The sequence below is a fragment of the Urtica dioica genome, chromosome 4 (assembly GCF_054948205.1).
Source record: "Urtica dioica subsp. dioica isolate 48M chromosome 4, U.dioica_male_clone48M_v1_H2, whole genome shotgun sequence".
Taxonomy (NCBI): Eukaryota; Viridiplantae; Streptophyta; class Magnoliopsida; order Rosales; family Urticaceae; genus Urtica; species Urtica dioica.
The window spans coordinates 2,435,777-2,507,865 of NC_142759.1; the positions used below are offsets into that span (position 1 = coordinate 2,435,777).

General features: G+C 32.4%; 5 protein-coding genes across 6 annotated transcripts; 4 read left to right on the forward strand and 1 right to left on the reverse strand.

Annotated features, from left to right (window-relative positions):
- Positions 1-11,931: 11,931 nt before the first annotated feature.
- On the forward strand, positions 11,932-31,836 carry LOC149399226 (uncharacterized). 2 transcript variants are annotated; one of them, XR_016296568.1, is made up of 4 exons: positions 11,932-12,543; positions 12,676-12,981; positions 15,480-15,705; positions 31,516-31,836. XR_016296568.1 is itself a non-coding variant. In XM_089612480.1 (3 exons), the coding sequence occupies exons 1-3, from the start codon at positions 12,158-12,160 to the stop codon at positions 15,652-15,654; spliced, it is 867 nt and encodes a 288-aa protein (XP_089468606.1). In that variant the 5' UTR covers positions 11,932-12,157; the 3' UTR covers positions 15,655-16,017. The 2 variants fall into 2 exon arrangements, 1 of the variants encoding a protein (XP_089468606.1); XM_089612480.1 differs by lacking the exon at positions 31,516-31,836 and having other exon boundaries at positions 15,480-16,017.
- On the forward strand, positions 28,127-31,521 carry LOC149399227 (uncharacterized). The gene is made up of 3 exons (XM_089612481.1): positions 28,127-28,668; positions 28,820-29,119; positions 31,284-31,521. Exons 1-3 carry the CDS (start codon positions 28,280-28,282, stop codon positions 31,456-31,458), a joined length of 864 nt encoding a protein of 287 aa, XP_089468607.1. The 5' UTR covers positions 28,127-28,279; the 3' UTR covers positions 31,459-31,521.
- Positions 31,837-36,541: 4,705 nt separating the features above from the next.
- LOC149399228 (uncharacterized) lies at positions 36,542-40,179 on the reverse strand. Its single transcript, XM_089613370.1, has 3 exons — positions 39,805-40,179; positions 37,992-38,072; positions 36,542-37,079 (listed from the first exon to the last, which is right to left on the reverse strand). Exons 1-3 carry the CDS (start codon positions 39,961-39,963, stop codon positions 36,735-36,737), a joined length of 585 nt encoding a protein of 194 aa, XP_089469496.1. The 5' UTR covers positions 39,964-40,179; the 3' UTR covers positions 36,542-36,734.
- Positions 40,180-41,328: 1,149 nt separating this feature from the next.
- LOC149399229 (UDP-rhamnose/UDP-galactose transporter 6-like) lies at positions 41,329-44,530 on the forward strand. Its single transcript, XM_089612657.1, has 5 exons — positions 41,329-41,521; positions 42,080-42,264; positions 42,354-42,554; positions 43,039-43,200; positions 43,579-44,530. Exons 1-5 carry the CDS (start codon positions 41,392-41,394, stop codon positions 43,906-43,908), a joined length of 1,008 nt encoding a protein of 335 aa, XP_089468783.1. The 5' UTR covers positions 41,329-41,391; the 3' UTR covers positions 43,909-44,530.
- A 12,064-nt stretch (positions 44,531-56,594) lies between these two features.
- BRI1 (Leucine-rich receptor-like protein kinase family protein) lies at positions 56,595-61,083 on the forward strand. The gene has a single exon (XM_089610442.1). The coding sequence runs from the start codon at positions 57,119-57,121 to the stop codon at positions 60,749-60,751; it is 3,633 nt and encodes a 1,210-aa protein (XP_089466568.1). The 5' UTR covers positions 56,595-57,118; the 3' UTR covers positions 60,752-61,083.
- The last annotated feature ends 11,006 nt before the right edge of the window (positions 61,084-72,089 follow it).

Below are 72,089 nucleotides of genomic sequence, written 5' to 3' on the forward strand. Positions count from 1 at the left end.
TGTGTGATATAATATTTAAGAATTAGACATAAGTCGAATTATGTTTTTGGAAGCGTGCGCGGTATAGTCATCAGTGCGCAGATGGCTGAAATACGTGTGAAACCTATAATAGAGCTCATTTGTGTTAGTGTATAAGCGCGTCATTAACTTTTATTTTCACATTTTTAATATTGGACTATAATTTAATTTAAATATTTCAATCTAACTCTTGAACCTTTTTTTTCTCTTAATTTAAAATTTTATTTTATACTTTACAACTGTTTGCAGACATGATGATGTCCTCATGGAAAAGAACAAAATAAAAATAAGCTTAAAAATGTGGCACGAATAGCTGCAAAAATTCCTTCTTTCTGTCGAAAGTGTGGGACGAAAATATTCATTCCGGTGACAGTGTATGGAAGGAATTATTACTTCCTCTGGACCAGCGAAAATCAGTAGAAGAGTACGAAAATGTTCCTTCAAGTGGCTTCCGTTGATTTCAGCCTTTGTTTTATTTTTAAAAACTTTCATATAATATCACACTCATCCACACAGTGGCGGATCCAGAACTTGGAAAGAGGGGGGCCGAAATTCAGTTTAGGCTGAAAAAAAAAAAAAAAAAAAAAAAAAATTTTAAGCTTGAATTTTTTTGTCCAGGGGGGGCCCAGGCCACTTGACCCCACCACCTGGGTCCGCCCCTGCATCCACATTATTTCCTCACACCCTTCTCATATAATCTATTCTCATACTCTCTTCATCTGCTCTAATTCTCATACAATATCCTCATATATTTATTTTTATTATAAAGTTTATAATTTAATTTTCAAATATAACTTTAGTATATAGTTTAAATATAATTTTACTAAAAATTATATTGTTCTCCATTTTTTGTTGTTGTTGTTGTTCTTCTTCACACACACACACACACACACACACACACACACACATATATATATATATATATATATATATATATATATATATATATATTGTAGTATGGTTTTAATATGTAATTTTCATATATAAATTTAGTATAGAATTTGTAATACTTTTTATAAGTTTAAAAAAAAAAAAATCTTCATGTGCTCACTTTTACATTCTAGTCCTTATGTGAAAAACATATTACATTTTAATCTTTTGAAAAAATATTTTTTTTTTATCTTTTTTATGTATGGAAATAGATAGAATGAAAATTCTCCATCCATATTGAGTTAAATTCCGATCAACACTAAAATGAATAATTCATTTCAATCAAACACGAAATTATGTATCTAATTAATGTGAATTTCCACTTCATTTCACAAGTCCAAAATTAGTCTCAAATGTGGTAACAAATATAGACATATATTACATTACATATGGAATTATCACATTTTACTCTCATATTTTAAAATATACATATAGTATAGATATATGTATCTTGATTTATTTTTTTCACACAAAAACTCGAATCTTTTTGCTCCAATAATTTCATTCAAATGATTAAAAAAAAACAATAATAAATGAGAGAGATGAGCATATAAATGATGTGCTTGGAGACTATCTTGGTAAAATATCCCGCATTTTCAGCGTTCTAAACATAAATTGACAAACACATATGCACTCGTCACGTGGTTATTATTTTAATTTATTTTTATAGTTTAAATAAAAGAGTATATTACATACGACACATTGCGAGGTGACCGACACTCCGATGACTACTCACCATTCGACCGCGATCTAGACTAACACTGTAAACAAGAAGTTTTATTAATTTTTTTAAAATTAATTGTTAATGAAAAATACCACCTTAATTCTAAATGATTACAAAATAAATAATAAAGGGGTGAAGCTTTATTCGGTCTCATTTTTTCTAATTATTTGTTTTTTTTATTGAGCTCAAGGAATATATATTGATAAAAAAATATAATATCCTTATAAATTATAAGAAAGCTCAAAGAAAAAAAATTCACGAAGATAAAAAGTTGATTTACTGCTTTCACCTATCGAAGATTACATCAAGGTCTTGTTTGATTGAGATTCACATATTTTGGGAGCTTTAAAGAAAAGGAAAAAAAATTCATATTTGAGATTCAAATCTTAAGATTAAAAATAACAATCACTATGATCCAAAAATTTGATTGGTTCAAAAATTATATCGGAACAATAAATAAATCAGCGAGAGAAAAAAAATCTTCCATTGAATACGGAGTCAAGCGACGTTAGTTTGTACGACGGAAACGGAATCGCATAATATTATTATTAATATTTTTTTAAAGGGCGAATCGCATATTTTTATACATCCATGAGAACTCTTACCTCTAAATTTACCGAGTATAACTTTAGTTATTGGTTATTACGGTATTTACTGATTTGCATTGCACTATTTCACAAAAAATTCGCGCTCTTAACTAGTAAATAATATGTGTGTCAATGTCAAACCTTATAATGACAATTATAATTGCTTTTTTGGAAATTTAAACATAAGTAACTTATAATGGCAAACATTTGTAATAATGGCAAAGACTTAATGCTATATATATAATCCTCTCCTATCAAGCTAGGGTAGGTGTGGGTCCCAAATCTCACAACCCCAATGAATATATATTTCCCAAAAAAAAAAGGTGTGAGAAGATAGATTTCATTAATTAGAGTCCCCAATCATTTGTAAGTGTCACTTTAAAATCGATGAACAAATTAACTTGCTCATCTGTATAATTAAAAGGCTAAAAAAGGGTGGCAATTTTTCTTTTTTTGAAGTACAACTGAACTCACGATCTTCAATTTAAAGGTGTTGTAAAATTAACAACTAAATTATACTAGGCACCAGACAAAAAAATGACATAAAATTAAACTTATTACCATGATTCACGACTTATTCATTAACTATATCTTCGTAACACAAATTGAAAATCAATCACACTTGACATCGACCCAATATCATGATTAACTCAAAATAAATATATTTTTCACGTTTTATTACTCTGGTGAGTATGAATCTAACATTAGTTGTAGGTTTTGTACGATTTATTTTTTTCCTTATATCTGTATTTAATAAGATGATACAAGAATAAATAAAGATGGATTACAAAGTGGATTATGCAAAATAATTCTTTGAAATTAATTTACTACTAAAATAGCTTATGTTTTAAGTTTGCAGCAAAATATTTAAAATCTTATTGTTTTTTATTTTTATATTGTGATTAATTTTTTTGACGATTTATATAGCCAGTCTATCATAATTACAATTTTTTATTACATGATTAAAAAAATTATCGAAAACTAGTACTTAAATATTTAACTATTTTTCCGATTCTAGACAAATTTTAACTATTTTACGAATTCATTAATTTCAATTCACTATTTAGCTAATTTACTATCTAGAAACTAATGCATTACGAATTGTAAATTAGTTCAATTTTGACATAATCATAAAATACGTACCTCAATATCTTATGAGGTAATAAATTATTTTGTTCCTATATTGTTTTAGGATATATGCAACGACCTTCTAGACAAACAGTCGCAAAAAAATGAGAAGTTGTATTTGGCTATTTGCTCACACGGATTTGTATCTCAAACTCGTAAACCAGATGATTTTTTTTTTTTTTTGGTTAATATAAGTTAATATTGGTTAATGTTAGTTAAAACTTTTTAATATTAGTTATTAATAGATGTGTTTGATAAGCATCCGCTCTAGAAGTCCGGTCGCCAAGAGATCTCCGACGAGACGCCATCGCTCAACACTGTGACGATGAGGAGTTTCCGTTGGAGCAGGAAGATTTATTCAATATATTCTACAATTCCATCGCCGATCTAGAATGATGTTGAAGAATTGGGATGCAAAATCAAAGGAGAGACTCAGTTTCCATTAAAAAAAAAAAGAAAAGCAAAAAGAGATATCGTACATGATTTTTTAGAAATGAAATAAATTGTTTGAGATCACCAAAATCATCATCTTCATAAATAAAAACAGCGTTTGCTAAATAAAATAGACACGTGATAAAGAAAAGTTTCAACTGATTCCTAAAAAAAAAAAGGAAACAAATTAAATAAGGGAAATGATTTTTGGCACAACTCACGAGTGGGAACGATCCACTCATGAGTTGACACGTGGCCACCAACTGCCACGTGTCAACTCATGAGTGGATCGTTCCTACTCGTGAGTTGTGCCAAATAGCATCACTCTTAAAATATCTAATTCTCTAATTATTTTAACTCCCAACCGTTTATTTCAGGAAAAAAAAATGTAATATGTAAACGAAAACCAATTAATTAAATAAAGGTTAAAAAGGATATTTCAACTTATCTAAATCAAAACCACGTCAGCACAATTACGAGATATCTAAAAAATCTGAAACGTTGGCCACAGAGAAATTCACAAATTTAAACAAGCTTAGTTCTTTACAAATCTTTTTTTTTTGTTTCGTTATTTATTATTATTTTTTAAATGTTTGCACGTTTGAAAACTTGCGCATAAACTTCAACAACACGTCTCAATAATACCTTCAATTAAACCCCCTAAAAATGATTTTAAAACTTCCCTAAAATTTAGCATTAATTATCAGGGTATTATAGTTTAATTAACAACTGACCATTGAAATATAAAATAAATGAATTTTGTTGCTATATATATTTTGTATACTAAGCGTCCAGTACGTGATCAAATCAATTAGAGAAATTGTCTACTTTGCCACCAATTTAATAACATTTTCCCACTTAAATGCCACCATCTATTGTTGACATCTATGTAAACAATGTTGACATCTAATAGTAAAGAGCGAAAATAGATGTCAACATTATTGACATAGATGGTGGTATTTTGGGTCAAATTAGTTTTTTGGTGAAAATTGAGAAAATGTTATGAAATTGGTGACAAATAAGACCATTTCTCAATCAATTATTATGCTATTGGATACCAAATGCAAAAAAAAAAAAAAAAAAAAAAAAAAAAAAAAAAAAAAAAAAAAAAATCCTTTGAATACAACTTTAAAGGTATGAGTATGACCGTGACCAATATGGCAAGAATAGCTTAGTTGATAATTCAAAAAACGTATTTCGAAAGTGACCTTATTATATGAAAATACAGTCATATATATATATATATATATATATATATATATATACACGTTTATATAATGATATAGATGCAATTTCTGACAATGTGGCTGATGTATAGGCACGCATGATCACAGGTACTGATGAACACTCACTGACTATACAAACACATATAATTCCTATTTTCCCTCCAAGAAATTGAATTGAAGCTTCTCTTTTATTTTTCGCGTTGAACAGTCATTTTCATGCACAAAACCACCCAACTTTTTCAATATTATAACCAAGAATTCTTTGATGATCTTTTGTCTAAAGTGTAAACAAGAAATCAATCTCATACATGTGCATGAACAAAGCAAACGAGCAAGTGTGTTATAATATTCGATACGTACTATCTTCTTAAAGAGTAATTATGTAACACATACAAATTTCAATATACCTTTCGATGCCAAATAAGGCTTATTTGCATGTGTGGTCCCTGAATTTTATGTGTCATGTCAAATTGACCCTTATGCTTTTGGTCCGAATTAACCTGACTAGCATATTAGCCACTGTTTCAAAAGAATTAATTAAATACCCATAAATAACATATTGGTTAGTTTCTCTATTTCTCTTGTACCGATTTTTACCTCTTTTTTTTTTTTTTTCAAATTATGAATATGCTTCTAAGCTATGCAACTATCTCTTTTTCTTAAAAGCGATTTTCATAGTTTCTTGTTTTTCATATATACTTTTGATTATTTTCTTTCATGTTCCAATTAATTTTTGTACAATGTTTTCAGTTGCAGAATCGTTATGCCATCACCATTTTGTTCGGATGAAGAATTTTTAGATATTAATTATTATATAAACTCATTTTTACTATCCTTTCGAGAAATGAAGTGCAGTACATGAAATATTTTCTTCTGTAAATAGGAGGTTTCCAAGTTTTTTTTTGGTGAGATATTTTAAAAAAAGAACTTTTGAATTTAGAAATACAAAAAATACATATTTGAACCGTCTTTGTGCTACGAAATTATTGCATGGCCTTTTGACTCCTCATGGTAAAATCGAAATGAATGGAGTAAAAACGATATTAAAAAAACGCTCGGCCCTCGCGAGCCACAAATTTTAGTTAGATTTATGTGATATTACATTTTAAATGTTTTAAATGAAATGGGCACTCTATGGGCTCTATTATATATATATATATATATATATATATATATATATATATATATATATATATATATATATATATAACAGATTTTTATAGCATCTCTCACTCACTCACATTTTCGATTTGGGGTAATTATATCTTAGAATTTGACATGATTGATATTCTAGACAAATGCAACTGCTGCTAGCTCCAATATATTCCATGCTTACTAATTTTATATTTTTTCAAAAATAATATGAGAATGACTTGCCAAATAATATGGAAACCATTTTTCTCAAAGAATTAATATTTAATTAGATATAAGATATATGTTTATCGGCGTGACATATATAACTATATTTTGTAAACTAGAACTACAACATATAGTAATACGTAAAAAAATATTTTTGGTCGATGTCCAAAAATAGCTACAACTATAATTATCTCGGCGGAGACGATTGCATATCGAATAGGTTTGGTCGATACAATGATGATCTAGGCTGGTATGTTGTTATATAGTTTTATTAGATGATTCTCAACAACATAAGAAGTGTTAAATTGAAAATAAACTAGGGTGCTTAAAATAGGTGAAGTGAAATGATGATGAGAGAACCCAATTTTGCGTCTGAAGTATGTGCGAGTGTCTATACGATTAGTGCTAGGTACTGCCTGCTTTTTATACTGGCCGTAGATTGTGAGTTAATCATTCACGACTGAACAGTTATTATGGTAATTGTTGAGCCAAGTATTTCCACGAGGGTTGTTATGATAAATTGACTGATTTAGTGGGTTTCAAACGATTATCTAGTGTTTAATTACATGATCTTTATAAATATTTGATTCATTAGTATTAGAGTAACCACTAACTTCTTCGATATTTTCGAATGTGTTTACAGAGTTACCCGCCTAACCTTATGATAGTATAATTTATCGTTTGGTATGATTCAGGACTTTTTTTTTTATTTTGATATTGGTATGTGACAGCTCAATATAAAGGACGTATTATTCGGTGTGCCATTTTTTCCTCTTATAACAGCTTCTATATAACTATTCCAAATTATTATTTAGCGTTTTCTCTTTTTTGATTTTTAAGGATATTGTATATTTTAATAAATATTAAAAGTCTTAAGTAGATCTAGAGCTGTATATGTTATTTTGTATTATAAATCACACAATGAATTAGAAATACTACTTTAAAAAAAATTCAGAAAAATATGGTTCAAAGATCAATGACTAAAATATCATGCGACGTCCTATAGTTCAGAAATTATCTGAACTAAGCTTTAATCGGAAAAGTTTATGTTTATCTGCAACAAATCAACCACATAGCAAAAGAAACAATATACCGTGTATTCAATTTTTTTTAAAAAAAACCTTTTTGCCTAAATATACTTCCCTTTTAATAATGATATCAATAGGACTGGAGAATCATTAATTGTATGGCTAAAAATGAATTCAGTAGCAGCTCTAGTAATTGGAGTCGCTGTTGATACAGTAAAAAAAAAGGTCTAAATTGTGCACCAGTACATTCACATGTCATATGATATCTATCTATCTACACATATAAATATATATATATTGATTTTGTTTAGTAGCTAGCTAGCTCAATTAGTAGTCGAATAAAAAAGCATAAAATTACAATATATATATAAGTATTAAATATTATATATAATTATGACACTCTTTTATCGTTTCCTTTGGGTATGTGTGTGTATAGTTGTATACTATTTGGTTATGGTTGAAAATGGTATATAGGGCCAAAGCTTAAGGAAAAGCTGAGATATGAAAGCTGAAAAATAGGGTAAAGAGATAGTATTTTTTTAATATTGACATAATGAGAGAGGAGCCATAATAAGCAGAGACAAAAAGAAATGATGTATATTTGCCACCCCATGCCCTACCTTCCAACTCAAACCCAAAAGATATCAAAAGCTCTTTCTCTTTTTCTTCTCTCTATTTAATTTTAATTATATTTTTGCCCTAAAATAATATTATATCACGCTAAACCAAAGAAAAGCTAATTGGTTCAGTTAAACTTAAACTACACATATTGCTTCCATGTATACGTAGCGCCATGACGTCATGGTGAAGTTAGCCCAACGTAAGCTATTCTAGAAAAAAGCCCTAGCTAATTAATGGATAATGCGTATAATTATGGTGTAATAATAATCAAACATTTACTATATATCTAGCTATAATTATATTATGTAACCAAAACAAATTGATTAATGAGAAAATTATCAAGACCAAGTTAGGATTGTGTTTCAGAGGGGGGCTAGATCATACGAAAAATTTCAAACCAAGCTTCTAAAAGACATCAGATTAGTAAATAATGAGGTCAATTTTTTTCTTCTTATAATTTCAAACATGTAATTTTTTTGTAGATTATGACATACAGAAACATTTTCTTCTTCAAGTATTTTGTTTTACTTAATTTAAAGAGAATAACTGATCATGGATAGATAGAAATTTGATAGCTAATATTTTAGAACACTTAGAATTTGCGATTTAGCTTCCACTACTACAAAAATAACTTTTAGAAGCGACATTTGTCAATTAGAAGTGACTAGTCGCTTCAAAACTATTCCATGGAAATACAAATATTTTACCTTGAAAAAGTCATACTTTTGAGATTATAAGCGACAAGTACTCTTTTGTTATTTTCAATCAGCTATAATCTCAAAATCCCAACAATAAGAAAACAATTCACAATAATTTAGATATTATTTCGGATAATTAAGAGTTGATTTAGCCAACTTGGCAGATCATGGGGTCCGAGATCGTCATTGAAAAAAAAAATTATATGATGGGGCCTAGAATAGGTTTATTTTTACCATAGCATCAATTGTGAGATAGTACTCGCATGGCATCAGAGTCCAACATAACTCAAAGACGTGTCTAGTTTAATCGTTGATATCTTGCAAAAAATGAGTGAATTAAAAAAAAATGTTACCTTGAGAAGTCATACACTACTGAAAAAATGGAATAAATGACGATTAAAAATCATCATTTAAGGCTTAAGCGACATTTGATATCCATCGTGTAAGCCTCTATCGCGGAAAGTTTACACGAAGGAATCATTTTCATCGTTAAATGTTTTTAAACGACGATTTTAGTCATTTCAAAATTTTTGGCGTGACATAAATTTTTCCCGTCGTGACGAAAGTGAATTAAACGACGGTTAATCGTAGAACATATATTTTTTCAATTTATGTCGCAACGAGTTTTTTCTTTGTCGCGACGAAGGTTTCCACAATGGAAATCAAAACCGTCGTGAAAATGTAAAATTTCAAGTTTTTTCTTTGTCGCGACGAAAGTGAATACCTAAACTTATAATCACACATTGATTGAAAGCAAATGTGAACTAATTACATAAACTTATAATGCAATACAATACTCTTCTGGATACCCCATTATAATTCAGAGATATAATCAACCATAGAGAGAATCGTGATGTATTTTTAATTTTATTGATAAGAAGTGTCCCGTTAAAATATATTATAGAGTTATTTGCTCTAATTGAAAATCCATAACAAAAATGGTAATATTAACCCTTTTGACGTGCCTTTGGCGCATAGATTTTTCCCTATATGGCAAATATAATTAAAATCTTCATTTGGCAAAGAGCTTAAATTTAGCATAATATTTCATCGTTCAAAACAAAATCTATAATCTTTACCACTCTTTTTGCTGCAATATCATCATCATTACAAATGTGATTACCCCCAAGTGATTACCATCATTATGCAGAGTGCATAGTGCCATATAACGAGGAGATAAATTCATATTTGCAAAGATTTCACCGCCAAACTTAAAGACAATTAGGTAATATGATTGTGAAAATACATTTAACTAGTTCATGATTTTATGATCAGTTCAACAAACGGATGATCATATATAGTGCAAAAAGTCCCATTATTATTTCATTATTATTGGTAGAAATTGATGCCTTAAAAACGATGCAATCAACGACATGTGTATATCTCATCATCAATGACATGTTGGTCCACTACTCCAACCATGTATTTATAATGTGGAAAAGTTAAATTTCCTTTTATTTAACCAGCTAAATTTGGTTTTATGTATTGAAAATTACGTTTTGAATGATAATAATATTTAGAACTTGATTGAATGTAAAATATAAACTCATCTTGTAAATTTGGCTTTCTAATTAAATTCGAAGTTTCAGTTTGTTCATTAATCTTTGACACTCATGTACAAAACATATAAAAATACTTTTAGTTCGTATTTCCATACTATATATACTTCATGATTAAAAAAAACATAATTTAAGCAAAAAAATATAGAAAAACTCAATTTAAAATATCAGCTCAAAATTAAATTTTATTTTCAAAAAAAAAAAAAAAACCTTAGAATTAAGTCTGCAAACCAATCCGGGGCTAAAAACATAAAAGCTATCTGACTTTATAAAGCTACTAATTGTAGAGATGATATCGGTATCATGGGGTTGGGTTTGGGAAATGGGAAATGGGGTTAGATATGTGGGGTTGGAATTGAAAAAAGTGCAAATAGTTTAAAAATAAAAAATAAAAATTAAAACTATAAATAAATAGAAAACGAAAGACGTTGATAATCAAAAGCAAGATTAGAAAGGCAATAAGCTTTATTTTTCACCCTCTGAAAAGGTCAAATAGGAGACAATAATATATCACCATGATATCGATCACCGCCGAGGCAGAGGAGAGCAAGATTTGCTCCCAAGATTTATCATCATTGCTCTTCTGATATCTTTTCTTTTTCTCATTTCTTTTCTCTTCTTTTTCTTTCAATTTTTTTTAACAAGAAACCCTAGATTTATTTCAAACCCTGGAAACAGAAGCATATATTCTCTTTGGAGAGGTATCATGAAGAGAAATAACGGGTTGTCTTTTTAAATTAATAACAGGAATTTTTTTTTTTTTTTAAAGACGAGAGGTATCAAGAAGCTACGTAGCTACCGTTGAAGAAAAACACAGAGCTTGGCTTACTTTCTTTCCACCACACAATATTTTAAGGTTATTAAGTTATATAGCCACACGGTTGTAGTGAATTGAGATATAGCCCACCTTTCTTTAATTTTTTGTAAATAACCAAGTTAACTTATTAACAGATTAGTAAAAAATTTATTTAATCCAATCAAACATGTAAAAAATGTAATTAATAGGCTGTTACGTATGCAAGTTGACTATTTACAAAATATTTACCAAAGATTTGCTAATTTACAATCCATATAGTTTAGGTGACTTACGTAGCCAACTTTTTTTTATATAAATTTTTGTGTATATCAATGATCATGTGACATATATGTACATATAAATATATTCTTATTTGTCGTGTATTGTTGACCTGAAGTCCAAACAGTGAAATTCCACTAAGCCATGTGTGAGACGGAAATTTCTGTGCTACTGAGATAGAGAGTCAAATGTGTTATTTTATCACTCACCACCAAACTTTTTCAGTTTCAAATATTACACAATTCCTTTTGCTGTACACTTCACATCTGTTTAATATTCCTTCTCTGAGCTTATTGTAATTTCTCTTTCTATATATTATTTATTTACTGTGTATTTTATAATATATATAGTGGAAAAAGTTGATTATTGAGTTTTTTTCTTCAGTATTTCACATAAAAAAATAATTCTCAAATAATGAATAAAGAAAGATATATACATACAGAGAATATAAAAGAAATATAAAGTATATTCACATATTAAGTGGTTGGCCATATTTATAGGTATTTAGTTGCTTTCATGTCTTGGCTAAAATTCTCCCATGTCTATCTGAGTGTGTGCCTGTAACTCTGTATACAATTTGACAGAGACTCTTCTACTAAGATTCTTTTAATCTAAAAACCAAAGCTCTCTTTATTAATACCTCTCTACCTCAAAAACTATCTTTTTCTTCCTCTTCCTCTTTCTCGTCTTGTTCTTCAATATATATCTAAATCCGTCTTGAAAGAAAAAATATTTATTTTGTGTGCCAGTTCTTTCATTTGTGTCTCAAACCATGTTGATCAACCAGGGCTTGATGTTTGAGGATGATGAGCAAGCAGATCATCGAGAAGGTCCTTCTCAAATGGGTTTCTTTCCTTTCAATAATAACAGCTCTCAAACCATGAAAACCCTAATAATGGGAAATACCTTCTCATCTCCAACCAACAAGACTAATACCACTTCTTCTTCTTCCTCTCCTTCCTCAGCCTTGTTGATGCCTTGTACTCTCTCAATTTCTGATAATAATAATAATCTTAATTATAACCCTAGTAATAACAATAAATTACAAAGAGATCATCATCATCACCAAAGTCATGGCTTCACTTCAGCTGATAATTTTGTAGGAGCTACAACGACACAACTTCTTTCCTTGCAAAGACCATCATCCACAAATCCTTGGTAATTTAGATCACTTTACTTTCCTCTAATTGAGCTCTAGCTACTTTTTTTAGAGTACAAGTGCAAAAAAATAGGATTATGATATAGTTAATCATAGTATAATATATGATTGATTTGATTATGCTTTATTAGGTCTTCTTGGGGCCATGAAGTGAATGAATGCATGGGAAGCAAAGTGAGATCATCATCGTCCTTTAACATCAGTAACATCGGTGTTGAAGATCATGAGCATGATGATCATCGTGATAGTAATAATAATAATAATAATAATAATCTTGGGGTTTCATCGATGAAGATGATGAAGAAGATGAAAAGAAGAAGGAAAGTGAGAGAGCCAAGGTTTTGCTTCAAGACAATGAGCGAAGTTGATGTGCTTGATGATGGATACAAGTGGAGAAAGTACGGACAAAAAGTTGTCAAGAATACACAGCACCCCAGGTAATTATGTGAACAAAAATTATTTTATTATTCTCTAGCTAGCTGAAAACTTGCTTTTGCTTTTGTTGATAACATAATTGATATCATCAAGAGTTTTTTTTTTTTTGTTGTCACGTTTGGAATTTCGTTGGCTCTAAATTCTTGTACAAACACCATGCACATGCCTAGATTCAGCTATTTGTTGGTGTTGTTGTTCTCTCTCTCTCTCTCATGATGGTGATTGGATAGGCTTTTACAGGCATGAGTTGCAAAGACATTTTGAGAGGGAAAATAAACTAAAGGAATTGTGTCTCGAAGCTAATTAATGATTACTTAATAGGCTAATTTATTACTTATAATTAAAAAATAATTTTCATTCGTCTTTTTAGGGGCAAAAACTTTTGGATATAAATGCCAAGGAAATTATTCGTGAATTTTTACAAGATTCCTTTAAGTTTCCTTAAAAATGATTGAGATTTTTTTCAGTTCTTTTGGAGAGGTATTTAGGCATCGACTCTATTATTTCTTGGAGAAAATAGATGAACATACTAATAATATGTCTTGGACTCTTGAATGTTAAAACAATTCTAGGTGGTATGATAACAGATACACAACTCCCAATTGAGTTTGAGACAATTTTATCTTAATTTGCATTAGAGTATGTGTGTATCAGTGTATGTGAGAGAGAGAGAGAGAAGGAGAGTAAAGTTGTAAATTGTATTTGCCACAGTTGACACAGGGCTATATAAATTCAAACGAAGAATTAATAACAATATAATAATTTCAAGATCACACTCTTTCTCTCTTGTCATTGAATATTATATAAAATATAAATACCTTACAAAAGGCTACTAATAAGTCTAGTTTTAAGGAATGATGATTGTTGTAACTTGTAGTTTTGAAAATATACGTAAAATAATATTAATTAAAAAACCAAACAAAATAGGACAATAAAAAAAGCCTGGAAAAGTATTTGATTACGTATTAGAAAATTCCCATAATAATAATATTAATACTTAACGGAGAATCAAAGCCTCTGTATATGATTAAACCTATCGATATATGTTTGTACGAACGTAGCATAACTAAAAAAGCTGATGATCATAAAGAATCTAGAAAAGTTTGCACACCTTCTGGCTCTTTCAAACCACTGTATTCATATCAGAATTCAGAAGATAAAATAATAACAGACGTATTTCAGATAAATTTGAAAAAAACGGATGTTTACTTTACACAATGAATACATATTTGTCAATATTTAATGCATTTTTTTTTATAACTTTTATTGATCTTTCTGATTTTTATTTTTTTATTTTTTATTTCTAACCCTTTGTAGCCGTTATTCATGCTTATAAGTAATAAGGTCGTCATAATTCTTCTATTAGCACCCAAAAAAAGGGTCATTATAAATTTATAATTAGGGGTGTTGTTAAATGGCACTTTAATAGTACAAAAAATTAAATAACTAGTTAAATAAAACGTTTGAGATTGTTATATGATTAACGTTTCGTAAATTTTAAGTAAATAGTCATAAAGATGACGTGACATTCTTGATTTGCTCTTTCATTGAAATAAAATTGTGGTGTATTACGTCAATTTACACGTGTAAATTATTTATTTAAATTTTACGAAAGGTTAATTATATAACAATGTAATATTATAAATATGATTATATGCTTAATGAATCCAATAACACTTGATTGAATTCCTAAACTTTTAAATTTCAGAATTAAGAGGTGTAAATTTCTATTGTACGTATGATCTCGAACTTGAGATACTATTCTTATTCTCTTGCTAGAACGTACCACTTTTTGTCTCTCAGCGTGTGAAGTAATTAATGTGGGAAAGATACAGAGATACTGGGTACTTTTTTTTATTTAATTTTAATTTTTAATTTTCGTGGTAGAAAGTAGAAACTATCCAAGAGGACCAAGACTCGTGCATGGCCAGTACTTTCATGCATGTAACGCATTATATCATCGGTTTTTGAACAAACAAATATATATTGATTCAAATTGTGCCGATCTGGAAAGTCATTAATACATTTAGTGTAGTAAAACCCTAGTAGACTTTTTAAAGAAATATGCAATCCAACTTCTATATGGAGAAAAGAGAAAGATGAGAATTCAGAAGTAACTGTTTGGAGCTTATGAAATGGGGTATATTTAAATCATTTAAAAATTGTTAGTATCACCTGAAAGAAAGATTACTTACCTAAAACTTTTTATAATAAATTTGCAATTGTGATCCAAGAAAATGCCATGTATCACAACATTGCTCGCGATAAGAACCAGGTCAATATGATTGTGATTACCAAAATTCATTATCCAAAAAAAACTTATAGAATGTGATATGATTCCCTTCAAATAATTACGAAACATTACCTCATTTTCAAACATCGGCATCAAGTTTTATTTTATAATGAAAATTAGCACATTTATTAGATGATAGCCGCGCCATTGGTGTACGTTCTACTACATATTGGTTAAGCATATAATTTTAGTTTTTTAATTGTGTAGGAGCTACTACCGGTGCACGATGGACAGCTGTCGGGTGAAGAAACGGGTGGAGCGATTGGCGGAGGATCCGAGGATGGTGATAACGACATACGAGGGCAGACATGTCCACTCTCCGTCCCGTGATTTGGACGACGATTCTCAGACTCCGTCGCCTTTCACCAACTTCTTTTGGTAGTACTACTACTACTACTACTATATATACATACTAATACTTCTAAATACTAAGGTTCTATATCTCGTGTGTTAGTGTTTTTTTTTCGCCCCCAAGTCTCATATCGACATATGAGCTATGAACACTTTCGTCAAAATTTGGAGGGGAAAAGATTTGTGTGATGCATGTAACCCAATTGATGAGTAAATAATTGGTTAGTTAATTAGTGCTGTTATAGGAGTGCTTGATAGGGTTTTATTTTGATTTATCATTAAACAGTCTTTGACTTGTTGTACAAGTTATAATATTTAGTAGTAGGCAAGGCCGCAAAGAGCCAAATGCTACTATTGATTTTGTAGCCATTTTAGCCTTTTATATCGTACAAGTAATGGAACTGAAGGATTAAACATGTAGACTTAGTCTTAAAACTTCACGTTATTCCCCTAATCAACTTGATATTTTAGATAGGATTGAATTTTTTTTATTAGTTTTCCTTCTATATTTTTATTTTATTTATCGTTAAATTGAACATTTTAAAGTTGTTTAGGTAGTACAGCTAGTCGAAAAAAAATGTTTAGCGCTATAAAAAAAATTATTAACAAAATTATTAATAGTTATAGAGTATTTCCTACAAAGTTAGGTTAGGGACCAAATTACAACTTGTGATATAATTTAGAGACTGTTATTACGCGTATTCAAATGTTCAATTTGAAATTCAGCTTTGCCATAGAAACACACACACACGCACGCACACCATAAAATTGTCAAGTTTAAATTATCAAAGTAAAGAAAAATGGTTATGATTGCCATATTTTTACGTAGCTCGTGTATTTTAGAGGTAGAACCTGAAAGGAAGTTCGAGCTAGAGACAATGTTGTCTATCACTATCTACATTTAAAAAAATTGATATATGTGTAATATTTTCCGGGGGAAAAAAGAAAAAAGAAAAAAAAAACTATTTATATGATATAGATATTATATATACAAGCTTCTCAAATTATTTGATCCTGTGTCGTTTGACTTTGAACTTAGGAGTGTGTGGGAAAATGTGAACGAAGATATACATATATATATATATATATATATATATATATATATATATATATATATATATATGTGTGTGTGTGTGTGTGTGTGTGTGTGTGTGTGTGGCGTAGCGCGCAGAATAATTTTTTGGAGTTTGTTCTGATTCATAATTATGTTCTGTTGATAATGTAGTAATTTGATACCACTTAAGCAAATGTAATTTGAGAATGACACGTAACTATTTAATAATTTCTAAATCCCAAGCAAATATGAGATGTATAAGCCAAAATATTGAAAGACAACTTTCCAGGAATGGATTATTCCTATTCTATGAACTCCACAATGATTTTGGACCAAAATCAAATAAATTCAATTTAATCCTAAACTATGACTATCTATTTTCTTTAAGTACAAAAATACCCTCAATAACTCACTGTGACTTTTTATTGACATTAATACAAATAAGTTCCAATGTTTATTGACATTAATTTAAAAAAAAAAAAAAAGACCAAACAAAATCCATAACAACTCAGTTACACACGGCAAAAAAAAAAAAAAACAGCATACACGGTCAAGTCTCACGGCCAAGTCCAAAACACGTCCAAAAATCAGCAAATCCATGGTAAATTCATCCAAAATTCGAAAACAGCCCAAATCAACAATCCCAAGCATAATTCCAAACACAAAATCGACTCACAATATCAACAATTCTCAAGATTATCAAAACCCCCAATTTCTAATGAACATACCCTGATTTTTCGGCCAAAATAATCAAAATAATCTCCGACGCTGAAGCTCCTGGGAACGACGGTCATGGCCGCCGAAGAGCAGCCCATGGCCATCCCGGCTACGGCGACCTCGAAGTGTCCGCCGGAACAGCCCGCCATGGATTCCGCGTAGAATTTCTGTGGTTTTTAAAGTTAAAAAATCAAAGAAAAAACGATTCTCGGGATTCTGGATAATTTTGAAAAGTTTCTGAATATTTCTGGGTTTTCGTTGAAGATTTATTGACGTTGATGTCAATAAAAATGCATATTTATTGACATCAATGTCAATAAATCTTCAAATGAATTTTCCAGAATCGTTGAAGATAAATCTTCAACGAAAACCCATAAACGTTGAAGATTTATTGACATTAATGTCAATAAAAATGCATATTTATTGACATTAATGTCAATAAATCTTCAACGTTTCTGGGTTTTCGTTGAAGATTTGATTCTGGATAATTTTGAAAAGTTTCTGAAAATTTCTGGGTTTTCGTTGAAGATTTATTTACATTAATGTCAATAAAAATGCATATTTATTGACATCAATGTCAATAAATCTTCAACGAAAATCCAGAAATTTTCAGATTTTTCTTACCCAATTCCTGTGAAATTCACTATCCTCGGTGGGTTCTCTTCCTTTCCCGGCGTTCGCTTCCCGGTCGGTCTCCACGGCGACGCGCGGCGTTCTCGTCTCCTCGGTGGGTTCTCTTCCTCTTCCTCCGCGAGCTCAACTCCGTCTCACTCTCACTCTCTCTCTCCCGAATTCTCGTTCTTCTTCTTCCTCGCTCAACTCGGCGACAAACCACGAGAACCCCAAACTAATTTTAGGGGTTTGAAACCCCCGTGATAAGTCTCGACGGAGTTCTTCTTCTTTTGGACGCAAGAGAGAGAGAGAGAGAGAGAGAGATAGAGAGAGAGAGAGAGAGAGAGAGAGAGATTTTGAACGAAGAAGAAGAAGAAAAGAAACGCAGAAGAAGAAAAGAAATAAAGGATAAAAAAAGCAATGAGAAAAAATTGAAAGAAATAAAAGGATAAAAACGTAATTGTGTAAAAAAGCAAGTCATGTTTTTGGATTAAATTAGAGATATTGGATTTTGGTCCAAAACTATTGTGAAAGTCATAGTTTAGGAATAATCCCTTCCAGCAAACATTGGCCTCCAAAACAAGCCCAATAAAGCCCAATAAATGTACCATATGTTTGTATTTTAATGAATGGTGTATTTATATTATTTTTTTTCGTTTGAATTTGAATTTATGTTGTAACATTTATGTTTCTGCTTATTTCTAATAATTGTGTATACCTAATAATCTAATAATCGATAATAATTATTGTCAATATTTTAAATTTAAAAAAAATTAAAATCGGTCCAATGACATTTTTGTTTCTACTTTGCGCTTTTAATTTTTTTTTTTTAAATTAAAATCTTTTAAAACCCTATTTCACAAAAATTCGTGCTTTTATCCAGTTAATAATGTGTGTCAATGTCAAACCTTATAATGACAATTATAATTGCTTTTTTGGAAATTTAAACATAAGTAACTTATAGTGGCAAACATTTGTAATAATGGCAAAGACTTAATCCTACATATAATCCCCTCTTAGAACTTCTTTAATGGTAAGCTTATACCACATTGGCTCTATTTGCCACATAAGCTTTTTAAGTTGCAACTTTTTAAGCAAAATTGCTCTCTATCCATCTCTTTACTTGAATATTAATCATTGTTTTTTTTTTTTTTTTTTTTTTTTTTTTTACATTTTATTCAATTTCCATTGGTTTTGTTTAGAGCTAATTTGCTGTATAAAGCTAATTTGCTATATGAAGCAAATAGTCAAAGGTTGAATCAATCTTGGAGCAAATACCTTTAACTTTGTACAATTTATTAGAAATAGTCAAATGTTGAAACAATCGTGAAGCAAATAGCTTTAACTTTGTACAATTTACTAGTAAGTCCTCAAACACAAGAGCTCAATAAATATATATTTCCCAAAAACCTGCCTCAGGTGTGAGAAGATAGATTGATTTCATTAATTAGAGTCCCCAATCATTTGTTAGTGTCACTTTAAAATTGATGAACAAAATTGCTCATCTGTATAGTAAAAGGGCTAAAAAGGGGCTGACTTTAGATTTTAGTTATTACCATGATTCACGCCTTACTCTATGAGTACATTTTTAATCACACAAATTACAAACCAATCAAATTTGACATTAACCGAATATCATGATCAACCCAAAATAGATATATCTTTCACGTTTTATAACTTTGGTGAATACTGATTGTAATAACACTAAGAATAGTTATAACATAGTTCTCAACTCAACTAAATTACAATGATTTCTTTCCAAAATAACGGACATTTTAAAACATATCAAAACTAAAGGAGTACAATGATTTCTGCAACACAACGCCCTCCCGATTCAATAGTCATCTTTGTCAACGCCTCACCATCAACTACAACAATGGCTTCTATGGTGCATCGGCGATTCTCTGTAAGCCCTTCCTCGTCGCGTTCCTTGGCTGCGACGCCGAACTCTGTTTTGAGACAACGAAAATGGTAAGGATTACGAGGCCGGGAGTGCTGAGTCTGGATCGGGTTTGGCCGAGTCGGACGAGCTTGCTTTGCCTGTCAAGCTCGTCGAGGCCTTGGCGAAGCAAGAATTACCGATTCAGGTCTCTCTCTTTCTCTCTCTCTGCAAGTTTGTGTTGGAATCCATATCCTCAACTGTAAGATGAACCGATTTCTATGGCAATTGAAACAAATTTCGGATTCTTGGCATTACCGTTTTGTCTTTGGGAAAGTTAATGGACTAAATAAGCAGCGGAGGCGAAAGATGATGCGAAAATCTCCTTGTAATCAAACCATACAAAGATCACTGTCGGAGTGAAAGGGAAATTTTGGCTCCTGCTCGAGAGAGGGAACAGAACAGCAAAACTAACCTCGCCAACACTCAGGCCAGGCGTCTCAATTTCTTTTTAGTTTTGCTTCCTTGACTTTGTTGAGTTGTTTGTGATAAAGACTAATCTCTTGCCTTGACAGTACCAAAAAAAAAACAATTTCTTTTTTTTTCTTTTTTTTTTTTTTTTTTCTGAAAACGAAATTTGGCTAGACGTTCATAGCCTAGCAAATCAAGAGTTCAGGACTCCGTTTATGAGCTTGTCGCCTTTCCATATAACCCCGCATGTCACATTTACACTGGGTTGAAGCTTCAAATCTGTGTCCTTCCAAAAAGAAAAGAAAATTTTACCATCGCAGTCGATGAGCTCGTCGGCGTCGAACAGGGGCTGAGCCGAGGCACGAGTCGTGAAATCTTCCATTCTTCATGATTTACTAGAGTTCTTCTCTGCGTTCCACGAAGAGCTAAGCGGATTGGGATTCGACAAAGCGAATGAGAGTCGAGTTTTAGTGCCGAAGAGTCTGAATGAGTATGTTGTTGCAGTTAATGCTAGGACTGAAATACTGGATGTGGCTGATCTGCTCAGCATATCATTATTTGACTCTATCTCTCGTGTCTTGTGTAAGTTTTAGGCCTTTATCTTTTAATTTTCTTTTTGAAAGATGACCATTTCTTTATCTTGATTCTTCCCTTGAACTCTTCTTGCCTCTGTGCCTTCTTCACAGTTGCCTTGCAAGCTTATACTTTTCATTCAAGCTATTTTGCTCTAGTGTATTGCTCCATTGAAATTTGAAGTTTGAAGGATAATTGATTGAGTTGAATTTTTTTTTTATTTATATTAGAATGATTGGGTTGAACTTAAAACATATATGAATATTGATTTCTGAAGTTTTTTTTTTTTCACGCGAAAGTTGTTTTTGTTCCGATTGTTAACATATTTATTTTATATTTGTCCTATCAAATTTCTGAATAAATTTAGCTACAGCTTTACTGATTTTATCTACCTTTAAATTTGTACTTAATTTAGAAAAATAATACGAGGAAGGAAGGCACTCCAACACGTTCAACGTAGTAGAAAAATACCAGAGCTTTAAAAAAAAAATGTTGCCTTTGCTGTTGAAGAGCTCTGCTTGAACCAACTGACCATTAATCTCTTGCCCTCCTTATAATTCAAATGAAATAAATCGCACTCTTCTTTTCTTTTCTTTTTTTGCTCTATTTGTGTGGTAAGAGATTAGCTCTGATTTATTCCGAATCTTCAGAGCTCCGTCTCGTCTTAATTTGTTAAAAGAATCAGAGAAACTTACAATGGATATATCCCCTTGACAATGACGAGATTAGCGTAGAAATCGTGAGCCAATTGATACGATCTGGTATTGAGGAGCATAATGTCGCCTTCACAGGGCCTCTCACCAAACCGAATCAATAAAAGCCTAAGAAGACGGTCGTATTTGCCGTAAAAGTCGGATCCCTGCCCTCCTACTTCGACAACGCAAGTCCTCAATCCATGTTCGTCGAGCAGAGGAACCACGGCCTCGTGAGCCGGAATAAACCGGTCGGAAAGGGAAACCATAATCTCCTCGTTTCTTTGGGGATTCCAAAACGAGTAGTGCTCTCCGTCTGGCTTGGCAATATCGACAACGTCTAGGTAAGGTGAGATCAAGAGATTACCTCTTTTCACAAAACCACCACAGCCTTCATTAACAGCCACTTCAGGCAATTCACACGGGTTCCACTGCCTCGGGCTGTGAGTATCGTTGGACTGCTCGTCGATGGTAATGGAGTAAGAGCCCAACCCCGTGCGTATCAAAAGATCGTCTTTTTCAACAGCATAGTACTCCACTTTCTCCCCGAGTAATTCACAGGGCAATTCAGGTAAGAGCGACCATTTTCCGTCCTTTGGGTCGTAGAGCTCGAAATTGTTGAGATTTTCCCTAAGAGTGAGGGAAAACACGCAGATTCGGCCACCCACGACCACCGCACAAGGCTGCTCTTTGGCTGTCATACCCGGTATCTCCGTCCCACTGCCCAACGAAGAATCACTCGATGAAACCTTGTCGAAATATGGCTTCAAATCGAAAGTCCACGACCCGGATGTCCATTCTCCTCTTTTATAGCCCCCGAACTTGTACAGAGCGGAGTTCAACATAGCATACGCAGAATCCCTTGGAAGCTCCATGGAGCATCGATAGAAGGCTTCTAAAAGCTTTATAGACGAACCCTGCTTTTCGTTCAAATCCACAATATAGAGACAGAAAGAGTATATGGAAGCCCCTTCCAGAACGATACACACTTCCTCGCTCCCCAATTTCATGCGCTTAGCATTCGGCTCCGATATCGCCATAGATTTCTAGTATGAGCTGTCAATTGATAGTATCGGAATCGTAAATCTACCAGAATGAAAACCAAAAAATGAAAAAGCGAAGAGATGTCGTGGTTTCTTACCTTCAATCAATCTCTGGCGCGGAAAAATTCAGAATAGGACTTGATTCTTCACCCCGTGAATCTACGACGATGAAAAAAAAAACACTCAGATGTCGAGGTTTCTTAACGTAAATCAAACTCTGGCGCAGGGAAATTCTGGTTAACGTTTTTTTCAACACCTGTGAATTCGGAATTGCAAATCTAAGAGAATGAACACAGAAAATAAAGAAGTTCGTGAGAATGCACTGTATTAATAGCAGTCCATTGGTAAATAAAGAAAGAAAGTAAAAGAATATACACGTATAGAATTCGTTACAACGAAATGCTAAACTTATTCCTAAAAGCGTGGTCTGTTATATATTCACACTGTTGACTAAATATTTGGCGTGATATCATTCCGTAATTCTCGTTCAACAGTACCTTCAATCAAACCCTCGCAGCGACGGCGGTGAACAAGGATATTCTACACGCTTCCTTCGAGAGACGGGCTATTTTATACCATATTACTAATACCCATTGTTTCTAAATATTATGAAAATAAATGCCTTTTATGGACTTCAAAATAAAACTAGTTTTTTTTAACTAGAAGTTTAATTTGCACCTTAATCTGTAACTAATATAAAGAAAACAAACAAATATCGAATAATTAAATTTTACTTTTATAAAGTAGAAAATATTTTTAATTAAGCGGGATTAAAAACTTATTATATTATAACCTATATGAATATCTCAAGTTTTCACTTTATAATTTAGAGTTTCATAATCTTAATTCGTTTTATTAGAACTGTATAAAAAATTATTCAATAATATCCATTAAAGAAATATGAGAGGACCAAAATGTCATAAAAGTCTATAATATAAACTCATTTTTGTTGACGTGATAATTAACAAAGAATAATCAATTTTGAATTGTTAATGTGTTCCCCTAAATTCTGTAATGGTCTCAAAGCCAACCTCCAAAACTATTAAAGTAATGAATTAATGTTTGCTGAAATTGAAAATAAAGAATTGGAACTCAAGTTATGCTAACGGTACGGAACTTAATGAAAGGAAGATTTCCATTTGTTTTTTGTGGCTCACGGAAGTATCATTTTGTAACAAACAGTATCAGAAAGAACTCTTCTAATAGGGTTTTGGAAGTAGAAGAAGACTATCGGAAGGAATTACTTCCGTTAACTTTCATTAGTTATTTGTGCTTATATTTTTTATTAAAAAAAACATTATGAACCGTTGATAATTATACATTAACGGCTGGTAATATTTATATTTTTTTATAAATCACACAACGAATTAGAAAAATTACTTTAAAAAAAAGTTCAAAAAAATACGGTTCTAGTGACTAAAATATCATGCGACGTCATATAGTACAAAATTATCTGCAACAAATCAACCACATAGCAAAAGAAACAATATACCGTGTTTTCAATTTTTAATTTTTTTAAAATTTTCTTTTGCAACTTCCCTTTTGGGTAATAATGAAATTAGTAGCACTGGAAAATCATTAATTGTATTATCGCTAAAAATGAAATCAATAGCAGCTCTTGTAATTGGAGTCACTGTATTGGTGATACAGTAGCAGAGCTCTAAATTGTGCACCACAACATTCACATTTCTATCATATATAATATACCCTTTGATTTTGCTTTGTAGCTAGAGTAGTAGTCGAATAAAAAAGCATAAAATTATATATATATACATCATATATATGTATAAGTATTAAATATATTATATATGATTGTGACACTCTTTTATCGTTTTCCTTGGGCATGTCGCATGTGTGTATACTATTTGGTTATGGTTGAAATTTGAAAATGGTATATTGTATTTGTGCCAAAGCTTAAGGAAAAGCTGAGATATGAAAGCTGAAAAATAGGGGAGATAGTATTTTTTGTTTAATATATTGACATAATGAGAGAGGAGCCATAATTATAAGCAGAGACAAAAAGAAATGATTTATATTTCCCACCCCATGCCCTACCTTCCAATTCAAACCCAAAAGATATCAAAAGGTCTTTCTCTTTTTCTTCTCTCTTTTTAATTTTAATTATGTTTTTGCCCTAATAATATTATATTACGCTAAACCAAAGGAAAAACTAATTGGTTCAGTTACAACTTACAACTACACATATTGCGTCCGTGTATACGTAGCGCCATGAGGTCATGGTGAAGTTAGTCCAACGTAAGCTATTCTAGAAAGAAAAAAAAAGCCCTTATGGTGTAATAATAATCAAATAATTATATTATGTAACCAAAACAATTATTTTTCCGAGGTATATCATACTAATTTAGATATCATTTCGGATACTTAAGAGTTGATCAAGTCAACTTGGTAGATCACGGGATCCGAGATCATTATTGAAATAACAAAAAACATGCATGTATAGCCGTATAGGGCTGAGAATAGGTTTATTTTTGCAATAGTATATGATCTGATTTACGTTGATCATCACATTTAGCTCGGGATAAAATTATCGACAATGTCATAGTACTTCTTTCGTAGGGTCACATATTACTCTTCTCATTGCTTCAATTTTGATATAGTACTTTAAATGGTATTAAAATCCAACATAGCTCAAATAAGTTTCTAGTTCAATCGTTGTCATATGGCAAAAAATGAGCGAATACAAAAAAACCGTTACTTTGAGAAGTTATATTAGGAATCACACATTGATTGAAAGCAAATTAATGTAAACTAATTACATAAACTTATAATGTCATACAATACTCTTCTCGACACCCCATTATAATTCAAAGATATAATCAACCATAGAGAGATTCATGATGATGTATTTTAATTTTATTGAGAAAAAGTGTCCAGCTAAAATATATTATAGAGTCATTTGCTCTAATTGAAAATCCATAATAAAAATCTAATATCAACCCTTTTGACGTGCCCTTGGTGCATTTTCCCTATAACATATGTCAAATATAAGTAAGCTCTTCATTTGATAAAGAGCTTAACTTTAGCATAATTTTTGCATCGTTAAAAAGAAAATCTATTATCTTGACTACTCTTTTTGCTGTAATAGTATCATCATTACAAATGTGATTACCATCATTATGCAGAGTGTATAGCGCCATATAACTAGGAGTTAAATTCATATTTGCAAAGATTTCACCGCCACAAACTTAAAGACGATTAGGTAATATGATTGTGAAAATACATTTAACTAGTTCATGATATTATGATCAGTTTAACAAACGGATGATCATATATAGTGCAAAAAGTCCCATTATTATTGGTAGAATTTGATTCCTTAAAAACGATGCAATCAACGACATGTGTATATCTCATCAATGACATGTTGGTCCACTACTCCAACCATGTATTTATGATGTGGAAAAGTTAAAATTTCCGTTTATTTAACCAGCTAAATTTGGTTATATGTATTCAAAATTACGTTGAATGATAAAAATATTTAGAACTTAGATCCAATGTGAAATATAAACTCATCTGGTAAATTTGGCTTTCTAATTAAATTTGAAGTTTCAGTTTGTTCATTAATCTTTGACACGCATGTACAAAACATATAAAAATACTTTTAGTTCGTATTTCCATACGATATATACTTCATAATTAAAAAAAAACATTTTTTAAGAAAAAAGAAATAGAAAAAGTCAATTTAAAATATCAGCTCAAAATTAAATCTTGTTTTCACAAAAAAAAAGAAAAAAGAACCTTAAATTAAGTCATGCAAATTAATCCGGGGCTAAAAACATAAAAGCTATCTGACTTTATAAAGTTTATAATTGTTGAGATGATATCGGTATCATGGGGTTGGGTTTGGGATTTGGGAAATGGGAAATGGGAAATGGGGTTAGATATGTGGGGTTGGAATTGGAAAAAGTGCAAAATAGTTTAAAAATAAGAAATAAAAATTAAAACTATAAATAAATAGAAAACGAAAGACGTTGATAATCAAAAGCAAGATTAGAAAGGCAATAAGCTTTATTTTTCACCCTCTGAAAAGGTCAAATAGGAGACAATAATATATCACAATGATATCGATCACCGCTACATCAAAAAAAAAAAAAAATGATATCGATCACCGCTGAGGCAGAGGAGAGCAAGATTTGCTCCCAAGATTTATCATCATTGCTTTTCTGATATCTTTTCTTTTTCTCATTTCTTTTCTCTTCTTTTTCTTTCAATATTTTTTTAACAGGAAACCCTATATTTATTTCAAACCCTGGAAACAGAAGCATATATTCTCTTTGGAGGTATCAAGAAGAGAAATAAAAAGGGTTAGTTTTTAAATCAATAACGGGAATTTGTTTTTAAGACGAGAAGTATCAAGAAGCTAGACAATTGAAGAAAAACACAGATTGGCTTACTTTCTTTCCACCAATGGGCGTGTTTGGCACAGCTTTTTTAAGCCTGTTTTTGTTGTTAGCAAAAATCAAACTGCAATCTTACTGTTTGGTAAAACAGTTTTTAGAAAAAATTTAAAAACGATTTTAAAAATCATGCACGAGTCACAAAAGCTAAGAATCTTAGCTTTTAGAAAAAACGTTTTTGTATCTGATATAAAATTACTTAAATATCCTCACGTGATTATCCATAGCACTGTTAAATATTTATTTTATGTCTATTTTAATCTTTTTACTATAATATATTTATTTTACCAAACGCTAAATCAGTTTTTTTTACCAACAACAACTGTTTTATAAACTGTTTACCAAACGTCTTGTCAGTTTTTGAAAAAAACAATAAAAGCACTTTTTTAAAAAACAAAGCTATGTCAGACGAAGCAAATATTATATAAATTTATCTGTATATTACTGATCATGTGACATATATATACATATAAATATACCCTTATTTGTCGTGTATTGTTGACCTGAAGTCCAACAGTGAAATTCCACTAAGCCGTGTGTGAGACACAGAATTTCTGTGCTACTGACATAGAGAGTCAAATGTGTTATTTTATCACTCACCAAACTTTTTCAGTTTCAAATATTACACAATTTCTTTTGCTGTACCCTGTACGCTTCACATCTGCTTAATATTCTTTCTCTGAGCTATATATTATTTATTACTCTGTATTTTATAATATATATATAGATAGTGGAAAAAGATTTTTTTTTCAGTATTTTTTCCTACCGCCCAATGAAGCTGCCTCCCTTAAGGTAGTTCATAAAAAATTAATTATCAAATAATGAATAAAGAAAGAGGAGAATATAAACAAACAAAAAAAAGAAATATAAAGTATATTCACATATCAAGTGGTTGGCCATATTTATAGGCATTTAGTTGCTGTCATGTCGGCCAAAATTCTCTCATGTCTATCCGAGTGTACTGTGCCTGTAACTCTGTATACAATTTGACAGAGACTCTTCTACTAAGATTCTTTTTTATCTAAAAACCAAAGCTCACTTTATTAATACCTCTCTACCTCAAAAATAATCTTTTTCTTCCTCTTCTTCTCTTTCTCGTCTTGTAGTTGTTCTTCAATATATATATATATATATCTAAATCCGTCTTGAAAGAAAAAATATATCTTTTGTGTGCCAGTTCTCTCATTTGTGTCTCAAACCATGTTGATCAACCAGGGCTTGATGTTTGAGGATGATGAGCAAGCAGATCATCAAGAAGATCCTTCTCAAATGGGTTTCTTTCCTTTCAATAATAACAGCCCTCAAACCATTAAAACCCTAATAATGGGAAATACCTTCTCATCTCCAACCAACAAGACTAACACCACTTCTTCTTCTTCTTCCTCTCCTTCATCAGCCTTGTTGATGCCTTGTACTCTCTCAATTTCTGATAATAATAATAATCTTAATTATAACCCTAGTAATAACAATAAATTACAAAGAGATCATCATCATCACCAAAGTCATGGCTTCACTTCAGCTGATAATTTTGTAGGAGCTACAACGACACAACTTCTTTCCTTGCAAAGACCATCATCCACAAATCCTTGGTAATTTAGATCACTTTACTTTCCTCTAATTGAGCTGTAGCTACTTTTTTTAGAGTACAAATGTTTTAATAGGATTATAATTTTGTTAATCATAGTATAATATACATGTACACAAGTATAATTTATGATTAATTTGATTATGATTTATTAGGTCTTCTTGGGGTAATGAAGTGAATGAATGCATGGGAAGCAAAGTGAGATCATCATCTTCGTTTAACATCAGTAACATCGGTGTTGAAGATCATGAGCATGATGATCATCATCGTGATCATAATAATAATAATAATCTTGGGGTATCATCGATGAAGATGATGAAGAAGATGAAAAGAAGAAGGAAAGTGAGAGAGCCAAGATTTTTCTTCAAGACAATGAGCGAAGTTGATGTGCTTGACGATGGCTACAAGGGGAGAAAGTACGGACAGAAAGTTGTCAAGAATACACAACACCCCAGGTAATTATGTAAATAAATAAATATATATATAACTTGATAACATAATCGATATCATCAAAAGTTTTTTTTTTTTTGTCACATTTGGAATTTCGTTGGCTCTAAATTCTTGTACAAATTAACACCATGCACATGCCTAGATTCAGCTATTTGTTGGTGTTGTTCTCTCTCTCATGATGTCGATTGGATAGGCTTTTACAGGCATGAGTGTTGCAAAGACATTTTGAGAGGGAAAACAAATTAAAGGAATTGTGTCTTAAAGCTAATTAATGATTACTTAATAGGATAATTTATTACTTATGATTAAAACTTAATTTTCATTCGTCTTTTTAGGGACAAAAACGTTTGGATAATAAAGCCAAGGAAATTACTTGTGAATTATGGCAAGATTCCTTTATGTTTTTCCTTTCTTGTATCGTAAATTATAATTATATAACTATTATAAAAATGATTGAGAATTTTTTTTAGTTCTTTTGAAGACGTATTTAGGCATCGAGGTTAAGTCTATTATTTCTTGGAGAAAATAGATGAACATACTAATAACATGTCTTGAATGTTAAAATATCTCTATGTGGCATGATAACAAATACACAACTCTCAAATCTCAATTGAGTTTGAGACAATTTTTTATCTTAATTTGCATGTGTGTGTGAGAGAGAGAGAGAGAGAGAGAGAGAGAAGGAGAGTAAAGCTATAAAGTGTACTGCCACAGTCACAGGGCTATATAAATTCAAACGATGAATTAATAACAATATAATAATTTCAAGATCACACTCTTTCTTTCTTTTCATTGAATATATATAAATACCTCACAAAAGACTACTAATACTATGATTGTTGTAAGTTGTAACTTGTAGCTTTGAATATATGCGTAAAATAATATTAATTAAAAAACCAAACAAATAGGACAATAAAAAATCCTGGAAAAGTATTTGATTACGTATTAGAAAATTCCCATAATAATCATATTAATACCTAACGGAGAATCAAAGCCTCTGTATATGATTAAACCTATCGATATACTTTTGTACGAACGTAGCTTAACTAAAAATTGAGAATCTGGAAAAGTTTGCACGCCTTCTGGCTCTTTCAAACCAGTCTATTCATATCAAAATATAAAATAATAACAGACATATTTCTGATCAATTTGAAAAAAACGGATGTTTACTTTAAATTAAACAATGATTACATATATATATTTAAATTAACGTTTCTTCTTCCCTTTGTAGCCGTTATTCATGATGATAAGGCATCATAATTTTTATATTAGCACCCCAAAAAAGGGTCATTATAAATTTACTATTAGGGGTGCTATTAAAACTTAAAAGGTAGTTTAATAATAAGACATAAATACATGATTGAATTCCTAAACTTTTAAATTTGAGAATTGAAAGGTGAAAATTTCTCTTGTACGTATGATCTCGAACTTGAGATACTATTCTTATTCTCTTGCTAAAACGTACCACTTTTTGTCTCTCGGCGTGTGACGTAATTAATGCGGTAAAGATACAGAGATACTGGGTACTTTTTTTTTTAATTTTTAATTTTGTTGGTTGGTAGAAACTAGAAACTATCAAGACTCGTGCATGGCCAGTACTTTCATGCATGTAACGCATTATATCATCGGTTTTTGAACAAACAAATATATATTGATTCAAATTGTGCCGCTCTGGAAAGTCACTAAAACATTTAGTGTAGTAAAACCCTAGTAGACTTTTTAAAGAAATATGCAATCCAACTTCTATATGGAGAAAAGAGAAAGATGAGAATTCAGAAGTAACTGTTTGGAGCTTAATAAATGGGGTATATTTAAATCATTTAAAAATTGTTAGTATCACCTGAAAGAAAGATTACTTACCTAAAACTTTTTATAATAAATTTGCAATTGTGATCCAAGAAAATGCCATGTATCACAACATTGCTCGCGATAAGAACCAGGTCATTATGATTGTGATTACCGAAATTCATTATCCAAAAAAAACTTATAGAATGTGATATGATTCCCTTCAAATAATTACGAAACATTACCTCATTTTCAAACATCGGCATCAAGTTTTATTTTATAATGAAAATTAGCACATTTATTAGATGATAGCCGCGCCATTGGTGTACGTTCTACTACATATTGGTTAAGCATATATATAATTTTAGTTTTTTAATTGTGTAGGAGCTACTACCGGTGCACGATGGACAGCTGTCGGGTGAAGAAACGGGTGGAGCGATTGGCGGAGGATCCGAGGATGGTGATAACGACATACGAGGGCAGGCATGTCCACTCTCCGTCCCGTGATTTGGACGACGATTCTCAGACTCCGTCGCCTTTCACCAACTTCTTTTGGTAGTACTACTATTACTACGATATATACATACTAATACTTCTACGTACAGTTCTACTAAAGGTTCTATATCTAGTGTATTAGTGCTTTGTTTCGCCCCCAAGTCTCATATTGACATATGAGCTATGAACACTTTCGTCAAAATTTGGAGGGAAAAAGATTTGTGTGATGCATGTAACCCAATTGATGAGTAAATAATTGCTTAGTTAATTAGTGCTGTTATAGGAGTGCTAATAGGGTTTTATTTTGATTTACAGTAGTAATTAGTGCTAATAGTGTTGTACAAGTTACAATATTTAGTAGTAGGCAAGAGCCAAACTACTATTGATTTTATAGCCACTTTGGCCTTTTATATTATACAGTAATGGACCGAAGGATTAAACATGTAGCTTTCTTAAAACTTCAAGTTATTCCCCTAACCAACTTGATATTTCAGATAAGATTAAATTTATTAATTATTTTTCCTTTCATATTTTCACTGCCACAAACACAAGATGTTTTTTTCTCACACCCTCTCACAGTGTATATGGCTTCTATCATATGTTATGTAGTCTTGGTTTGTACTTTGTACTATGTTTGGTAATGTAATTTGTACTTTTTTTTTTACAATTTGCAAATTAATATCTAAGTGATATCAAAATTAATTTCGTGAAAGTACAATATTTATAAATCAATATCAAAATTACTCTAAAAATTCTAATTTACAAATTAATATCAAAATTACTCTCTAAGTGTAATATGTTTTAAATGATATTAAATGATTTTTAACATACTAATAATATTTATAAGTATCAAAATTCATTAGGAGAAAATCAAACAATTTTTATTAGTATGCTAAATCCATTCATTTCACTTGCAACATATGTATATATTGTAATTTTTTTTAAAAATTACTTATTGTCCAAATATCCCGCGGAATACCATTTTTTTTGCGATATATCTCGCGGAATGCGAGTTACCATGCGGTACGAGATATCATCAACGTTCGTCAAATACCGCGGAATACTTTGGTACGAGACGAGATACCCTCAAAATTTAAAGTGCGGTAAAGTTGCGAGATGCGAGATTTCAATCCTTGAGAAAAACACACGCACACAAGATAAATTGGTCAATTTAACGTTCGCCACGCAAAGCTATTTTCCATTTAAAATTAAATAATGAAAGTAAGGATAATGGTTATAATGCCATATTTTTACATAGCTCGTGTATTTTAGAGGTAAAACCTGAAAGGAAGTTGGAGCTAGAGATACAATTTCTCTATCACTATCTACATTAATTTTTTTTTTATATATATATGTGTAATATATTCCGGGTATATGGATATGATATATAATATTATATACAAGCTTCTAAAATTATTTGAAGAGTCTGTCGGAAAATGTGATTAAAGATATTAACAGACTAATATTTTGAAGTTTCTTCTGATTCATATGTTCTGTTGATAATGTAGTATATTTATACTATTTTTTTCGTTTGAATTTGATTATCATTCCATGTGCTTACATTTGTAACAATTTTAATCATTGTATATATAACACTATTATATTATAAAGGAGAAGAGCTTTTTTAAATCTAAATATTTCTACATATGTCTTTACATATTTCTTCTTCCAGATTAAAATATATTAATTATTTCGCAGTAACGCGTGGGATATACTGCTTATATATATATATATATATATATATATATATATATATATATATATATATATATATATATTGGTTTTTTGAATTTTTGGGTTTCGAGTTTATGCAGTAACATTTATGCTTCTGGTTATTTCTCATAATTAATTTTTTATAAAAAAAAAATTAATTTAATTTTTTTGTATATAGAATAGAAAATAAAAAATTATTTCATTAAGGGTATTTTGGGGAGTAAATAAACAAAAATAGTGATATTTGTAATATAACATTTTTTTAGGGGAGGTGTATATCATTTATAGTAAACTGAAGGGATATGTCTGATATTTCTAAAAATTGAAGGGATAAATCTCGCATTTAGATTAAACACGGGGATACAGTTGATATTTTTCCTATATCATATCATCAATTATATTGAATATTTAAGCACAAATTATGATATTTAATATTCAAATGTCAACATTACGTTTCCTACAGATTGAATCATCGCCCTCTCGCATAAGTCACTTCACAGTCAAGAGGTCTTGTAATTATTGTCGATTATTTTTTTTATAATCGATAATAATTAGTCAATATTTTTATTTTTTAAAAAACTAAAATCGGTCAAATGACATTTTTTTTACCAGTTAATACTTTGGGCCGGTTAGGTATCTAGCTCAAATTGACCACCTCTTTTAAAATTCTAGCCCAACTATTACTTAAATTAGGTAACTAGCCAAATCCACTACCAAACAATTTTATATTCCTATCTTACCCCTCATCAAATACACACCAAAATTTTCGGATCCGACTCCAAATCCTTCAATCCTCTGATATTGCCTCTGAACTCTCCGTCGATTTCGAATCCCTCAATCCACCGATATTGCGTCCGACCTCCTTTTCCGCCACCAATTTTTTATTTTGCCACTTCCGAAGCCGACGAAGCGTCTCCGTTCTCAGACTTAGAAAAAATGGTAAGTATATATTATTTCCAATTCGATTTAACCCATAGAACACCCATAATCAAAACCCTCCCCCGCATCTCCGATCAATTCTCTGTTAGATGAACTATAAAATATGTTTTTTCGAATGGTAAATAATATTTACTATCGGGCCATCCGATAGTAAATAATATTTACTATCGGACCATCTGATAGTAAATAATATTTACTATCGGACCATCCGATAGTAAATATTATTTACCATTCGAAAAAACAAAATACTTGTCTCCGATTTGACGAACGATTCCATGATTCAAATCTGATGATTAATAACTGGAAAAAATTTGGAATCAACAACCAAATAAGAACGAAGTTGTAAGAAACTAAAGAACCTAAACACCTACACTAGACAAACATAAACTAAGAAGGATTAAATGACTAACCTAAACGAACAGATAATATAAGAACAATAGAAGAACATCTACGAAATCGATGATCCTACTATTCCAAATGAGTTGTCGAATATTCTGGTTGCAAATCGCAGGATAATTTTGATGGTAAATAATATTTACAGTCGGGCCATCCGATAGTAAATATTATTTACCATTCGAAAAAAACAAATACGTGTCTCCGATTTGGCGAACGATTCCATGATTCAAATCCGATGATGAATAACTGGAAAAAATCTAGAATTAACAAACAAATAAGAACGAAGTTTTATGAAACCAAGGGCAATTTTGGAAGTATGAAAAATATGGGCTATTTCCCTAAATAAATAGATAGTTGGGCTATAATTTAAAAGTCTCCTCTATAAGTAGGCTAGTTGTTTATAAATCTCTAATACTTTTGGTGGTTAATATTTAATTATTAATAAAACATTGCCTAAAAATACAATGATTTCAACGTAAAAAAAAAAAAAAAAAAGGGTTACGTATATATTGATATTAAGTTGTGAAGTTTTTTAATAATATATGCTTCTAATAGTGCAAAGAGATTCGTACATCATTAACCTATTTTTAAGGGACAATTTAAATAATCTATAAGTTTTGTTTATGTTAAATTTATAGCCAAGGTTAATACTTATCTTTTTTCAGCTTGGAATTTAATATCTTCCGAAAATACACTTTCAGCTTATTATTAAACAAAAATTAATTGTTTTTTTTTTAAAAAAAAAAAAAAAAAAAAAAACAACTCAAGTATTCTCTTCAATTCAATTTTGATAGAAGTTAATACATAAACTATGAATGATTTAATAAAATTTACCAAAACACTCAATAAAATCAACAATGGGATTAGGTTGTTTTAACAATTAACCATGGGATTAGTTGAACACTAATATGAGTATATATGTGAAGAAAATTTCAATTAACGACTTCATAATATAATTTCTAAAATAAATTTTTTAACTCAAATATTGTTGTTACTATTTCATTGACAGCTATTAGCAATACAGTAACAATTAATCACATGAGAACCCTAGCTTTTGCACCAACATATATACCCAATAAGCATATAATGTATTTACTAACCCTCACTACGGTACTCTCACCATTAATCCTCTATAACATGTTCGACATTGACTATTGATTTTGATCGACTGAACCAGCCGTTGAAAATCTCGTGATATTCCTCATTGTCACCATTTTTGTCTTGTCAAGAAAGAGGAGTTATCTACGGCGGTGAGTCCGTACGAAAATTTGTAATAAATGACACCAATGAATACATCACCTCAGTGACCAATCTCATTTGAGAAGATAAGTACATACACTAAACTTTAGAGCATTTTCACACAATGAGAACATACTTGCCGTCATGGTTTCTCCCAGACTTTCGGCAATGCAATCGAAGGGGATCTTGCGAAATCGAAGGGGAATGGAGAATTTTGTAGAAAGTTGGGAAATTTTAAATAAGTTGTTTGAGAAAAATTAAGTAGAACTTTTTAAAAGTAATAAGCATTAGTAAGTGGGGTGAATCAAATTCAAGCAATGAACCCAATTTTATACCCTTTGAAGCTCATCACCCTATTCTTCGTTTTTCGATGTTGGACTTTGAATTCTAATGACAAAAGTGTAACACATCTACTTGAGGAAGCGGTTGCAATTTAAAAGAGAGCCAATGACGCCAAATAGGTCTTGGGACCCAAAACGGGGGGAGCTAATGAGGGGCGGTCATGGCCGAGGAAGGCATGCCAAGTAGGGCACTGGGGCCGATGCGGAAGGGTTGGGCCTTCTTGATCATGGCCGGTCTGGATTGGGTCGGGATTCCTCAGATGGGTCTGACCCGGAAGAGGTCGAACCTTTCAAACGGGGGGTCAGGCTTCCTCATACAATATACAAAATACTAGTGCTTGGACTAGCATCAAATCGAGGGCTTCTAGGACTAAGAAGCTAAAGGCAAAATAAATAAAAAGTCCTAGAGAGACGGTTTTGCGAGTCAACCAACATTTCTTGCGCACAACTAGAAAATAAGCCAATCCAATCCTGTAATGAGGCTATCTGGTTTCGTTTGACCTTTTGACTCAATTTGAGTTATGGAAAATATCTCTCATTCCATGCAAGCACTATATTATACGGGAACTTGAGCGCAATAACAATCAATACATACATATAGGCATTTCAAGACTAGTGTTGGGATTCGTGTAGTTCAATTTTGCTTTTACCAATCCAACACCACCATAAATTTCATCAATCAATCAACATCACTCTTTTTGGCCCACATAATTCAGTAATTGAAACCGCGGTCGGGGCTATCTGCGTGCATATCCAAGGACTCGTTGGGCATCGGAGCGTTATTGGTGTCGTTGGCACTGCTCCGGGGCCCGTTTCCGTGGGCAGCGAGGTGATAAGGCTGGAGGCTGCGGCGGACTGGGCTCGATAGGGCGTTTGAGAAGACCGAGTTCTTGGGCTGTTGTTGTTGGTCGGAGTGGGCCCACCGGTTGCCGGGCCCGGGCCCAGCCTGAGCGGTTGGGCCTAGATTGGCCGAGTGCATCGCGCTTTGCAAGTGCTGTTGCTGAAGCACCATCCCGGGGGACATTGGAGCCTCTTCCGACCCGCATTCAAGCTCATTCTGCCCACACACACTCAATTATGTGAAACCAATCCTAACGATTCTTTTTTCCCGAAAGTTTAGAACTGATCAGGACCTCTCGGTGATAATCACCCTTAAATATATATAAAATAAAATAAAATAAAAACTCCTTGGTGTAGGCGGGCAGAAGTATGGCACCCGAGGTAGCTCCAAACACACATTTACTAACATTATTGATAGAACTCACTTCAAAGTTCGTGAGGTGAACCAATCTCTTCGATTACACTACTCTACGACGAAAGAAAATAATAACTGCTCATAACCCTAATGACTTGTTTATACTAAAATAAAGTAAGTTAGATAAACAAGTGCTCGTCGCTATGTGTATCTAGTATCTACCAAGGCATAAATGTGAACTAATAAGATTTATCCTCGTAAAAAATTTAAAATGACCATTCAAATAATAACTGATAAAATGTTCTGCACAATGTAATTTAGGCAGCAGCTATGTGTCCAATAGGACCAATCCTTTCTTCAAAAGTGAAAGTGAAGATTAGAGTTCTATTGAACTCTCTCAGTATTTGCATTATCCAGGTAAGAGAATGTAGAAGCCGAAGTTATATTAGTAGTATCTTTTCACAAATGTTGGGTCAAATACCACTCCAAAGAAACACCTCGGAATAGCAAATAAGTCCAATTTATGTACCGGAATAAATTACTCTAGCCCAGGCAGTTTCAATTTGGTCACAAACGTTGAGACCAAAGAGTTCATGAAAAATTTCGATATGCGTCTCTAATAATGATTTGGGGAAAACACACGCCAAGTATGACATGAATAAGTTTCACTTTATGTCATAAACAGACACCGATGCCTCCAAGACTGAATAATTATAACAAACGACCATAAACAAGCGAGAGTGAATCTTTTGGTGCAGAGATAAACAAAGATACCTGTAAGTAGGCAATGATATCAAATGTTGAAACTGTTGATCCTTCCTCTTGCTGCCTCACGATCCATTGATAAAGTTTCTCCTGTGGATTGACAAACGGAATTTTAGACCTCTAAAGACCTAGAGGAATATCTTATTGGAGACCAATGTCGAGAAAAACACGAAGAATGCTCGATTTGTTGTAACCGAACGTCTTTAAATGGACTATTTATAAAAATGGGAATAGTTATTAAGAATTGCAGCTATACGGAACTTGTCGGAAGCTTTGATTTACATGTGATTTCAAACATGTTCCAAGAATTTTCAGAAGCAGAAAATAGAGAAGAAGATTACCCTTTATATAATAATAAAAAATTTAAAAAAATCTCACAAAAACAAGAGAGAAATCGACAAAGACTTGTAGCTATTAACAAACAAACAAAAAAAAAAACATCATAAGTTATCCAATTTCTATCAATACCTGAACAACCATCTACACTCTGTCTAATTTTTCCTTCTTTATCAGAAAGACGAAAATGCCTCAGAGCATTATCAAATAATTTCCTCCCTCAGAATCCAACTTGATTAAGTTAGACAAGAGTGAACAATATATCTGAACTTTTCAAGTATTTCATGTTTTATCAATTAATTCAGTTCAAACTCTCGTATGTTAAAAGATATGCATGAATCCAGAGTTACACAGGAATAGGAAATCAATACAGTTGAAAACACAATCCCAAGTGTTCAATTCAGTTATAAAAACCACACATTATTCTTTCATAAACTAGAAAACCCCAATGCAAATTGTAAATATTTCAAATATATATAATACACTTACTTTTATCGAAATAAAGAAGTGAACATAAAAATAATATATCTTGTAGTACTGACACGGTTATAAGCTCGGAAAAAAACTGGATACACCTAACCTAATCAAGCTGCTTCAATATCATAAAATGTCAAACTAAATTCAAGCTTTTAATTCAATTTCGTTTCCCTAAATTCTAGGGCCAAAAAAATACACAAAATTGAAGAACGTCAACCGAAAACCAAGGAGCGATTCGCTGAACACAAAAAGAATATATCTTTTCGTACTGCCACTCCATTAGGTTCGTAAAATTGATATTAAGGAATCATATACCTAAGGTAACCAAGTTGCTTCAAAATCATAAAATATCATAACATATTCAATCTCTCAATTTAATTATATTCCCCTAAATCAGCTGAAGTGAAAACCAACAAATAGTCATTGAAACATATTCAACCAGGTTTTCTTACCAAGCGATTCTCTCCAATTTTCAAAGCAACAAAATAAAAGAAGAGTAAGAGAGAAGAGACCACACTCTCTCAATCCTCAACTATCATATTCTGTAAATTAATTCAGTTCAAACTCATGTATGTTATGAAGTCAATTAACATGAAAATACAATCCCATGCGTGAAATTCAGTAATTAAAAACCATACATTATTCTTTCACAAACTAGAAAACCCCAATATTAAAATTTCAACTATTTAAGCACTATCATCACAAGCTGTGAGCACAAAAGAGATAATATATTGTAGTACCGCCACTGCTATAGGCTCGGAAAACAAAAAATGACATACCAAATTAACCTAACCAAGTTGCTTCAAAATCACAATATATCAAACTAAATCCAAAGCTTTCAATTCAATTTCCTATCCTCAAATCCAACGACCCAAAAATTACATATAATTGAAGAATCTCAGTAGCAAACCAGCAAACAATCGCTGAAAAAGCTTCAATCAGGTCATCGCATCAATCAATTATCGAAGCAACCAAACAACATAAAAGTTAGAGAGAGAGAGGAACGAACCAAGCCCTGTCGCTCGCCGGCTTGGAAGGAGACTCTCTGGTGACTAACGGCCTGAGAATAGAGCTGCGACAGAGAGTTCGCGGCGCTGCAAAAGCTCGTGTACATCGTCCGATCGACCTCGTCGAGCCTCGACGCCTCTGGTTTCCTCTTCTTCGCCATTTTTATTACTTTCTCGGAAAACCAAACAAATACACAAACCCCTCTTCTCTTCTCTTCTCTCACAGAGAGAGTGTGAGAGAAGAAGAAAGAGAAAGATATACACAACTGGTTGATTAGATTTTATTTATTTTTTATTTTTATTTTTATTTTTCTGTTACGTTTCGGTGATGTGAATCAATGGATTGGTTATAAAGGGGAAAAGCACAGAGAGAGGTAGAGAGAGAGGGACGATGAGAATTAATATTGCAAAACAAAATAAAAATAAATAAAATTTGGTGCCTTGTGGAGCCGTAGAGCCAATGCCAAAGAACATTTGGGTTGATCGAGCCCCTCTTGTAAATTAAACTTAAAATTTAATATATTTTTTATATATAAAATAATAATAATAATAATAATTAATCGGGTGACGACATTTCCACGTTTTGTTGTATATCACTAGCGCTCGGGTCAGGTGTTATTCGTTAAACTAGTTTAAGTAACTTAAGTGGTTTTGGCCGACTTTTAATAATTCAAAAAAAATATCTCAATAACAAAAAAAAAAAAAAAAATCATTCATTTGTCCGGTTAATAATTAAACTTATTTATGTGTCGAAAAAATATTAAATTATTGGTATCATTTAAAATTGTTCGAACTTAAATGTTGATGTGGAATAAAATGGTTTCGATGTGTATAAATTAATACTTATATTTAATATATAAAAAAGTTAATATTTATTCATGAATAATCTTCCAAATGAATTATTTTATACTACACATATTTTATTTTATTATCAATAACTTATAAAAATGTTAATATTTCATTTATCATATTAATATAATATAGAAATTGAAATGCAACTACCCTCTTAAATTCTCTAAAAATTATAGCATAATCATCCAAATAGCACGACATATTGTCTTAATTTTAGCTATTTTATTGACAAATGAAAATTATGTTAAAATTTTAACATATAAATGTTTCTAAATAGTATAATGGAATTGATAAAATATAAAAATTAAAATTAAGAAACTAAAATAATTTAAATAAAGCTATCTGTAGTGATTATCAACAAAATTATTGAATTTTTTAAAAAATTTAATTTAATTTTAGTGAATACATAACTTACTTGATATCCTGAAAATAAAGATCAACTCTTTTGTAGTCATTATTGAAAAAATGTGCTTTCCTGTATCTAAGATGTAAATCACAAATAATTATTTTGTCGTAGACTCATTTTAAATAAATATTTAAATTATATTATCTGAAAACCAAACTAAAATCAATTAACTAACTCAAAACGACATAAAATCAATATATAAGGGCATTTTAGTCAAATGGTACATAGTTTCCATATATTTACCAAATGTGTAGAATAAATTGAATTCCATTCCAAAATTTCCCAAATCAGAACATATACAGAGGAGTTGATACAGAGGCGATAGGCAGAAATGGCTTCAGCGGGGAAAGCGGACAAGAAAGCTGCACTGGATGCAGCTTCATGGATGTTCAATGTCGTGACCTCCGTTGGGATAATCTTAGTCAATAAAGCTCTCATGGCTACGTATGGCTTCAGCTTTGGTATGTTTTTCATGACCTAAGGGCCTGTGATCGTTATGCTTGTTTTGTTGAATTCCAGATTTATCTTCGATCAGTTTTCCATGTTTCTCTGGAGATCATGTTATGGTGTAACTCTAGTAATAGGGAATAACACCATTTTGGAAGAGATTTATACATCAATTCAGTATCGCTTTCTTTTTTTCCCTACCTTTGAAACTTTTGATGACACATTTCTAGTCAGATCTCCCGTAGGAGGCCATTTCCGAGACAGATCTACAGAGCGGAAATGGATTGACAGTTGAACACTGTGTTGGATCTAAGTAATATAGGATTCATATACTCATTGGCTGAGTATAGATAATTAGATACTCAAACGATGAATTCTTCCGCAAATTGTACTCGATCAGATCCGGATGGTAAAGTGTGGGATTGCTATTGTTTTAAGATTCTTTTTTTTTTTAAGGGTTCATAAAATAAATTTTAACTAGAAGAGACTGTTGTCTGATGTTCTAGAAGGGTTCTAGAAGGATTAACTAGTCACTAATCTTGAATTTTTTTTTTTTTTTCTATGCAATGCAGCTACAACATTGACAGGCCTACATTTTGCCACAACAACCTTGTTGACGCTTATTCTAAGGTGGCTTGGATATATTCAGCCCAGTCATCTTCCGCTGGGTGATCTCCTGAAATTTGTTTTGTTTGCGAATTTCTCCATTGTTGGAATGAATGTGAGCTTGATGTGGAACTCCGTGGGATTTTATCAGGTCGGCTTAGCAATAAGTTTCTATTTTCCTTTCTGTTCTTATCCTCAAATTCTACCGGTGGCATTTACACCTTTATATTCTGATCACAGATCGCAAAGCTGAGTATGATCCCGGTATCGTGTTTTCTGGAAGTTGTCTTTGACCATGTTCGGTATTCAAGGGACACAAAGCTGAGCATATTATTGGTCCTCCTTGGAGTTGCAGTGTGTACTGTAACTGATGTGAGCGTGAATGGAAAGGGTTTTATCGCTGCTCTAGTGGCAGTTTGGAGCACTGCCCTTCAGCAATATGTAAGTGACCCTTTACCGTTGTCTTACTAACGATTTTACCTAAACATTTGAGAGCATGATACGCGAAATATTTCTCTTGTATACCAATTCTTTTTTAGGAGAAACATATTTATTAAATGGAAAACTCTTGAGAAATAACAGCAAGAAGAGCACAAATTACATCTTAAGTTGCACTAGGCCAGTCCCCAAATATACAGCGGTTAATCCTATTATCAAGATAATCCAAAACATACCCTTCTTATACATCATGAGTTTGGCTTCACTATCCCCACGTGTTTCTAAGTTTCATTTGGTAGGTTTAAACCTCAATTTGCTTTATCTTTGAGTTATTCGAGTTATTAAGGGAAATTAAAGTTAATTTAGCATTTTTTAAACTGTAGAAGTTTGGTTGTCGAGCTGAGCTAGTTTCCATTCATTTTGCATCGCATCTTAGCTATTCCTGATTTTAGTGATTCATTTGCTGATCTTTGGTCTATCTATGCAGTATGTTCATTATCTTCAACGGAAGTACTCTCTCGGGTCATTCAACTTATTAGGGCACACCGCTCCTGTACAAGCCGCGTCACTGCTGGTATTAGGGCCTTTTGTGGACTACTGGTTGACAGCTAAAAGAGTCAATGAATACGCTTACTCTCTAACGCCTGTGGTAACGCCTTTTTTCCCCCTAATATCATATATAAATTTTCCAAAACCCCATTACTTCAATTCTTATGGGATAATATTTGTCGTCCTGAAAGATCCTTTTCTGAACTCAAAATGTCGCAACCATTGTGTCTTGCACTGTAATGTGTTCATTTACTCTTCAAAGGACGGTTTTTCTTAAATACTTTGAAAACCAAGTTGACGTACAAAGTCCAAGTATTAGTAAATTGAGATAGAGCATGTCAAAGCTTCTTATCACTCGCCTAATACTCAAAGGGAATATATTTGTAAATATATATATATATATATATATATATATAATTTTTATATTTCGCCATGACTCACTGATCTGTTTGCCTCTCGTTTCCGTGTTGTGTTGCAGTTATTTATCGCCCTGTCTTGCACCATCGCGGTCGGGACCAACCTGAGTCAGTTCATCTGCATAGGAAGATTCACAGCTGTGTCTTTCCAAGTCCTCGGCCACATGAAGACGATCCTCGTCTTGATCCTAGGGTTCATATTCTTCGGAAAAGAAGGCCTCAATCTTCACGTGGTCTTGGGTATGATCATCGCGATCATGGGAATGGTCTGGTACGGGAACGCCTCGTCAAAGCCCGGAGGGAAAGAGCGGCGCAGCTATTCGCTCCCGAGCACGAAAGGCCAAAAGCATGACGGGTTATTGGAATCATCCGATGCCGACGAAAAGGTATAGAAAAAAGAAAAAGATAACTCAAGGAAGAAGAGAAAATAAGTTGAGCAAAATTTAGATCAGTTAAAAATACAAGGAATTCCTTGGACATTACGTGGAGGGGCCTCTTTAAATTTATTACATTTTTTTTGTCTTTGTTTAATTCATTTTTATGCGCTCACAATTTTTAATAGGTAATTGAGTTGATTGATATTAAAAAAAAAAAAAAAAAAAAAAAAAAAGCTGATGCAAAATGTACGCTATTTGACATTATTTTTCATAGTAATTTATTTCAGTATCAGCTCCAGTGCAACTGCAACCCCTTGCCTCATTTCAGCTACGTAATTTTAAGCTCTTTTTTTTTTTATATATATATATAACTTGTACTTTTACTTTTACTCTCATCTTTGAGGAACAAAATTTGAGAGAAGCCAAATGTTTACTAGTTCTCTTCGTATCAAGGTTTATTTATTTAACCCATAAATTGTTCGAGCATTTTGTGGGGTCTGCAGTGATGTGGAGTAAATAAATTGATACCAAATTATTATTTCAGAAAAGGACAATGTATGTATTTATATATACAATTTTGTACTGTATGTGTACTTTATAAATTCTTATAAAAGGTGCTGCAAAGCTTCATATTTTATTCGACGGTATAACTAGAATATCCTTTTGAATGTATTAAAATATTTGTCACACTTCAACAACCTAAAATATTTGCCTTACTCGTAATTACATTGATTAAAGCAGTTGTAAATTCATTAACTTTTAATTACTTTTGATTTGAAATGAAGTTGACGTGCCAAATTGATCATCAGATAGTGAGATGATGCCAGAAGACTTCACACTACAAAATTAGGAGGCCAAGATCTCGTATTAAAAATAAAATAAAAATTTTACTGTCTTAAAAGTGCAACATTTGACATTTTGACTGTTCTAAATCTATAAAATTAGACCCCATCTAAAAAATCTATATATCTATAAAATTAGATAGAGCCCTAGACATTAACAATTTTTTATAAAAAAAAAATCTATTAACTTCCAGAAAAATAACTATTTACAACTTGAAAAACACTAATTTTGTAATAAAAACTTTAATAACGTTATTCTTACTATTTGTTCAAAAACAACACCGTCAGATAGTTTCCACCCAAAAGAAATGATATTGGGCCTAATTCGTTAGGGAGATTTTCTCGCCGTATGAGCTTGACATTCCAAGGCTTCAGGTCAATGTAGAACTTAAAATCTAGGAATGATGATAATTTATGTCAATGTAAGACTTAAAAAAAATGTAGGACTTAAAAACAAAAAATTAGAGACCGTACCGTACTATATAGATGCGGCAGAAATTATCTCCAATATCTTCATTTCAAACTTAATCTTTCATTTAAAAGAGAGTTAGTCGTATAGCTCATTTAAATCCCTTATGATTTAATTTAACCTTTTTATTGTTTTTAATTTTTTTTACAATTTCATTTAGAATAATGGGAAAAAATTTTGAATTTTTTAAAATTATGTAACCTTTGAAAATGTGATATATTCTGAACATTAACATCTTCAAAAATCGAATGAAGTCTATGTAAAATTTGAAAATTTTATGGAGTGTCTTATCCAATAGTTCAAGACATTTGAAGAATTATGGCTAAAAACTTGCATAAATTGGATTTATATATAAAAAGTGACTGAAAAACTTAAAAAGTCTTCAAACCAAAATACTTTTGAAAACCAAAGCTAGGTAGCAAACATACTCCTGCGCCCTGCCTAAAATATAAGTTTTGGTTAACAGATTTATTTTTTATTTGGATTTTTTAACCGATCAAGATTATTTCGGTTAATTTTTAGGCAAAATTAACACACACACACACACAAATCAATTATTTTGTTAGTTTTGGGTAATTTAATTGGTAATTGATTAACCTAATGTAACCAAAATTTCACATATAAAAATTGGCTCTGTGTCATACAATAAAAATTTAGAATGCAGGTTAATTAAAAATGTTAATCGCTGTGATTGATATAGTGGTAAGGACGATTTTGTGATCTTCTATTTTAGGTTCAAGTCTCTTTAAGCACAATAATTGGGATCGCTGAGATAATTTTCCGATCAATAATATAAGAACTTCGTGGATTTTATTTCTGTTTTAACTTGGAAATCATAGTTTTTGAAAAATATTTGAAGATCCAACATTGCAAATAATAGGTCAAAGTCATTCATGCAAACATGCCAACATTAATATTAATTTTTTTTTCACTTTAAAGTATCCGCTTCTACAGTTCTACTATTACGTTTGATGCTTTGATTGCACATTTTATTTGAATATCCAATATTGAGAGTTGGGCTAATATTTACCGAACAATCATTGTTTTTATGGACGTTGAAAAGTCTATCGATTTCTTTAAATCATCTCCAACTCACTCCGACTTGATAAGTTACAAAATAAAATAGATATCCTTCGATCCAACTTTATTTCTCATTTTATTACACAGTGAAAGTGAATAAAAAAACTCCAAATATAATTTTTTTTATCCATTTCACTCTACGTAGAATTTTAATAATATTAAAATACCTTAAATTATATGTACATGACATAAACATAAATTACAATTTGGTATGAACATTATATTATTTGACATATATATAAATTACAATTTGGTATGAACATTATATTTTAATAACAAAATCATTTTATAATTCTAGGTATGAACATTGATAAAAAAATCATTAAAGTACATAGCATGTATATAAATTACAAAAGGATAAATTGTTGAAACTGTTGTTACGTTGTTTTGTTGGCTTTATTTTTTAGTGCAAGTGGGATGGAAAGATGTCGGGTGTTATGTTTCATCTTCTGGATTGACATCTTTCATCATGTGTGCAGACAGTATTTCAGGCAAGTTTCCAGTTTCGTCAGTTTGCTTCGCTGGCGACTTATTGCAGAGTTATTGCCTCGCTGCTGTCTTCATTACAAGATATCTGCCTCGCTGGAGCCTTCATTGCAAGATATCCTCCGCTGCTATCTTCATTGCACGAATATTTACTTTGATGGAGTCTTTACTTTGTGATATTCGCATGAGGCCGGGTAAGGAAACCCGAGATATCTTCCAGGATTGTCCAGCTGCTATAAAAGCCGTATGCTCTCCCTTAGCAGCCTTGACATTTTTTGATCAAACACTCAGAGCTCTTAGACGTGCAAGATCGGCGGACTGGGAGGCTGTGTGTTTTGGTTTTAAGTGGTGTATTCTCTCAAACACTTTTCCACAGATTGAGTGTATGTGAGAGTTGGGTTCTTGTGCTTTTCGTGATTGAAGGTTCACGTACAACTGAAGACTGAAGGTCATCCGAGCCAGGAGGTTGCTCGAAGAGTGGAATTGAGACGGAGCTCAAATTCAGGGGGAGTCCCTGTCTAGGTGATCACTGGTAGTAATAGTCTCTAGGTTTTATTGAACTGGGTAACCATATCCTGTGTACTTTGTTTACTGCACTTTTTGTTGTTTATCCATATCTGTGTTCAAGCAAGTTGTCGGACACATTGTCAACACATTGTGTGCGACATCTTGCCATTGCAACTAATCAGAATTTCAGAAACATAATACATTACAGAGTCAATTACAAATTGTAATAAAGATAGACATAAACAACATCTAGTATTTACTAATATACGGTTGCTCGTCATTGAAAATATTTTAAATTACAAAAAAAAATTCACTTTGTATTTACTGGAGAATCACATAATTATTTTAAATTTATATAATATGTATGAAATTATATAGAATAATTTAATACAAAATATATAATTTAAATAGTCCATTAAAAAATAGCTAATTTAAACGTTTGACATCGCTAAATAGCTAACGTTTGATAAATTTTAGGTAAATAGCAACTTTCAGACGTAAATTTTAGGTTAATAGCTACTTTCATATACCAAACGTTGACTATCTACCTAAGATTTACGTCTGAAAGTGGTTATTAGCTAAAATTTATCAAACATTGGCTATGTCAAACGTTGAAGTTAGTTATTTTCATACTTTTCTCTAAGTTAAATATATATGGACTATAATTCATAATTAGAAAATTAAAATTATTAAAATATTAGAGAAAATATAAGTTATGATTTTTTGTGTAAACAATAGAGTATTGGATTGGAGATGAAATATTGTTTGAAGTGAAATAAATTGCATTTTAAAGTGTGAAAAATTACATTTATAAAATTTTAGATTGGAGATACTCTTAGATAACGTACATGATTTTAATATAACTGGCTGTCTTTGGGACAGTATGAAAGTGATACATAGCATCTGTAAATAATGCTTTTTTACAGTTAATGTGTGTTATAGTCTGGCACATGTGTAATAAATTTCAAGGTGAATTTTGTAATAAATATCGATTTCATATTAATTATGTACAAAAACTTGCGTAGAGAGAGACTTCTGATAATGCCAAAAGTTTGGTACACAATAAAATACAGCTGCCTTTTGGGCCCCAGTTTTCTATGTACATCTTTGATTTTGTCTCACATCTCTTAATCACTCTTGCCTAATATTTCGGTGGACAGTTTGAATACAGAACACATTTCTTATTTGTTTAATCATTAACCTGTTTTATTGACTTCCAAAATTAAACTCTGCATATCTTGCTCCTTAATTTGTGTGACCTTTTGCTAAACAAAAAAAAATTATTTTGTTATTTGTTTCCATGATTTTAGCCTCTAAATGTTGCTCTTATTACTTATACTTGTTTCTTATGGCCAATTTTTTCACAATTTAATAAAGTTAAGTAGAGTTTGGTGCTTCTGATAATTTGAGACCTTTCATATCAAAGGCACAATTTTTTTTTTTTTTTACAGGAAGCACAACAAATATGTTGACCTTCTTAAAATATGAAAAACAACGGGAATAATATTGTTTTAAAGTGCAACATTTTTTAGATAATTATTGTTTTAATCATTATAAAAATATTGTGTTTTGAACTAAAAAAAAGTTATTTATTTGAGATTATTGTTCTTATATAAATGTCATTGTAAACAATAAACAAAGTTAAATACAAAAAAAATCTATAGATCTCAAGAAAAATGAGCGATAGAAATTACAGACAAGCTATTTTCGCGATTAGTTTTTTAAAAAAAATTATTACATGCAATTTCCATCTAAAAATATGTATTGTTGGGTGAAAAAGAAATTTCCTATATCTAAAAAAGATTAAATATTAACTTAAAATAATCTAAATGTTTTGGTTGAATATAGTTTCACGTCTCTTTCGTTTTGTATACCAATTTTAAGAGGGTTTCCGTTTTATTAAGGGTAATTCCGTATATCTCTTTATCCAATCAAACAAAAAAAAATTATGAAGAAATAATACAGCTTGAGAATCTCAAGTTTAGATAGCTCATAAGATTGTGTATAGTTTGGAGTTTGGACAAAATATGAATTAACTGAATACACACATTCTACATATTACCCACAAAAACAATAACTACCCTTCTTTTTTAAAATACACTGTACACACACAAACAAATTATAGTTTGTCACTTTTGAACTGGAGTGCTACGTTTGCAAACAAAATATTGGCATGATTTGATCTTGTACAGTTATATACTATTGGGGAAAAGCAAACGGAAAAAGTATTTGTAAATATATATAGTTATTAATATGCTAAATTTCTATGAATTAACGCACGCAAAATATAACTACTTTTCTTCGTCGCCATACATGTCATAGACTCGTAGTCAGTGACGACGGATCTAGAACTTGAGTCCAGAGGGGGCAAAAATAATGCATAAATAATATTATTTTTTTAATTAATTAATTGTTTCATTTTTTTTTTTTAAGAACCAATCAATAATATTAGTATAATAAAAAAAATCAAGTTTAATTTACAAAACGAGCAAACTATCGGATGGTTCCGAGGCCCATGAGGCAAAATGATTAACATCCTACCACTGAGGATAATTGTATTATTCTTATAACATATTGTATTAAAAAAATAATATAAAATGCAAGTTTAATTTAAAAAAATCACAGATGTCAAACTAATGGATGGATCCAAAGCCCATGACGTGAACTAATTCACATCCTACTGCTGAACTAGAGGTTTCACTTTCACTTATCCATGGATACGCAAATTATATTATCCTTATAACATCCTTTATTTATATGACACTTAAAGTCTTAAACTAAACAAACAAATTAATTATTTTTCAATTTTTTTGAGAGGGGACACAGGCCTCTTGGCCCTGTTGTGGGTCCGTGTCTGCTCATAGTCATATAGTTTACGTACCTGGTGAATTTGATGATGTATCTCTAGTTCTCTACTAGTCATTAAATTAATAATTATAATATGATATAGATATTTGTCCTTTCATTATTATTATATATATATATATATATATATATATATATATATGAATTATAGCTCAAAGAATGACCTTGAGGCTAGTCCGGTTGTGATTTTATTAGGCTGAGCTATCTTAGATTCATCTCTGATCAAAAGACCGTCAAGCTGACTCATTCGAAGGTCGATCAAGAGACTGTATGACGGCTTGAGCTCATTTAAGCTTAACCCGCCTCGAACAATATGACGAACTTAGCCCTTTTCAGCGCAACCCGAGCCTTAAACAATTTGATGAGCCGAGCTCTTTTCAGCTCAGCTCAACCAAATTAGCAATAACCCTAAGGATCGCTTCACAAGCTCTCCGAGTTTTGAGGAACGAAGATCGCTCAATCTCATTTTTCTTAACCGGCTTGTTAAATTTGTGTCGAGCTATATACATGTGCCAGAAGACAATAGGGGAAGACTCATTCATCGGTGACGAATCCATTGTATAAGCTATACAAAATAACTGTTGAATACCTCATACAAGTTTGTCACGGCTTATTATAAGAAAACAATGTAAAATATATCATTTATATATTACCCCATTAAATTATCGGATATATAATCATTTAGTTAGTCTTAAAATATTTGTTGTTTACAAAATTTGTTGCAATTAGTCATATTTTTAGTTTATTTTAAAATTTTAATCAAAGTTTTATTTTATTAATAAAATAGTACAGCATGCCTAACTAAAATTAATTTACTCTTTAGTTAATTAATTTAATATGGGTTTGATGGACTATTTTTAGTATATGCATTTAAAACTAGGGGGGTTAAGTTTTTATTTATTTATTTTTTATTTGCTATAATTGTGGGTTGTGTTTGGTTTTAGCCTCAAGACGGATACAAATAAAATAAAAATGATAATGTGTTGGTCATGTAGGTCCACTTTCTCTTTGGTCTTTCTTTGCATCAAATGCAAAGTACAAATGAGAAATGAGAATTAAAATCAATGCCACGAGGGGAGAGCTCGTTCTAAAGAATAGATTGACCCTACTTTAATTATTTTGGTGAGAGAGACAAAGAGGCTTAAGTTCAAGATTTTAGTGAGTTGTGTATGTGCATATATACAATAATTTCTTTATTAATTTTTTAATATTTAAATAAAATAAATTTCAAAATGCATGGAAGGAAAGTAATTAATCATTAGTTAAACACTGAACATAAATGTGATTTATATCTCATATTCACATTATCAAACGGAATTATACATATAGCAGTACCCCAATTAAATTATTTACGAAAATTTTAGTTTAATTATCTAATAATTAATAATAAAAAATTATATGAAAGAGTTAGTTAGGCACGAGATGGACTGTATTTTTTAATATTTAATTAAACTATAATTTTAATTGAGCATAATCAATGAACTACTTAATACAATTTCTTATTTAATAAACACACAACCTATATTGGCATGAGCCTGTAGGATAAGAACTATGACTTTTGGCGACATAAATATTTTTGTCGTCAAAAATTGTTTTCAACACTTATTTTTTGCATGGAGAAAGATTTTGCGAGACAAGAACTATGCCGCTCAAAATAACGGATGCGAGATATTTTTTTCATACATTTATTTTGTATGGTTTTATTGTTTTGCGTGACTAAATTGTGTTGCACAAATTTTTGTATATATGTAGAGTTTGTGGTTGGTGTCGATACATTATTAAAAATATTGTTATAGTTGAGTAACAAAGTTTTAGCTAATATATGCGCTTGCCAAATTAGAGAATTTATATACGAACCAACAATTTTTTTTGGGACCGATTGAAATCTACGTTAATTTACAGAATGTTGTCATGTGCTCCGGCGAATATTGCAAACATAGTTTAGGATATTAGCTCTCTCCTTGCCGAGGTCGATGGTGGTTCATGCCAATTCGTCACTCGCGAGTTTTAACCATATTGTTTGTTGCCTTTTTAATATATATATTTTTTTGTATTAATTATCTTATAGGTGTTGAATGTTGATTTAGCTAGCTCTACAGTAGAGCCTCTACTTAATAAAAGGAGGTTCACAATTTAAAGAAAATAATAAATAAATAAACTATCCAACAACCATTACCTAATTTACCCTGATTTTTTTTTTTAAATATGATTTTCCTTGAATTAGTTGTTAACATCCCAATATGGACCCACAACCATGCAAATGGGTTCCGTCGACTCTCTTGACATAAAATAAAATAATTACTTCCATAGCTTGTGCACGTGTGGTGTTCTTTCTTTCTTTCTTCTAGACCCTTTAAACTCTAATTCAAAATTTTCCAGCTTTCAACCTCTTTTCTGTTACTTAATAGTTAATAGTATTATTTACTTTAATTCAATCTCACTCCAATCCAAAATCTTTATCAACGCAATTTAAATTAGAGACCTTTTTTTGTAGTGTGAACAACATTGCTATACCTGTACCTGTAGGCATTTAGATAGGGAAATATTGCTACATGTAAAAAGTATCTCAATTTAATTTAATATTGCGTGACTATCATAATCACCTCTTTGAATTTAATGTAAATTTAGTGTGGAAAAATCAACGGTGGGTTTATGGAGGGGCTACGCTATGTTAACCGTGACAGGCTGTCGGTGACCGAGAGGTCAAGCCTCTGAATTGTGTCAACAACCAAAACATGGCCTATTGGTCCACGTCACCAATATGGACAGTACCACGTGTTGATTGCAGCTTGTGGGTCCCACCAATCACCCTCCACCAATCTTCCACATCAACACCATACCCATATATACATATGGGTATATTGTGTAATCAAACAAAACGTTTCACAAATTAAAAAAAAAAAAAAAAGATAAAAAGACCATTTCTCAGTATTTCAGTGCCAATTTATTCAAAATAGGATGTGCGTGCGACTGAGAGAGTATGTAATCACAGTCATCGACTTAGGTGGATCCTCTAAAAGAGCAACCCAATTAAAGAAAACGACACATAGTTAGGTCCACATATTGCTTCGAGAGAGAAATATAGAGTGACGGTGACAGACTGACAGACAGCTATATCATATCAACCTCATCGCCTATATATTTAATTAAGAATTATATATTTTCCATGTCCTTATTAATTACACAAACAAACTTACACTTGAATTTCGGTAGAAAAAAAAATTAATTTCTTTAAACGACATGGTATATGACCTCTCAAGCTTTTAGTTTAGACTTTAGAGACACGGGTAAATATTTTGGTAAAGTCCAAAATTAGAAGACAGAGAAAAGGAAGTAGAAACGAAAAGGCTGATGATTCATGTAACAATATTAAAATTACAAAAGAATACAGAAAGATGACTGAATCTATGTGGGCTTTGTATTTAAAAAGTAAGCCCAATGCTAAAAGCCCATATATGATTTCAATTTTAATCATTCCCAGATGGAAAACGATAATACCAACAAAAGACTCTGTTATGACTGACGACACACACGCGCAGCTGAGCTTATTTGAGCTCAACCAAATCCAGAAGCCAAAACTTTAACCGAAATGACAAAACTACCCATCACTGAATCTACTACAGACGAAATGAGATCTTTCTCCAGCAGTTAAAATCAGCAACTCGTAATAAAAGGTCATCCGAGTCACTAAAAAAATCACCTGAAGCGGATATTACCGTACTACCCTCGCATCCTTTTCTATTAGACCATTCAAATGTGGACCGTTCTGTAAATTCGAGAAGAAAGTACTAGATTTACTGCGAGAGCGAGTGTGTAGGTAAGATTTTTGACAGTTGGCAAATTTAGCCGGTTTAGGTCATCCGGTTCGTACAAGGAAATTTTGGCCCTTCGATGAGAATTATGGACGGCGTAGATCTTTTGTAAGAACTGTACCATTAACATGTACGGTAGGAAATGTCAAAGCCACTCGCGTATCAAGCGCGTAAGGAACACTTACCAATCATGAAGGAATTTGATTATCCAGTTTTTTTTTTAATAAAATTTGTGTGTATTGATTTGCCTTTACAATTTGACAGTTTTCAATTAAACAGTAAGTTTTTTTTTTAATAAAATAAAAATAAACTACAGTAAGTTTTTCTCCAGGGATATAACCTTTTTTTTAAGGTATTGAATAATAGATGAAAAGAAAAATGCTATAAGCTATGGATATATTCTAGGACAATCAAATCCAAATCATGACTATGAAAAGTGGAGTAATTAATCATTTGAATCGCCCAAAAATTAAAGACATTTTAATGAAGCAAATTTTGTTAGGTTTTAAGAGTTCTAAACAATGACATAATTCTTTATGGTGATGAATGTGAGCTATCAGATACACAATCTATCACAATGAAACGTGCAAGAGCACACACACATGACAATTAATACAATGTATATTAAAAGATGTACTTTAATATTTCTCTAAATGCTAACTCAAACAAGTTCACTTTGATATTTCTCTAAATGCTAACTCAAACAAATTTTCAGGAGAATTGTTCCCTCTTATTAAGCCTATGGATTGTTTTTTAGGTAACATCTTTGAACATACTTGGATCTGTAAAATTGAATATAACCTTAATCCACGTATGTCTTATTCGAGTATAAAACTCCTAGATCTCTACGTGTACGAGAGAGACGAGAACCTTCGAAAATATTAATCATGATTTATGGATTATATTTAAGAGTGTCTAACTTGAACACCGTAACAATTTACTAGTTATATAAAGAGAAATAATTTTGATATAGTTAAAGCTTAAATGAATAGTATCATACTATGAAGGACAAACATTGTTTAAATAGAAAAATAGTGGTGTGGGTCAAAAGCGCCAAATTTGGACTACGAGGCGAACTAGAACCATGACACTATTGCATATCGAGGACTTACTATCAAGATAGAGAAGCAAAGCTTGGTTGTGAGGTGTGTCTTTGTGATTTCAGGTCATCAACGAGTGTTGTCGAAATTGTCAATCGTGACTTGATATTGAAGCGCATTGTTGGTATGGTCAGCTTAACCTCAAAAGGGAGGTTAAGTAATTGCTTTAGGCTCTCCATCCTATACGTTGAAAGAATACCTCATCACAAATGTATTTTATACCCAAACATAGCTATTATGTCCCAAAAATAAAATTTCTTTGAGCCTCAAATAAGCTTACGTCGGGTGAATGATTATGAGGAATGTTCGTTGGTGGTATTTTTTAAAGTAGGTTGTCGTTTTCTCAAGAATGAAAGCCCGGTAGCATAACATAAGTATTACTATTTAATAGAATTTGTAATAAATTTGGAATATATTTATATTTTGACATAAAAAAAGGTATTATATTAAAAATTGCACAATCAGTGAAACATCATCACCGTATACTTATTAGTTATTAGCGATGAAGGAGCTAGATTCGAATCTTTGGTTAACAACTCATTTTATGGAATCTCATCTTTCATGATATTGCATTGCATCATTTATTCGATGTACTCTTATATAAAAAAATGTTAATTAGAAATGTCATATTTTTTAACACAATTTTGTGGTTCAGCAACGATTCCTAGATATATACTTACTTCCGTTTCATAGAGATTTACTTTTACCCTCTAATTTTTTTTTTGGACACATTAGCTGGTATTTACTTTCACTCTGTTTTTTTCATGCAACTGTAACAAGTCAAAACAGTTATTGTAGATTCTATTTGTAAAACTAAATAAAAACCAACCAATCCTATTTTTACGGTGTCTTTTTTTAGCCCATGACACAGTTGACAAAATTAAAATTGAAGGGTAATTTGGTTTACCGTTAGCCCTAATATCCTATTTGCTTTTGTTGCTAAAATAAAATTAAAATCACTTTCTTATTATGGAGAGAGCATTGACTAGCCAATTGTGATCTGTGCATGGAACGTGAAGACGAATGAATATTTTAAATACGACTGTCAAATCCGTGGCCATAAAAAAAAAAAAAATTGAAAGGAAAGGAAAGTGGTAAAACATGCAATGATGTGCACTGAAACGAAATAGATTGAGTGAGTGAAAAAGAGAGAGAGAATTAATAAATTTAAAGGAGATTGGAATCTCCAATTAATTGAGAGTGATTGATCTATCTATCTTTCATCGCACACGTACGCGAGAAAAAGTAAATTAAAAAGGAAAAAAAAAAAAGAAAAGGCCATGAGCGACTAGTTAGAGACAAACAGTTAATATTATTATTATTTCCTTTGCAATCTAAAAGAAAGCAAAATTAATAATTAGGGGAGTGATTAGGGAAATAAATCCAACCCCCTAATAATAAACACCGCTTTAGAGAGACAGAGAAATCATTTTGAGACGTAGGTAGATTAAAAGCAAGAAAAGAAAAGAAGGAAAAAAAAAACCAGAATTGGAAAAGAAAGAGGGAAGGAAAGAGAGAAAAAAGAATGATTGTTTCTGTGTGAAAATTAGAAAAAGGAAAAAAATAATGAATAAATGTATAGAGCGAGAGAGGGATAGACAGATAGAGAGAGAGAGTCTTATCTTGTTTCTCTCTCTCTCATAGCAATAATAACTAATAAAAATAATAATAGAGGTGTAGAGAGAGATAATATAAACAAAAACTTTTGAGAGAGAGAGAATGAATGAGAGAAAGAAAGAGGAAGAAGAAGAAGAAGGTCACATGGCATGTGAGCACACAGCTGTGAACATTTTCCCACAAACTCTTTCATTGGATAAATACCCTTCTCACCTTCCTTACTCAGACTTTTGACTCTCATTCTCTCTCTAACAAATAATAAAACAAAACCAGCAAAAACAAAAAATTAGAAGAAGATGATGAAGAAAGCTTTTCTCTTCCTTTCTTCGAGCTCTCCTCTCTAATGGAAGCTCTCAAACCCTAAGACCTAAAATAGAAAGAAAAAAAATAAGTGTTCTATCAATTCAAGCCTGTATCTTTCTTTTCTCTCCCTCTCGGAACAAGACAATGAAGAAGCCATTTTCTCTCTCCACTTCTTTCTTCTTTCTCTACGTCGTGTTTCTCTCTCTAGAAAAGGCACAATCTCTTTCTTCTTCGTCGTCCTCTGGCGGCGGAGACGACGACGACCTTGAGCTTCTGCTGAGATTCAAGTCGTCTCTGCCGAATCCCGGCGTGTTACAGAACTGGATTCGGAGTCAGAGTCCCTGCACGTTCCATGGCGTATCATGCGGCGGTGGTAGGGTTACGGCGGTGAATTTGAACGTCACCCTCGGATTAGCGAACCTCACGGCCGTGTCGAGCTTCCTCGCCGCCATTGGAAGCCTGGAATCCCTCACTCTCCGGTCGGCGAACCTCACGGGACCGATTTCGTCTTTCGGATCCAAGTGCGGTTCGTCCTCCCTCACCTCCGTGGATCTTTCGGACAACGGACTCTCCGGTCCGATCTCCGGCGCGGCGGCGTTTGGTTCCTGCGCCGGTCTGAGCTCGCTAAACCTATCGTCAAACCTCCTCGATTTCGGAGTCAAGGAGAAGGAATTAGGTCTCGGTTTGAGGTTGAGCTTGAAGGTTCTCGATCTCTCCTTCAACAAGATCTCTGGTCCGGGAGTGATTCCGTGGATTTTCTTGCGCAATGGATGCTCGGAAATGACTTACTTGTCCCTCAAAGGCAACAAGATCGCCGGCGACGCGAGTTTCTCAAGCTGCGAGAAGTTGGAGCACCTTGACATTTCGTCGAACAACTTGTCTGCGACTTTCAACTCTCCGATGTTCGGCGACTGTTCTTCTATGAAGCATCTCGATATCTCCGGCAACAAGTTCACCGGCGACGTTTCTCGCGCGATCTCCGGCTGCTCCAACCTCGACTTCCTCAGCGTTTCTAGTAACCCGTTCAACGCTCCGATTCCGAGCTCTTTCCCGTCAGAAACTCTCCGGTCCCTGTCTCTCTCCAACAATGGCTTCCGCGGTGGATTTCCGGCGGGGCTCCTGAGCCAGTGCTCCGGCCTCGTTGACCTCGATTTGTCCGGGAACGAGATCTCCGGCTCCGTCCCCGCCGCACTCGGCGCTTGCTCGGAGCTGGAAACAATCGAGCTGTCCAGGAACAACTTCTCCGGTTTGTTTCCGACTGCGACGTTCATGAAGCTCAAGAACCTCAAGTCTCTCAGCCTCTCCGAAAACTGGTTCTATGGCGACCTTCCGACCTCCATTTCGGATTTCCCAAGCCTGGAAACCCTAGATCTGAGCTCCAACAACCTCACAGGGAAGCTCCCGATCGGGCTCTGCGACGGAAGTCTCAGCGGCAATCTGAAGGATCTCCTACTTCAGAGCAACCAGTTCACCGGAACCATACCGGAGAGCCTCGCAAACTGCTCGAGCCTCGTTTCCCTTGATCTCAGCTTCAACTACCTCACCGGACCGATTCCCCGCCGACTAGGCTCGCTCACGAAGCTCCGAGACCTAATCGTCTGGCTCAACGAACTCGACGGCGAGATTCCGGGGGAGCTCTCGGAGATGAAGTCGTTGGAGAATCTGATCCTCGACTTCAACCAGCTCAGCGGCGAAATCCCTCCGGGACTAAGCAACTGCACAAGCCTCAATTGGATCTCCCTCTCCAACAACAAGCTCACCGGTCCGATCCCCGGCGAGCTCGGAAACCTCCCTTCCCTGGCAATCCTGAAGCTGAGCAACAATTCCCTCTCCGGAAACATCCCGGCGGGCCTCGGAGACTGCAAGAGCCTCATCTGGCTCGACCTCAACACCAACTCCCTCAACGGCACGATCCCTCAGGCGCTCTTCAAACAGTCCGGCAAGATCGCCGTGAACTTCATCGTCTCGAAGACGTACGTTTACATCAAGAACGACGGGAGCAAGGCGTGCCACGGCGCCGGAAACCTCCTCGAGTTCGCCGGAATCAGGAAGGAGCAGCTGAAGAGAGTCTCCACCATGAACCCCTGCAACTTCATGAGAGTCTACTCCGGCAACATACAGCCGACTTTCAACCACGACGGCTCGATGATCTTCTTCGACCTCTCGCACAACTCCCTCACCGGCCAAATCCCCCCGGAGATCGGCTCCATGAGGTACCTCATGGTCCTCAACCTCGGCCACAACTCCCTCACCGGCGACATCCCCGAGGAGCTCGGCGACTCCACCGGCCTCAACATCCTCGACCTCTCCGGGAACCGACTCACCGGGACCATCCCGAATTCGCTCACCCGGATCTCCATGCTCGTCGAGATCGACCTCTCCGACAACCTCCTCACCGGACCAATCCCCGAGTCGGCCCAGTTCGAAAGCTCGATGCCGTACCGCTTCGCCAACAACTCCGGCCTCTGCGGCTACCCTCTCCCGGTCTGCCTCTCCGGCGACCCCAAGTCCGCCGCCGGGCGCCACGGCGGAAGCCGGTCCCACCGCCAGGCCTCCCTCTTCGGCAGCGTCGCCATGGGCCTCCTCTTCTCGCTCTTCTGCATCTTCGGCTTCGTCATCGTCGCCGTCGAGACCCGAAAGCGCCGCCGCAACCGCAAGCAGTCCTCATCCTCCGGCGGCGGCGGAGAGAACGGCTACTCCGACTCCGGCGGCCACACCGCAACGATGCCGTGGAACCTCACCGGGGCCCGCGAGGCCCTCAGCATAAACCTCGCCACCTTCGACAAGCCCCTCCGAAAGCTCACATTCGCCGACCTCCTCGAGGCCACGAACGGGTTCGACAACGACTCCTTGATCGGCAAAGGCGGGTTCGGCGACGTCTACAAAGCCCGTCTCAAAGACGGGACCACCGTGGCGATCAAGAAGCTCATCCACATCAGCGGGCAAGGCGACCGAGAATTCACAGCCGAAATGGAAACAATCGGGAAAATCAAGCACCGAAACCTCGTCCCGCTTCTCGGGTACTGCAAAGTGGGCGAAGAACGGCTGTTAGTGTACGAGTACATGAGGCACGGGAGCCTCGACGACGTCCTCCACGACCCGATCAAGCGAGGGACCGTGAGGCTGGACTGGGCCGCGAGACGGAAGATCGCGGTGGGCGCGGCCCGAGGGCTCGCGTTCCTCCACCACAATTGCATCCCTCACATAATCCACCGCGACATGAAGTCGAGCAACGTTCTTCTCGACGAGTCTCTCGAGGCTCGGGTCTCGGATTTCGGGATGGCTCGGCTGATGAGCGCCATGGACACGCACCTGAGCGTGTCCACGCTGGCGGGCACGCCCGGGTACGTCCCGCCGGAGTACTACCAGAGCTTCCGGTGCTCCACCAGAGGCGACGTGTACAGCTACGGCGTGGTCCTCTTGGAGCTTTTGACCGGAAGACAGCCCACCAACTCGGTTGACTTCGGGGACAACAACCTCGTCGGGTGGGTCAAACAGCACGCCAAAGGGAGGATCGTGGACGTGTTCGACCCCGAGCTCGTCAAGGAAGATCCGACGGTCGAGATCGAGCTGCTTCAGCATCTCAAGGTCGCGTGCGCTTGCCTCGACGATCGGCATTGGAGACGGCCGACGATGATTCAGGTGATGGCCATGTTCAAGGAGATTCAGGCCGGCGCCGGCGGGATTGTCGCCGGAGATTCCGCCGGGTTTGAGTGTGTTGAGAGTATGAGTATTAAAGAGGTGCCGGAAGTGGTGGTAGACAACGCCAAGCAATGAGAACGGAGAGAGAGAGAGATTGGATATATAGAAACACACAAGGGCAAAAACGCAAGGAATGATTAGTTTTTCCCTCTCCTTTTGCCACTTTTGAAAAGAAGAGAAAAAAAAAACTTGGGGTTGGGTTTTTAGGAAGGAAAAATTTGCTTACTTTTTGTGCTTTCTTTTTTCTACCCATTGGATATATGTAAAACTTTTTTGTTGTTTTTTTTTATTATATACATTTGATAGGAGGAAGGAAGGAAGGAAGGATGTTTGTTGTTTTTTGTTTGAATGAAAATGTGTATATAAAAACAGATGTTCAGTTGAGTTGAGTTTTTAGTTTTGTTCTTCTTCTTAATTTGCATTCTGGGCACTTCTTCTTTTGAATTTGAACTCTCTTTATATGTTTCTGTTGGTGAATGAGGGGATGGGAATGAAGTAGATCAATTTCTTGTCGTTTTCTGTAAATGTGGGTCCCAACATGACTTTGATAAGAATTCATCACAGTCACGATATGTGGCACTGGCATTGTCTCTCTCTCTCATTTTGTTTTATAAAGGAAACATTATTATTACGAATACAGTTTTTTTTTTTTTTTTTTTTTTTTTTTTGGAGTTATCTGGCTTTTCTTTGCTCTCCCGGATGTATATCTATGTACCATTCGGAATTGTTGCATCGTTGTCAAAACTCAAAACTAAAAAATTCATGCGCTTTACTCAAATTTATTTTAAAATCTCACCTTGGAAATTACACATTTTTTTTTTATTTTTTTACTGCCATATATGGGGTTTATTACTTCACGTCATCCCTCAACAATTTAAGTTGATGTTTTTTTGTTGCTATTGTAAAAGATAAAATGTACACACACGCAAACTTTATTGGTGGTTTATAAACTATCGGTATCTTCAAATTCAGGAGTCTCTCATATGACCACAAAATTATTTTGTACGTGCTTGGTGCTCGTCTGTGACATCATCGTCTTTTTCTAAACTATCTTTCGCTCTTGAATTTGTCACCTACGTTCTAATCAATACGACGAGACAAAATACGTTTTAGATATGTCCAATCCGATCTAAATTTAGACTCGATGAATATTATAAGAAATGATATCCAAGTCCCATTTAAGTTGAGTGGCAAAATCGTAATTATCTTTTAAGAAAAATATTTCATTTACTGAAACTATAAATATAGATTTTATATTATACACAGGAAAAACTACCGTTCAAAACTCCTTTTTGACCGTCATGAAATGTCAAAAACGTACTAATAAAAAATATACAATTTTTTATTTATTAATTGAGTAGCTAAATAATCTACTTTTTGTAAAGTTTAAATAAATGGTCATTACGATGATATGACATTGTTTAGATATTTTTAACTTTTCATTAATGTCTTTAGAGTTTGATGATTATTTACAATTATTAACGAATAATTATAATTATTAATGTTTTATTTTTGTTCGTTAATAAAATTTTGTGATTATTTACTTAAAATTTATAAAAATCGTAACATAAATTTTTATATGCTTGTATATTTATAAATCTTGAGAGAAAAAAAAGGAGTCATGAGTATTGAAAACCTAATTATTTGTTTGTCAATTTAGATTTCATGCATTTATTCTTTATATATAATTTTAATAAATTTAATAACAATGGTTATTTCAACATGTTCTTTTATTTTATTAATTTTTAACGTATTATGTTAGACTTACACGTGAATAGTCACAAGAAGTTTGGAAAAAGTGCGGTCATATTTGTTTGGCATGGTAAATTGTAGTAAATGTGTAATGAAGAGAGAAATTATGTGGGAAACCTCAAAACGAAAAATAGCAATGGACAAGAAACTCTCATACCCAAACATATTGGGGATTAAGGACAAGAAACTCTCATACCCAAAATTATTTCGACATTCACATCTGTGGATGGACCACAAATAATGAAAACTCGTTCCCAAAAAATAAATTGCTATCCATAAATGCATAATGATTCGAGATACCTGTGAAATTATATATTCTCTGTAGGTATACAAAAATACACTCCTAGATTGTTACAATTCTTTTTTTGCTTATGATTTTTTTTTTAATTTAACCGTTAATCGATTGTCATAATCATGCAAAACATATCATGTATCCTCTTGAAAAGAAAGGAAAAATACATGAATTAATACTTATTCAATGGAGTTATTAAAAAAAATAAAAAATACTCATTCAATGAAACAATATATATGGTCTCTCGTCATGTCACATGTGCATGGTTTTTAACAACAGAATTTGATTTCTAAAACAATAATACATAGAAAGCAATGAAATAAATTATACAAGACCAATATTTTATTTTAAGATATTGTTTCACCAAAATAAACAGGCATTTTTTCCACTTAAATAATAAATCCATGGCCATGAAGTGAGTCAAAACTCTCTCGTGAATCATAATCTGCGTTTGTCTATAGAAATTTGTGTAAAAGTCCAAATTAACTTGTGTTTGGTGGTCCTCATAAAACCTTGTCTCTCTTTACACGTTAAAGGCCAGATTGATTTTATCTATGCGCGTGTTTAATTGATTATGAAAGCCACGCACGTAGTCAATGTCACTACTCAAAGGTTATGCTTGAGGATGCAGAATATAATAAATAGATAATTTAATTTCTCTGAGTTTATTTTCTCGTATGATGGTTGACAAATCCCTAACGTCGCTTACGTAATTAGTAGTCTGTCCAGTGTCAAATAATATATTTTTTAGAAATTTGTATTTAACTAATTCATCTTTATCTTAACGTTTGAGATTTAGCCAACGTTTAGAAAGTTATGGGAAAATAACCAAATGTATGAGATGACAGTTGGAGTAATGAGTTAAAATTTCAAAAGTGTACTTAAATTAATTTAGCGGTTTTTTTTCTAGATTCTTAACTTTCTCTCTTTTGTTTTTGAATTCGTCACTTTCTCTTTCCTACTTTTTTTCAAACATTTGTTTTCATCCAAATTTCAAAAATCCATCTCTATCTCATATGAACTTGAAATTGAATGATTCCAAATCCTACGGATTTGTGGCACCGATATCTTCAAAAATAGACTCATTGTGTTGGATGAACAATAATTTTTAACGCCATAGATGTGGAAAAACCACATTACTATCTTAGATATTGAAATAACTAAAATTTTTCGAAAATCATTTGGAAATAAATGGAAATTTATTGAATATTTCTGGAAAAGTCATTACAAACACACGTAAACATGATGCATTAAACATGACTTTTCATAAAACACAATGGATCTATTTTTGAAGATCTCGGCGTCACGAATCCGTAGGCTTTGAAATCACTCAATTTCGAGTTCATATGAGATATATATAAATTTTTTAAGTTTTTATGAAAAAAAAATGTAGGAAAAAAGTAGGAGAGAGAAAGTGACGAATTCAAAACCATGAAAGAGAAAGTAACGAATTTAAAAAGGTAAGATCATAAAAGTAATTTTTATTAGCTATCATTTATACCACATATACTATTTGACTATTTTTCCAAAAGTTTGAGAATATGCTCATTTGCAATATTCTTATGAGCTCTAATATTAGCATCTCACGTATGATGATTGCTTTGTAATATATATATATATATATATATATATATATATATATATATATATACATATTAATTAAACTAATTTGACAAGTTAATACATTGTGCGTATATCGGCCACCTCATGGTCATTTAACGAAAAAGTTAATTTATTTCTTGTTCGTAAAAAAAAAAATATATAATTGATTAGTTAATTCTAAAATGAGAATCCATTTTTTCTTACAAGAAGATGAATGTGTGATTAACTTTGTTAATATATGACCGGTTTTGACTTATTATTAAATTACAATTTCTATTATTAATTTTCTAATATAAGAGAGAATAAATGTTATCAATGCTTATATCAGTATTCAATTTGTTTTGGATGAATTAATTGAAATATTAAGTTAAAATTAACCGAACGGATAATTAGTCAAGCATTTTAAGTTTTACTTTTAATGATAAATATTTTTTTATTTATTTATTTATTTATATTTTAACCGATTAAATATAACTTTGGTGTGATTAATCCAAAATTTTATGGTTGATTTTAATTTTAATTTTTTTTTAATTTTAATTCATGGTTATCTTAAATAATCAAAATTTCATATACGTTCAAATATGTTAATTGTCGAAAGATAAAAAGAATGAAAATGCACGTAACAAATAAAAAATCTAAAAATTAGTGTAAAATATTTCAGCTCTAGAATGCTATTAGTGTTTTTTTAAGGCAGTTTTGCTGCAGTAAAGATTGAACCCACCACAGAGAGGTGGTGTGTAATTAACACTAGGTTATCCTAGGTACCACGAGAATGCTATTAGTGTTTGATGGCCAAAATATTTAATTAAATATAATATATATTTTTTTTACCATGAAAATAAAAAGGGAAATTTCCATGAATAGTATGTAGCATTGTATTAATGTTTCTATTAAATTTGGGGTTGTCTTGCTCCGACAACTTGCTTGGATTACAGCCGAGCTTACAACATTTATGTGTACAGTTTTAGTTGTCTAATCTGCCCACTTAATTTATTATAGATAACAGCTGCCCATCGGGTACATACAGTACGATCCAACTATGGTTCATTCATTTTCAATTTTAATATTTTAAAAATATATTTTTCTCAGCTATTAGTATTAAGCAGTTATTTTATTAAACCATTATTTTCTTCTGTTAAAAAGTATATAAAAGTAAATATAAAAAACGTACATAAAAGTAAATATAAAATGCTTTGTAATAGATCATTAGGTCAAAGGCAAGTACATACATGCTATGCTATATCGACGCTAGCTACAAAAATAAAGTCTTGAATATAAGTCAATTAATACAAAGTAATCGATACAAATTTACTGTTCCGGTAATACACTGCTGACGAATAACCTAGTATTCTATGTAAAGTAGATTAGTATTGATTTGTCGTACGTACGTACGTACGTACTACGTAGTAATATTAGTTCAGTTCATTATGCTTAAAAATCTTAAAAGGAACTTTAACCATTTAATCTTTGATCATCTAATTAAATAAAGAATTCCTTATATTTTAGTTTAATTATAAAAAGCTTAATAAGATAAGATTAAGTTTTCATGACGAGTTGAAATTCTAAATGAGCAAGCTGTTAATTAGTACCTTATATTGACTTTAGCTAATTAATTTAAAAATGAGAGTACTTAAGGTAGATATTATCTTAAGACTATTCTTGATACGATATATTCCTAGTTTAGACGGTAGTATGCCATGATCAATTTTATCATGCTCACATGCAAAAACTTCATCTAACATATTGAATAATAAATTTATTTGTAATATTAGTAAAACTAAGATGAAAAGAATGATATTTTTCCAAAATGTATCACTTTATTTCTTCAACTTTATTTTGATTGCATTATTATATATGATCACCTTAAGTTACTTATCATTATTATTATCAATCACATAATAAATGCATTCATATTACCATTAAGCAACTTAAATATTATGGACAAATACGTCAATAGTTCAATTATCTATCTTAATTTTTAAAAAAAATTAAGTTCCATTTTATTAAGAAAAATAAGTTATTATATTCGCAATAAGAGAAAAATCTATTGCAACAAATTCTAGTAAATATTATAATAAAACGTATAAACGAGACCATTTTTTTATTTTATTTTTATTCTTTGCTCTCGGTACTTTTTAAATTTGTTGATGGAAACATACACGAATCGTGTCATAGGAATTAGATGATGACGTGGTCGCACGTAGTAGAGTTAGATTCCACATATGCAGTCACACGTACATCACGTTAAAATAAAAGAAAATAATACATCATAATTTTCAAACATTAAAATTAGAAGGAAAAGTAATCACATTATACTTTGAATATTCATAATCAAACACGTATTCGCGAATCCACTATCCAGGCTTGTTATGATAATATTCTGTGTAAAATTAAAAAAAATTTATATACCGTCTTGCTTAACTCCAATTATCCGGTGTGAATATTTTTTATTTTGCTATTTATCAATATCATCATATAGATTTTGTTCTTTAAAAAAATTATCAGTAACTCATTCAAAATATTACTGTATATTATATATAAGTAATTAATTTTCCTTGCAATAATATTTTTCGTATATTTCGTATTTATTGGCTAAGTGTAAAATGATACATGCTAAAGTTTAAGAATCCTCAAGCTCAAATTGGCATAAATATATAAGATCTAATTATTTCAAATAGAAGTTTAATGAGTTTGACTTGTTTAAGAATTTTATTTGAATTTTCTTCTTCCTTCAATGTGACTGAAGGGAAGGATTATAGACTATAACGGGATTACACTCAATATGGCAGTAATTTTCACATATTTATGTAATTTTTTAATCTCGATTATTACCTCGTTTAAATTACACAAAAGCATAAATTACAAAATAAATATTATTTTAACACCACCATGATCCATGTGGGTCCGTCCCTGATCACAGTTGAGGATTTGTTACGCAAGTTTAATTGTGGACATTTGGATGGAATATGAATTAATTTCCATCGAAACTCGTATTTTTCTTCCAAGTTGAATGAAATGTTTCTGTTTAAAATGGTCCTAAATTCCATCCAAAGTGTATCAAAGTTTTTGTTTCGCTACTCTTCACACACACGAAACAAAATAAACGAGTACTCACATTTTGAAAAAAAGTTGAGACAAAAAATATGAAAACATAATGAAATTTCGTTCTGATCATGTTCTCAATGTATAACAAATTGGATTAAAATTCGTATTTTGGTTTTTGGACGAATAGGAACAAAATTTCAGTTTAATTATGTTTCGAACGTTTGCAAGTCAAGCCAATGAGTTTTCTTCTTTCAAAAGGCAACCCAATGAGGTTTAACAGGCCTACATTTCTAAAAATTGAAGTTATTTTTTAACTATCAAATTTATCGCCAAAGTTACACATGCACACAATAAAAAAAAAGAGACCATGATGGAAGTACGAGGCAATACTTGGAACTTAGTGGGTAAGACCTTGAAATCAGGGTTTGAACGTGCGGGTCACGTGGGACCACGTGGTCTCTTTTGTGGTCCCACCTCATTTTTTAATCCAATGTAATATATATATATATTTATTTTTTTTCCTTCTAATAAATCAAGTGTAGTATTTATTTATTGGAAAGTCATTACTCTTCGAGCCCTGTTGTCTCTCTCAAGCTGCTTTCCCAGGTGGACCCGGCTTTTAACGTACTTAAAATAACAAGTTAATCTCTTTTTTTTATTTTGACGATAAAATTATAATTAAACTACTTTTGTTTTGGAATTTTGTGGCGTTAAGGAAGGGAAAGGAAAATAAATATAATTGGGTGTGAGTGGTTAGAATAATACAAAAATTAATAGGTATCGCGTGTCCCTGTTTTTATGTTCTTCTCTTGTCTTTAATCTTTCTCAAAACATGTCATTTTTATAAAACGAATGTGAGTCTCTAAACTTTATGATAACGTCTTGGTATACAAAATTGGTCAATCACGCCTTTTTTTTTTCTGCATGGAGATGGAGTGCTTAAAAGTTAGGATCTTCTCGTGTTTAATATAAGTGTGAACTGTGAAAAGATTTAAACTATTAAATAATAAGCGTATTTGTATAGATACATAGCGTATATGTTAGGACAAAATCTTTAGCTACAAGGCAACTAAAAGCTCATAGGGAAGTGCGAGTTGGTAAGTTAGTTAGTTTATTCATAGCAAGTGGATAAAGCTCTTTTGCATACGCAAGAAATAAACGAAAATCCAACAAATAATAAAATAATAATAATAATAATAATAATAATAATAATACAAGTAAATTAATTGGACTATATTTTTTTTCCTTTTCGTTTATATTGTCCATACCTAAAATATCATATTATGAAATTTATGATGTCTATCAACCGAGTTAATCTACACGAGCTATAGATATAACTTGTGAATTTAACTATGTATATACAACATAACATGATATTTATGGATTTAAATGAATTCATTATGTTAGAATTAAAGTTAAATATATTAACTTTTACTATTAAAATAATGTTTACATATAATATAATTTACGTATACATTTTACTGAACGATATTCATTTTAATCAATACCATAAACCTACGAGTTTTATTATTCTCAATTTTCATTACAGTAGTTACCAATAGTTTAATGCTCCCATAGCACTTTTGTATTGCCATCGTTTTCAAAGGTGACCCAACCACCATTCTCCTTGAACCAATTTGTGCTAAATCTATAGCCACTTTGCATGGCATCGCACACATCGCTCAACTCAACATATATTTCTCGTTAAGAAAATTCACTTTCGACGTCGTTATGAATGCACAAGCCAGTTTTCATGCATTTGAAAATGCCTGAAATAGAAAATTTGTTGAAAACAATTAACATGCACAAACTTGTTAGACTTCTTTTCTAACTTTCTGAGATCATAGACAGTTGATTGTGCGATGATAATGATCGACAAATATACTAAGATAGACGATAGCGTCTTCTCGAGTTATTTTTTAGGCCAAATAAAATATACCCTAGTTTGATCACTGTGACGTTCATCGTAGTCCAACATATCGAAGCTACTCAAGAATGAGAGTTCCGATACCATGTAAATCATAGAGAAGTCTAGAGTTTCGATATTAAGTTTATGATAAGAATAAATAAGATTTGAGGGTTTATAAGCCACAAGCTATGTTAATACAAAAAAAAATTGTTACAAAATATTTATATTTACTAATTTATGTTAACACTGTGCAAATTCTTAAAACTTGTAAAACAACAAGTTACATATAACATACGCTTCACGTCACAAGTCTTTCAAAGATCGTTCCAACCTTGACAAAGTGTTATGAACATAAAGGTAAGAAAACAATCCGCCGAACCAAACCGTACATATTGGAGAAGTTAGCCGGAACAAGATCAATCAATGCGTGTACGACGATTACTACCAAAAAGAACTATTCAGAGTCATGAGTTCAACGTTTACGACCAAAAAAAGCACTCAAAGTAACAAACTCGGTGATTAGCAAGAAATAACTAAAAGATCATGGACCTAAGCAGTGACGGAGTCAGGATTTCAATCAAGGGGGGCAAATTTGAGAAATATGTTTTACGAGGGGTATTATTGAAAAAAAAACTTACAAATTTGGGTAAAAAACATAATTATTGGTAAAATTTAGGGGTAAAATTATAAAAAAATATAAAAATTTGGGATTAAAAAAATAATTTTCAAAAATTGAGGGGGGGCATTGGCCCACCCTGGCCCCCATCTGGCTCCGTCACTGGACCTAAGTAACCCACGAACTATAAAATTTATCCGATATAAAAGAAAACTTCAAGTTGAAAAAAAAGAAGATGCTTTAAACACAAATCATATGCTAGAAATTTTACATATCACAGAAAATTCTCGACACACCTTATTTTCGTCTCTTTTACTAAATTTATGTATATTTAGAGGTAATACATCCTAGATACTTATTTCCTTCCATAACTTGTAGAGTTTCTCAACAGCAATTCTCCTAAAATTCCAGAAATTTGTACATCACAATGGTTTGAGCTAGTATCCTAAAAAAATACTAAAAGAAGAGAAATTGCCCAATTTGCCACCAATTTTATAACATTTTCCCACTTTCCACAAAAAGACTAATTTTTTCCCAAAATGCCACCATCTATGTCAACAATGTTGACATCTATTTTTACCCTTCACTATGAGATGTCAACATTGTTAACATAGATGGTGGCATTTTGGGAAAAATGAGTCTTTTGGTGGAAAGTGGGAAAATATTATAAAATTGGTGACTAATGGGTCAATTTCTCATAAAAGAACTAAACTCGAAGTTAGAAATAAAGAGTTGACACAAATCATGGGAATGATGCATAGTCGAAATTTTACATCAACACTATTTTAAATATAATCTGTGGGTAAATATCATATTATGTCTAGTACACTATAAACTCCAATATATTAGAGTACCAATCATTTATGTGTTTTAAGTTGCGTAGCAATCTAAAGTGTTTTTTTTAGTAGTTACCTTTATTTTAGTATTATTTATATTCACAATATAAGTGTGCATGAGTTTATATAATTTACACATATAAACTGATATATTTCGCAACTTGTCTAATCCTCTATACATTAGAAACTAAAAAGTGACCCTATAACACTCGTGTTCCTCTTGCTTCACGTATCTCTGACAAATATTAGACAATTTTTCCGAGACACTAAAAGAATAAAACTCAAAGATCCTAATTTATCTGCTATTCGTACTTATTTGAAATAAAATTTGGTGTGAACGTGCAGTATATGTGCATTAAGTACAGAACACGGTTCTTAATCTAGTTAGGTGCTTTTTATTTTTATTAATCACGAGGAATAGTTTAATGAATTATTAGACTGGGATTTTGAGATTCCGAGGAGATCCATAAAATCTTCAAGAGCGAATACTATTTTAGTTTGACTATACAAATGTACATAGAAACATAATGAATAAATAAATAAACTATTGAATAAATAAATAGTGAATATTACTGCTTTGCATGCATGAATTATCCTCAATTAGTTTTCCGATGCCAGCATAGTGCCAGCGACATTTATGTGTGTGTGTGTGAGATATATATTTATAAATGTGTGTTTGTGTGTGTGAATTTCATAAGTCCAATGTTTGCCAATATGGTTGAGTGAGAAATGGGCATGCATTAAACTGTATAATATATTATTCAAATTAATAATAATTATTATTATTTATCTCTATGTTTTTTTTTAAACTATCTCTATATGTTTTCAGTTCTGCAAATTCATGCATTTTTTACCGAGACATAATATTTAAAATATAAATGAACCAAAAGGATAATACATGAACATACATTCATAATTTACAATTTTAAAGGATTATAAAAACTTTTAAACACGTTATTAGTTAATTATTACTCCACTATTACGCAAATAATTTATTCCCAAGTTATTAATATTGCATATAGTGAAGAAAAGGGAAGCGGAGGTGAGCCATGTGGAAGTAGAGTTCGATCTCATCCTAAGCAATTATTAATGGGCCGTAAACCCTTAGTGAGTTCGATCCGGTCCAAGTCGGTCAGATTGTTTAAAACGACATAGTTGTTGTCGTTTAATAATAATAAAATATCAAATGAGTCGACCAAAAAATCTCATTCAGGCATGACCCAAGTCTTTAGACGAACCTTACCCATTTTACTCCTTTGATTTTGAAGTGATGAGCGGTGCCACGTCACAAGAGATCACATCGTCCGCCATAAGATCCAGATTTGTTTACCAAGTCTACATGCGTCGTTCAAACACCTCAC

Bases quoted from the DNA above. Each gene is read 5' to 3' on its own strand.
- LOC149399226 (XM_089612480.1), top strand. From the start codon at position 12,158: ATGTTGATCAACCAGGGCTTGATGTTTGAGGATGATGAGCAAGCAGAT. The intron at 12,544-12,675 runs GTAATTTAGATC...ATGCTTTATTAG, and splicing joins CCATCATCCACAAATCCTTG to GTCTTCTTGGGGCCATGAAG. The intron at 12,982-15,479 runs GTAATTATGTGA...TTAATTGTGTAG, and splicing joins AAGAATACACAGCACCCCAG to GAGCTACTACCGGTGCACGA.
- LOC149399229 (XM_089612657.1), top strand. From the start codon at position 41,392: ATGGCTTCAGCGGGGAAAGCGGACAAGAAAGCTGCACTGGATGCAGCT. The intron at 42,555-43,038 runs GTAAGTGACCCT...CTATCTATGCAG, and splicing joins GCACTGCCCTTCAGCAATAT to TATGTTCATTATCTTCAACG. The intron at 43,201-43,578 runs GTAACGCCTTTT...GTTGTGTTGCAG, and splicing joins CTTACTCTCTAACGCCTGTG to TTATTTATCGCCCTGTCTTG.
- LOC149399227 (XM_089612481.1), top strand. From the start codon at position 28,280: ATGTTGATCAACCAGGGCTTGATGTTTGAGGATGATGAGCAAGCAGAT. The intron at 28,669-28,819 runs GTAATTTAGATC...ATGATTTATTAG, and splicing joins CCATCATCCACAAATCCTTG to GTCTTCTTGGGGTAATGAAG. The intron at 29,120-31,283 runs GTAATTATGTAA...TTAATTGTGTAG, and splicing joins AAGAATACACAACACCCCAG to GAGCTACTACCGGTGCACGA.
- BRI1 (XM_089610442.1), top strand. From the start codon at position 57,119: ATGAAGAAGCCATTTTCTCTCTCCACTTCTTTCTTCTTTCTCTACGTC.
- LOC149399228 (XM_089613370.1), bottom strand. From the start codon at position 39,963: ATGGCGAAGAAGAGGAAACCAGAGGCGTCGAGGCTCGACGAGGTCGAT. The intron at 38,073-39,804 runs GTTCGTTCCTCT...GTCAATCCACAG, and splicing joins CCGGCGAGCGACAGGGCTTG to GAGAAACTTTATCAATGGAT. The intron at 37,080-37,991 runs GTATCTTTGTTT...GTGTGTGGGCAG, and splicing joins ATATCATTGCCTACTTACAG to AATGAGCTTGAATGCGGGTC.